We start from the raw sequence: 61,212 nt of genomic DNA on the forward strand, positions 1-61,212 counted from the left end.
TATTCAATATAGACAAGAAAAATACAATAATTTGTGTGTTATTAGTTTAAGCACACTGTGTCTATCGTCGTGACTTAGATGAAGATCAGATAAAAAATGTTGACCAATTTATGCAGAAATGCAGATCATTCCAAAGTGTTCACCGTATTTACATTTTTGCATTAGTAAATGCCTTCTCTGTGAAGTGCACGTCTGCAATAACTCAATTCGCCCTTGCACTCCTTCTAAACAACGCAAATTGAAAAAACTTGACAATGGGTAAATTCCACAGAAATTAGTACACTCTGTTCATAACAGATTATAGCTTTGGAAACAGAAAACTGTATAGAGATTCGGGCTGTCCCCGACCCCAAAAATATATTTGTCGACCGAGTGTCGTCTGTTCTTTCAACCAATCGATTGTTTGACATTTTTAAACATGTATTTTTCCATACATTCTATGTGGTTTAATAAATTCAACTATATGCACTGAGCTTGTCTAAAGCTTTAAGAGCTCTGTTTGATGAAATAATTAAGACACACAAATGACTAGAGGGAGTCTGACCGCAATCGATATGGTTGTGCCGCCTGCGCTTTTAAAAAAAAAGACAGCGAGTAAATGTGTGACTAGCACCGATTGTCTCTCTCTCCTCCCAGCTACATCAACCTCCTCAGAACATTAACAGTGTTTATGGTGCTGTCCGTGTTGCTGAAGCTGCAACATAATTACAGACATTTCTGACTGAAATGTTTTGTTACCGAAATCCCTCAATTGTTTCAGAAAAATATTCCCTATTTCCTCAAACCTTGCTCTCTTTATGTGACATATCATATCATAGCATATCATAATCATATGACTAAATTGGTTATAACAAACTCTGAACATGATAACACACTTGACAGTAAAATGGATGCAGAGGACGTGACAAATAAACTCAAAATAGGGGAATGTTTCTCAGGAGGTAAAGGGGAGGTCAGATGCGTGGAATAAATTTGACTAGTTGTGGAAAATACTGGAGATCAAGAAAAATAAGGAAACGAGCAAGCGCTACATAGATATTATGTGTGCCAAACAGGTGCTGTTAGATTACAATATAATTGTTCCTGACCCACTGGAATTGTGATACAGTGAATTATAGGCAAGATGGGACATAAAGAGGGACTTTATCGAACTGAACAAACATTTATTGTGTAACAGGGCCTCTTAAGAGTGCAAATATATGAAGATCATCAAAGGTAAGTGATTAATTTTATCGCTATTTCTGACTTTTGTAATTCCTTTACTTGGTTGTAAAATGTTTGTATGCTTTTGTAAACTGGGTGCAGTCCTCAGATAATGTATAACACTTATATTTTTATGAATGTTTAATTTGACTATTTCTGTATTTTGAATTTGGTGCTCTACAATTTCACCGGATGCTGCCCAAAGGAAGTTAAAACTCGGTTTTCAACCACTCCACAAAATTCTTATTAACAAACTATAGTTTTGGCAAGTCGGTTATGACATCTACTTTGAGCATGACACAAGTAAGTTTTCCAACAATTGTTTACAGACAGATTATTTCACTTATAATTATAATTCACTGTATCAGAAGTTTACATACACTAAGTTGATTGTGCCTTTAAACAGCTTGGCAAATTCCAGAAAATGATGTCATTGCTTTAAACAAAACAAATGCCCAAAGAACAAGTGAGGCAGCATAAAGTACAACAACCAAGTACAAAGTACCGGCTGCCACAAAGCACGGGTACAAACCAAAACCCGGTGCAAACCAGCCGGAAGCGTGCCAACCTTGACAATAAACAATACCCCAAACAGACATGGAGGGAACAGAGGGCTAAATACACATAGTAATTATGAGGAGATGTAAACCAGGTGTGCAGGAAAACAAGACAAAACAAATGGAAAATGAAAGGTGGAGCGGCGATGGCTAGAAGACTGGTGACGTCGAACGCCGCCCGAACAAGGAGAGGGAACGACTTCGGCGGAAGTCGTGACATCTCTCTACTATTATTCTGACATTTCACATTCTTAAAATAAAGTGGTGATCCTAACTGACCTAAGACAGGGAATTTTTACTCAGATTAAATGTCAGGATGTCACACCCTGACCATAGTTTACTTTGTATATTTCTATGTTTTGGTTGGTCAGGGTGTGAGCTGAGTGGGCATTCTATGTTTCATTGTCTAGTTTGTCTATTTCTATGTCTGGCCTGATATGGTTCTCAATCAGAGGCAGGTGTTAGTCATTGTCTCTGATTGGGAACCATATTTAGGTAGCCTGGGTTTCACTGTGTGTTTGTTGGTGATTGTTCCTGTCTCTGTGTTGTTCACCAGATAGGGCTGTTTTGGTTTTTGTTACGTTCTTTGTTTTGTAGTGTTTGTATCGATTCGTGTTTTACGTTTGTTTATTAAACATGGATCGCAATCTACACGCCGCATTTTGGTCCGACTCTCTTTCACACCTAGAAAACCGTGACACAGGAATTGTGAAAAACTGAGTTTAAAAGTAATTGGCTACTTATTATTATAATGATGATCATAACAATAATAGTAGTAATAATAACAATAAGAAAGAGATCAAGAAAAAGGAGGGTTATTTTTCTGACAATTTGGAACAGTTTAAACAACACTAAATAAATAATAAGTAATACCAGAGAGGGTGTTCTAATGGAAAAAACAAGTGCAACCCTTGTATTACAGCCTAGCAAATATTAAAAACAGTAAAAATTATGAAATTGTTTATCCGAAATGTTGTGGTTGTGTGAGGATTGGAGCTCACTGAATTAGTAGGCTATTAAACAAACACTCAAACAGGAAACACAAGCAGGATCTGTCTTATTTCTGTAGATATATATGGATGATTTATAAAGTCAGGCACATTTAACAGTTAGGCTATTGATTATAGACCAAATTAAGATGGGGTTTCCTCTCTCCTCACTTTTCTTAGACAATTAAGGCAAGGGCTGTTTTCTCGTCTTCTGACTGTGCTCCTGACTCCGCCACATTGTTCTCAACACCAATCTGCTTGTTAACTTTGCTATTATGCACATAGCAACATAGTCTAGGAAAAGGCACCAATTTAACAGCACACTGATGTTTCAGAACCGCAGACAGCGAACACTATCAAACGCAGGAGAAAGTGCATTTGTTATAAAATAATGCTGTTTTTATTCATATTGCACCATTGTCCTTAACCATATATATTTTCAGTAGCACATGCCTTAGAGTACCATCCCCACATCCTCCACAATGGATTAGTCCACTCAGACTGGCGCGAATCAGAAAGCTGTCTTGTACACCATGATTTATTATTATTTTTTGCTACTGCTCGACTAAAGAAATCGCGGTCGACCAACAGCCTATCGACCAAACAATATAACAGTCGACTAAATGGGGTCAGCACTAATAGAGATCAAATGTTCCATTGATAAGAACATTTGCAGAATGTCGGCCAAAATCCATCTCGCTCCATCTTCACCTACTACTGAGCTTCCTCTCATCAACATATTTGGTAGTGAGTGGAAACACCAACCGGATGCTTCACATTTATACATCCGGTAAAATATCTGTCTCATTGTTCTATCTGTGGCTTAGCTAGCCAACGTCGCCATGACATCGCCTACAAGGGTGATCAGGGATTTCTACTGGAGAAGCAGTTTCTGCCTATCTTCATTCATACTGTACTGTCTTTGGACATAGCATGTGGCTTCCATTTTGGCTGCAAAGGAGAGTATGAGATGTCAGTGTGATGTCACTTCCTGGTGACAGCCCAGCGTTCTTCTGGCTTCTTATTTTTCTTATTTTGAATGTGCAAAAGTGCAATGTCAGTCACTAAATAGGGAACAAAAATGTTTCATGAGTTATGTAGCACTATATTGGATCACTCCAATATGGCTCTGCTGTCCCTCCACTCGGTTTGGCTTGTGCCATCTTGTTTGGGTTTGGTCCTTGTTTTTATTACTTGTGACAGAGTGAACCAACCTGGGCGATACTTGGTTTGGTCGAGCAGTATTGGCAGCGCTGAGGATTTGTCTTAGTTGTCTGTGTGACTTGTCTGTCCACCAACCTTCATGGTTTTAGCCTTCGGATCCGGGGAGCCGCCTACCCTGCAAGATCGGGAGACTGTGTACGTTTTGCTCCGGCAGACGTGCAGTTCTAACCTGAGAATGAGCTAGGTGTCCTGATGCGCATCACGGTTTCATCTCTCACAGGGCGCAGCCATCTTGCCTAGACTCTTGTGTGTATCACGGTGAATGAGCTATGCAAAGTAGCTAGCTTAACCAGAGTTGATCATTGCTGGACAAAGCACAGTTATAAACACACTTTTCCTTATGTCCTGCCAACCTGAACCCCCACGTCTATAGCAAGAAATAAGCTATAAACGTGTGTGAGGTAGAATGCCTTGCCCCTTCATGGTCAGGCAGTTCACTCTCCACGCCTCCTCCTTCAGATAATGTATGAGACAATGGCTGATATTGTAAGTCCGTTGTAATCTTTACTATTATACAGTATTGCACAGTGTTCACTATAGACATAGTACACTGTTGGCTTAATTCTTTCCTCAAAGAAAAGCTACAGCCATTCATGTCTCCTCTCCTTCAGATAATATATGAGACTAAGGCTGATACTGTATGTCCCATTCTATACTATCATACAGTATTGCATATTATATACTATAGACACAGTAATCTTACACTGTTGGTCTGAGTATATGCTAGCCTCACCATAGTGAGATTACACTGGTGTTGTTTTTTCACAGCTGAGTTGCGATAGTTTTCTGTCACTATTTTACAGTACAGACAGTAACTATCTTAGTTTCCCATGGAAACTCACATCTCAGCTCTATTACACTGAGGGTTTCAGTGTGTAGCTGTGTTTACTATAGTTTTTCTGTTACACTACTTTACATTACAGACAGTAACTATACTAGTTTCCATCATAAACTCCCATTACAGCTCTATTACACTGCTGTTTTTCACACAGTGTGTAGCTGGATACCATATTGGAAGGATACCATATCGGAGTGATCTAATAGCTCGCATAATCATGGTTACATTTGTAACATTTTTTTTTCTTTTTTTTAGATTTTGTAGAAGTGAGTTCACCAGGAAGTGATGTCATACTGACCTCTCACCTCTCACAAGCTCCTCTGTAGCCAAAATAGAAGCCACATGTTATTTCTGTCTCTTAATTTGTTGTGTTAATAAAGGTTTGTTATGTAAGTCTCAAAACAGTGAAATAATATTGTTAACTAAATGTTTCATAAGTTTAATGACGATTTTGTCTTTATTGACCAAGTTGGAAAACGCTTTGACATTGTGCCAGTGCTTACAGTAACTTGCTTTCTAGCTATCAACATTAATTAGCAAAATTCTAGCTAGCTAGCTTTACCACCCTGTGTTATTACATTTTTACCAACTAGTTAGTAGGTTCTACTAATAGTTCTTGCTTTGAATCTGAAATGGGGAATTGAATTTGAATGGTTTGAATATGAATCTTTGTCAAATCCACTAAAGAAAAGTCTAAATGTTCTCCTGTCTCCTTAATTCTCCTTGTTAGCCTATTGTCTGCAAAGGTTGTTACATTGTAACTACAAAGTCATAAACCATTTCACTTCACTTTATATTAAAGATGCACTATGTAACTTAGTGGGTGACCCAAAGTTTAATTTTTGCAACTTTTACTTTCGGGTTTTATACACCAGCTTCAAACAGTTGAAAATACAATGTGTTTTGTTAGTGAAAAGATATTTCACACCGGTTTAGATGATTGTCTATACTATACATCACATAAACTGAAATTCGGCAATCTCTCCATATTGCACCTTCAAGTTGCTTGCTCCTGGATAAGTACATTGCAAATACATGTATATCCCTTGTAACAACATTTTAATTAGAGATTTGGTTGACAAAGATTCTTACATAGTAAGTTCAATGTAAGTAAATGTTCTCCTAATGTTCTCCTGTCTCAATTTCTCCTGGTTAGTCCATTGTCTATAAAGATTGTTACATTGTAACTACATACATGTAGTAATTATAGAAGTTATGACCGACTGGGTTTCACTTCACTATAAGTTGCTTGCTCCCGGGTAGGTACATGATAACTACAAGTATATCCTATGTAACTGCATCATTCTTATCTTACACTCGAGCCAGCCTTTGATCCAGGTCAGAACACAGAAATAAACCTGTTGAAAATGACAGGTAGCTAATAACAGGGTGTGCATTGTTACACCTGTTGTTACCAGGTCCTAACATATTTATTAACCCGGGTTATTACATGCAGATTCAGTGGTAGGGGCACCTTGTAGTTGCGTGTAACTCGGTCACATTGTGGTTTGAGTTATTAACAAGGTAATTCACAGATGACTTTCAAATGTGTAATTGCAAAACATTAGTTACATAGTGGAACAAGAGAATGTGTAATAACATCAGTAGTTACATGTGTGGAATAAACTTCCAATTGTGTAATAACTGATTCCAAAACAACCCTGTTACAGTACCATGTAATTACATGGTAAAAACGTATGTAACTACCATGTTGTTAACAGTTATGACTGTATCAGCTACATAGTAATAGGGGCAACTTAATGTAAAGTGTTACCCATGATTTATTTTGTAGAAATGTATGCAGCGAGCCACACAAATAAACATATTTGTTGTTTACATTGGGTGAGATTGTATTGGATAGTATAACACCACCAGGTTGCAAAGGGAATAATATCGAGTTTGAGGGTGTGGCCTGTAACCCTTTCAGCTTTCTGCAAAGTCAAGTCTCCAAAGCTAAGTCTCCCAAAGTCACCCAAACCTTACCACAACTACTGCTATTTTTCATTACAGTGGCAGAAAAACAATAGCCTGGTTCCAGATCTGTTTATGCTGTTTTGCCAACTCCTAACTCCATTGTTATGCATGACAGCACACAGATCTGGGACCAGGCTAGAAAACTACCCTTTGCTCTGGGCACTATCTCCCCTTCCCCATCTCTGCTGAAGGATACTGTAGTTTCTCCAGGGCGTAGTTGTCGATGGTGCCCATGCTGTTGTACACCAGGGTGCTGCTCAGAAGAACAGCCAGGGAAAATATCCAGTTGTCATTACTATCGTCACCCTGTCAACACAGAAAGATGAGGTAGGTGTTACTGGAGTGATGAGTGAAATAAAGTCAGGGAGTAGTTCAAAGTTCAAGGAGAAAAAGTTAAAAGTTTGTATAATTTCAAAAATGTGCCTTTACTCTGCTGTATGTTTTATATGTACTATATGCATTTTCATTGCATACAATATTTTGACAATGAAGAGCCTCTTTTTAATCAGTACAGTAGTAGCCTTGCATGTAACTATGTTAAATGTATAACCTTGATCTCCCACCTTCTCCACATCCCCCAGCCCCTCTGTATCCAGCAGCACCAAGGTGTGGTCTGATTTTATTGGGTGTGGCACACACCACATCCAGATGCCCTTAGTCTGGGACTGAATTGTGGCTCCAAGGGCAAAACCTTGAGGAATGAGGATAATAGAACAACATTTTTAGTACATTTAGCTTTGGGCTAGAGGCAGCTGAATGAAGTGTAATAGTGTCACTTCTTTTTTTGTATATCGCTTTCAATTTATAGGCAAAACGCAAAGCTCTTTAAGTGCAGAAAATAAGTGCAAAAAGATCATTACAAATGTCATGTGCTTAACACAAAAAAAGACCAGTACAAGACATGCAGACAACCGACATGGGCAACCAGGTCCTCCCCACAAACATACAGTGCCTTGCGAAAGTATTCGGCCCCCTTGAACTTTGCGACCTTTTGCCACATTTCAGGCTTCAAACATAAAGATATAAAACTGTATTTTTTTGTGAAGAATCAACAACAAGTGGGACACAATCATGAAGTGGAACGACATTTATTGGATATTTCAAACTTTTTTAACAAATCAAAAACTGAAAAATTGGGCGTGCAAAATTATTCAGCCCCCTTAAGTTAATACTTTGTAGCGCCACCTTATGCTGCGATTACAGCTGTAAGTCGCTTGGGGTATGTCTCTATCAGTTTTGCACATCGAGAGACTGACATTTTTTCCCATTCCTCCTTGCAAAACAGCTCGAGCTCAGTGAGGTTGGATGGAGAGCATTTGTGAACAGCAGTTTTCAGTTCTTTCCACAGATTCTCGATTGGATTCAGGTCTGGACTTTGACTTGGCCATTCTAACATCTGGATATGTTTATTTTTGAACCATTCCATTGTAGATTTTGCTTTATGTTTTGGATCATTGTCTTGTTGGAAGACAAATCTCCGTCCCAGTTTCAGGTCTTTTGCAGACTCCATCATTCTTCCAGAATGGTCCTATATTTGGTTCCATCCATCTTCCCATCAATTTTAACCATCTTCCCTGTCCCTGCTGAAGAAAAGCAGGCCCAAACCATGATGCTGCCACCACCATGTTTGACAGTGGGGATGGTGTGTTCAGCTGTGTTGCTTTTACGCCAAACATAACGTTTTGCATTGTTGCCAAAAAGTTCAATTTTGGTTTCATCTGACCAGAGCACCTTCTTCCACATGTTTGGTGTGTCTCCCAGGTGGCTTGTGGCAAACTTTAAACGACACTTTTTATGGATATCTTTAAGAAATGGCTTTCTTCTTGCCACTCTTCCATAAAGGCCAGATTTGTGCAATATACGACTGATTGTTGTCCTATGGACAGAGTCTCCCACCTCAGCTGTAGATCTCTGCAGTTCATCCAGAGTGATCATGGGCCTCTTGGCTGCATCTCTGATCAGTCTTCTCATTGTATGAGCTGAAAGTTTAGAGGGACGGCCAGGTCTTGGTAGATCTGCAGTGGTCTGATACTCCTTCCATTTCAATATTATCGCTTGCACAGTGCTCCTTGGGATGTTTAAAGCTTGGGAAATCTTTTTGTATCCAAATCCGGCTTTAAACTTCTTCACAACAGTATCTCGGACCTGCTTGGTGTGTTCCTTGTTCTTCATGATGCTCTCTGCGCTTTTAACGGACCTCTGAGACTATCACAGTGCAAGTGCATTGATACGGAGACTTGATTACACACAGGTGGATTGTATTTATCATCATTAGTTATTTAGGTCAACATTGGATCATTCAGAGATCCTCACTGAACTTCCGGAGAGAGTTTGCTGCACTGAAAGTAAAGGGGGCTGAATCATTTTGCATGCCCAATTTTTCAGTTTTTGATTTGTTAAAAAAGTTTGAAATATCCAATAAACGTTGTTCCACTTCATGATTGTGTCCCACTTGTTGTTGATTCTTCACAAAAAATACAGTTTTATATCTTTATGTTTGAAGCCTGAAATGTGGCAAAAGGTCGCAAAGTTCAAGGGGGCCGAATACTTTCGCAAGGCATTGTAATTCTCCTGCCCTAATACATGGACTTATTCAAAATGTATTTTCAGTGTTGATATAGATTTACCAGACCAGGCCCACCTCAACTCAGCCCAGCTCTACACAGCACCGACCACTACCCTAGGGTCTGGCAAAAGAATGTTGGGGGTAGTGCACCACATGATGTAGTCCACACCATGTTTCATTCACATCATGAGCCTACACATGCTGAGAGTTTGGAACTTTGCCAGCCACACTGCCCTCCAAACCATGTTGTGGAAAATATTGAATCAAATACTTCTCAGATACCGGAGCTTGTGAATTCAAATAGACTTTCTTACAGAGAGCAACAAAGCTGAGCAATTCCATGGAAGAATGGTGGCAAATGACCTGATGGAAGTAACTTCATTAACATGTGGAATGGACTCATATGCTGTGTGTGTATAAATATGCTCTGGAAAAGTGTGTTTTCCACGGACCATTTAGGCTTCTGATATGTTTGTATTAAAAACGTATATTGAATTCACAAGTTCTTGTAAGTGTTATATTCTGAAACAAATCTTCACGACACTTCACATTAACAACATTTACAGTTGACCGGGGCAGCTCTAGCAGGGCAGAAATTTGATGAACTGACTTGTTGGAAAGGTGGCATCCTATGACGGTGCCACTTTGAAAGTCATTGAGCTGTTCAGTGTTTTGACACTTAATCACAAGTTTAAAGGTGACATTCTAGAAGCTACATCTTCACAAGACGGCAGATGGGTCATAGTAACTGTTAAACTTGACAATGCTATTTTCATCATCTGTAATGTATACGGACATAACTCACCTGCTCCTAATAAGACCCTTTTTACCCAATTTACCAGGAAAGTACAGGATTAAAGCAACAAATACTCAGAGGATTTTCTAATTATTTCAGTGGATTTTAATGAAACACCTGATGCATCTGCTGATCGTTTTCCTCCTAGAACCAGCCAAAACCCTCAAAATAGTAACATTATCATTACATTATGCAAGGATCTCTGTGTTGAGGATGCCTGGCGTTATTTCAATCCGGATGCTAAGGGTTATACCTGGACCAACAAATCTATGTCACGTAAATCTAGAATAGATTTATTCCTAATTTCCCTTTTTTTGTTACAATTTGTTATAGATGTAGATCATCAGTTGGCTCCCTTTTCTGATCATCACTTGATTTCCCTGAATGTACAAGCTACTAAAAAAATCTAAAGGTACTCGAGGATATTGGAAATTAAACAACACACTTCTTTAAGATACTGCTCTCATTGAAAACATCAAATCATTAGCTAAAGATATTTTTGCAAGGAAAGACTTGGGTCATGGAAGTAGATGGGAATTTTTCAAAAATAAAGTCATAATGGTAGCCATTAAACGCACCAAAGAGCTGATGCAATTAAAGAACCTTAGAGAAAAGGAGATGATGAGCAAGCTTGACAGTTTTCTAAAGAAAGATAGTCTATCTGAAGAAGAGGAGTCTGTGTTCAGGTCTTTACAACTAGAATTAGAACAGACTTACACGGATTTGGAAAATGGCGCCTTTGTAAGGTCAAGAGCAAAATGGATTGAAGAGGGGGAAAGAAACACTAGTTACTTTTTTGCACTTGAAAAGAGAAGCTACAGAAGAAAATCAATAACTGCACTCAAAATTAACAACGTTTTATGCAAAGATCCCATTACAATATCATCATTTGTCAATTCCTTTTATGAAAACCTTTACAGCTCTCAATTTCAGGAAGATGGTTGTGAAAGCTACATTTGCCACATTCAGAATTATGTTCCTGTAATTGAGGATGATTTCCACTCAGTTTGCGATTCACCTGTGTCAATTGAAGAAATTAGAGGCTCTGAATTCTATGAAAAAAGAGAAATCACCTGGCCCTGATGGCCTGACAGATGAAATCACCTGGCCCTGATGGCCTGACAGTTGAATTCTATAGACAGTTTTGGGAGTTACTAGAAGACCCGATTTTCAATATGTTTCAAGATTGCATTAAAAATGGGGAAATGGTCTCCACTATGAAACAGGGCCTTATTTCATTGATTCCGAAGCCTGATAAAAGACCCTTCTCTCATTGACAATTGGAGACCAATTACTTTATTAAATGTTGATTACAAATTGATTGCTCTGGTTTATGCCAAAATATTAAAGAAAGGAATTAGATACCATTATAAATTAGACTCAAACAGGATTTATGAAGGGATGTCACATAAGCTCCAACATTCGTTTAGTCTTGGACCTTATAGATTATTCAGATGCAATTGACTCAGATGCGGTTGTCCTATTTCTGGACTTCTGTAAAGCCTTTGACACAATTGAACATTCATTTCTCTTTAGGTCTCGTAAACTTTTTGGATTTGGTGAACATTTTATTAAAGTGATTCGCATGTTTTACAAAGATATAAATAGTTCTGTGCTACTAAACCTTAATACTTCCAAAATATTTAGTATCAACAGAAGTGTACGACAGGGATGCCCAATTTTGCCATTTTTATTCATTTTGGTTGTGGAACTTCTATCTTTAAATATTCTGAATAATGCACATTTGTATGGCTTAACCATTTTTAACAAAGAAATCAAAATATCCCAACTGGCTGATGATACTACTCTTTTCTTTAGAGACAAAGACCAGGTCGCACATGCCCTTAATGCTATAACAGCATTTTCTATTGCATCAGGATTAATGTTCAATGTTTCTAAATGTGAAATCTTATGTTTATTTGACTCTGATGATAAAGAAATAGAAAATATTCCTGTAAAAGACTGTGTTAAATATTTAGGAATACATCTGTCAAAAAACCACTTAGTCAGACAACATTTGAATTTCTCTCCTAAAATTAAGAGAACAAAAAATATATTTAATAATTGGCTACAAAGAGATATTTCTATACTTGGGAGAGTACTTCTGTCCAAGGCAGAGGGACTGTCTCGTTTTGTGTACCCCTCATTATCGTTATGTGTAAATCCAGCTACTTGTAAAGAGATCAATAAGACCTTTCTTGACTTAATCTGGAAAAATAAGTCTCACGAACTAAAAAAATCTGTCCTTTCTAACAAAAGAGCTGAAGGCGGTCTAGAAGTGTTGGATTTTGTTGACATAAATAACACTTTCAAGATAAACTGGTTGAAAAAATGTTTCATCGATACTGATTCAATATGGTATTTAATTCCAAATAATGTGTTTAATAAATTGGGAGGTCTTCAATTTTTACTGAAATGTAATTATATTCCTGAAAGATTACCTGCTAAATTGGCTAGGTTTCGCCAACAAGCTTAAATGGCCTGGAAAACATGTTTCCTGCACAATTTTTCCCCTCGTAAAGCTCTTTTGTGGAATAATTCAGACATAACTGTAAGGAATAAGTCATTGTTCTACCCCAGCTGGCATGAGAGGAATATTGACTTTGTTCTTGATATTTTCGACAACAAGGGTAATATTCTCACATATGAACAATTTATAACATGGAAAGAGTTTCCAATACCTTTCAGAGAGTTTATTTCTGTGATCAAAGCCGTTCCCAGTGGTCTAACTACACTTATGAAAAGTCATCTTAATTTTGAGAATGATCACAAAGTTTATCCAGAACTCAGATTGGAAGGCGTGGGCTTACTTGAGAAATCTTGTTGTAATAAATATATAAGACAAATTCTTCATTCACAAAACCAATTTACACATGGAGGAAAGTTTTTCTGGAACATGCTTATTCCTGACATGGTCTGGAAAAATGCCTGGTTAAGGCCTTACAAATACGGTATACCAAACAAAGTTAAGGAAGTGCACTTCAAAATGTAAGATATATCCATGTAATTCTATGATTTCCACATTTGTGGCTATTGATGATATCTGCGTTTTTTGTGAAAAAGAAGGTGAGAATCTGTCTCACTTGTTCTTTGAATGTAAATTTGTGGCAGAATTTTGGGAAAACCTTGCAAAGTACTTATTTACCATTATGAACACTGCCTATATTTTTTACATTAAATATATATTATGTTTCTATTGTAATGATAACAAAACCACTGAGATGATTGTTATTTTTTTAATTCTTGTTGCCAAATACTTTATACACAAACAAAAATGACAAAATTCTATACCAAAATTACATATTTTTCTGATTGAATTTAATTATCTTATTAAAACATTAACCCTAGTGAATAACAACAAGAATAACATCTTCATGAATCATTATAATAAGATATTTTCAGAGTGAATATAATTGCACTTAAATTGTTTATTTTTTGTATTATTTTGTTGATATTTTTTGTATGTTTGAGTATTGTTAATACCTGTGTTTGGTTTGCTAGACATGTTTGATGTAGCAATGTAAGTTGATTTTTGTATTATGAAAAAAAAAAAAAAAAAAAAAGCTAACACGGAACCCAAACCGGCTGCCCACGTGCACCATCACCTCATTGGTTATACCAACGTGGGTGACTGAAAGACGAACGAGGTTGGTGGCGGTAATGCACCTAATTTATGAAAGTTGTCAATCGCAATATAAAGTCAAGAGAAGAAAAAGACTAGAAGGAGGAGAGATGATTGGAAACGATTCGGTTGACCATTTTATGTGTGGATTAATTGTTGGAGTAGAGGAACTTATGCATTTCAGGTAAAATAACAACTCAATGTTTATATCCCAGGACAAATTAGCTAGCAACAGCAAGCTAGCTAAATAGGACAAATTAGCTAGCAAGTGCAAGCTAGCTAGCTGAATTGCCATAAAGGTTTAATGCTTTTCGACCTATCTCCAAATTAATGTAATTGGTTCAGAGTTTGTTTGATATTTTAACCTGCGTGTCCTGATCACGTTTGGTGCCGGTCACAACTTGCAGACTTGTTTACGTGTTGTTGTGCGGTTTGTGCATTTAATTGCCAACCTTACTTTGCTACCTGACAACTTTACGGTTTTTACTTTTTAATTACCGTTTAAATTTTTGTTTTTTCCCCTCACTCATCTTTCTCACTCCGGATGCTTTATCTGGACGTGGTTCGTCACGACCTCCAACAGCCGAAGCTAAGCAGTAACATTAACACGATGCCTTCTAATTGCAGTCGCTGTTGCAAGCCCAGCTTCAGACGCAATCGTTAGGCAAGGGTAATTTCAGTGTAGGAAAGGATGAAACAGCGTCTGTGCCACCAGTAAGTACAGATAGTAACGTTAGTATAAATCCCCTCGCACGGTCCCCGCAGCCAGACAACTTTCTCATGGTTTCTGGAGGGAAATGCTGTAGGAATGCTCAACCGGTGTCGCTCATTCAGCCGACAGAAACTTTCAACCGGTTTCCCCATTAAGCAGCGAGTCGGAGTCTGAGGCCGAGCCTTCTCTTGTCTCTACGCCTCCCGTTACGGGGTCTGAGACGCCGAAGCTTCCCATCATTAGCTCTGACAAATTGAAAACCCTAGTCATTGGCGACTCCATTACCCGCAGTATTAGACTTAAAATGAATCATCCAGCGATCATACACTGTTTATCAGGGGGCAGGGCTACCGACGTAAAATACTTTTTGTAACTAGGGGGCAGTATCTTCATTTTTGGAAAAATAACATTCCCAAAGTAAACAGACTATTTTGTCAGGACAAGATGCTAGAATATGCATGTAATTGACAGCTTAGGTTAGAAAACACTCTAAAGTTTCCAAAACTGTACAAATATTGTCTGTGAGTATAACAGAACTGATATTGCAGGCGAAAGTCTGAGAAAAATCCAATCCGGAAGTGACTCATGTTTTGAAAGCTCTGCGTTCCGATGCGTCCCTATTGAGCAGTGAATGGGCTATCAACCAGATTCCTTTTTCTTCATATTCCCCAAGATGTCTACAGCATTTTGACGTAGTTTCACGCATTTATGTTGAAGAATGAGCGTAAGCGACTATATTGCGTAAGTGGTCACCTGATGGCTCTCAGAGTGATTCTTGCGTAAAATACAGAGGTAGCCATTTTTCCTCTCGGTCCTACTGAAAAGCCAATAGTCCCGGTGGATATATTATCCAATAGATATTTGAAAAACACCTTGAGGAATGATTATAAACAAAGTTTGCCATGTTTCTGTCGATATTATGGAGCTAATTTGGAATATTTTTCTACATTTTCGTGACCGCAATTTCTGGTCGATTTCTCAGCCAAACGTGAAGAACAAAAGGAGCTATTTCGCCTACAAAAATAATATTTTTGGAAAAAAGGAACATTTGCTATGTAACTGGGAGTCTCGTGAGTGAAAACATCCGAAGCTCATCAAAGGTAAACAATTTAATTTGATTGCTTTTCTGATTTTCGTGACCAGGTTGCCTGCTGCTAGCTAGGCAAAATGCTATGCTAGGCTATCGATAAACTTACACAAATGCTTGTCTTGCTTTGTCTGTAAAGCATATTTTCAAAATCTGAGATGACAGGGTGATTAACAAAAGTCTAAGCTGTGTTTCAATATATTTCACTTATGATTTCATGAATCCGAATATTTTCTAGTAATATTTATGTCAGTTGCGTTATGCTAATTAGTGTCAGATGATGATTACGCTCCCGGATCCGGGATGGGTAGTTACAACAGGATTTATTAAGGCTAATCTGAAGATGGTGCTGGCTAAAGCTAAAACTGCCGAGTGTAGAGAGTATAGAGATATTGTTATCCACGTCGGCACCAACGATGTTAGGATGAAACAGTCAGAGTTCACCAAGCACAACATAGCTTCAGCGTGTAAATCAGCTAGAAAGATGTGTCGGCATTGAGTAATTGTCTCTGGGTCCCCTCCCAGTTAGGGGGAGTGATGAGCTCTATAGCAGAGTCTCACAACTCAATCGCTGGTTGAAAACTGTTTTCTGCCCCTCCCAAAAGATAGAATTTGTAGATAATTGGCCCTCTTTCTGGGACTGACCCACAAACAGGACCAAGCCTGGCCTGCTGAGGACTGACGGACTCCATCCTAGCTGGAGGAGTGCTCTCATCTTATCTACCAACATAGACAGGGCTCTAACTCCTCTAGCTCCACAATGAAATAGGGTGCAGGCCAGGCAGCAGGCTGTTAGCCAGCCTGCCAGCTTAGTGGAGTCTGCCACTAGCACAGTCAGTGTAGTCAGCTCAGCTATCCCCATTGAGACTGTGTCTGTGCCTCGACCTGGGTTGGGCAAAATCAAATATGGAGGTGTTCGCCTCAGCAATCTCACTAGGATAAAGACCTCCTCCATTCCTGTCGTTATTGAAAGAGATCGTGATACCTCACATCTCAAAATAGGACTACTTAATGTTAGATCCCTTACTTCAAAGGCAATTATAGTCAATGAACTAATCACTGATCATAATCTTGATGTGATTGGCCTGACTGAAACATGGCTTAAGCCTGATGAATTTACTGTGTTAAATGAGGCCTCACCTCCTGGTTACACTAGTGACCATATAGCAAATTTCAATTTACCAACAACAAAAAAATGACGTTTTCGTCTTTTGAACTTCTAGTCATGAAATCTATGCAGCCTACTCAATCACTTTTTATAGCTACTGTTTACAGGCCTCCTGGGCCATATACAGCGTTCCTCATTGAGCTCCCTGAATTCCTATCGGACCTTGTAGTCATAGCAGATAATATTCAACTTTTTGGTGACTTTAATATTCACATGGAAAAGTCCACAGACCCACTTCAAAAGGCTTTCGGAGCCATCATCGACTCAGTGGGTTTTGTCCCATGGAAGAGATGTTGTGGATCTTAATGTTTTTCCCCATAATCCTGCACTATCGGACCACCATTTTATTACGTTTGCAATTGCAACAAAAAATCTGCTCAGACCCCAACCAAGGAGCATCGTGCTATAAATTCACAGACAACACAAAGATTCCTTGATGCCCTTACAGACTCCCTCTGCCTACCCAAGGACGTCAGAGGACAAAAATCAGTTAACCGAGGAACTCAATTTAACCTTGCGCAATACCCTAGATGCAGTTGCACCCCTAAAAACTAAAAACATTTCTCATAAGAAACTAGCTCCCTGGTATACAGAAAATACCCGAGCTCTGAAGCAAGCTTCCAGAAAATTGGAACGGAAATGGTGCCACACCAAATTGGATGTCTTCCGACTAGCTTGGAAAGACAGTACTGTGCAGTATCGAAGAGCCCTTACTGCTGCTCGATCATCCTATTTTTCCAACTTAATTGAGGAAAATAAGAACAATCCAAAATGTATTTTTGATACTGTCACTAAGCTCACTAAAAAGCAGCTTTCCTCAAGTGAGGATGGCTTTCACTTCAGCAGTAATAAATTCATGAACTTCTTTGAGGAAAAGATCATGATTATTAGAAAGCAAATTACGGCCTCCTCTTTAAATCTGCGTATTCCTTCAAAGCTCAGTTGTCCTGAGTCTGCACAACTCTGCCAGGACCTAGGATCAAGAGAGACACTCAAGTGTTTTAGTACTATATCTCTTGACACAATGATGAAAGTAATCATGGCCTCTAAACCTTCAAGCTGCATACTGGACCCTATTCCAACTAAACTACTGAAAGAGCTGTTTCCTGTGCCTGGCCCTCCTATGTTGAACATTATAAACGGCTCTCTATCCACCAGATGTGTACCAAACTCACTAAAAGTGACAGTAATAAAGCTCTCTTGAAAAAGCCAAATCTTGACCCAGAAAATATAAAAAACTATCGGCCTATATCGAATCTTCCATTCCTCTCAACATTTTTAGAAAAGGCTGTTGCGCAGCAACTCACTGCCTTCCTGAAGACAAACAATGCATACGAAATGCTTAAGTCTGGTTTTAGACCCCATCATAGCACTGAGATTGCACTTGTGAAGGTGGTAGATGCATTTTTAATGGCATCAGACCGAGGCTCTGCATCTGTCCTCAGTGCTGCTTTTGATACCATCGATCACCACATTCTTTAGGAGAGATTGGAAACCCAAATTGGCCTACACGTACAAGTTCTGGCCTGGTTTAGATCTTATCTGTCGGAAAGATATCAGTTTGTCTCTGTGAATGGTTTGTCCTCTGACAAATCAACTGTAAATGTCGGTGTTCCTCAAGGTTCCGTTTTAGGACCACTATTGTTTTCACTATATATTTTACCTCTTGGGGATGTCATTCGAAAACATAATGTTAACTTTCAATGCTATGCAGATGACACACAGCTGTACATTTCAATGAAACATGGTAAAGCCCCAAAATTGCCCTCGCTAGAAGCCTGTGTTTCAGGCAGAAGGAAGTGGATGGCTGCAAACGTTCTACTTTTAAACTCGGACAAAACAGAGATGCTTGTTCTAGGTCCCAAGAAACAAAGAGATCTTCTGTTGAATCTGACAATTAATCTTAATGGTTGTACAGTCGTCTCAAATAAAACTGTGAAGGACCTCGGCGTTACTCTGGACCCTGATCTCTCTTTTGACAAACATATCAAGACTTTTTTCCATCTACGTAACATTGCAAAAATCAGAAACTTTCTGTCCAAAAATGATGCAGAAAAATGTATCCATGCTTTTGTTACTTCTAGGTTAGACTACTGCAATGCTCTACTTTCCGGCTACCCGGATAAAGCACTAAATAAACTTCAGTTAGTGCTAAATACGGCTGCTAGAATCCTGACTAAAAAATGTGATCATATTACTCCAGTGCTAGCCTCCCGACACTGGCTTCCTGTCAAGGCAAGGGCTGATTTCAATGTTTTACTGTTAACCTACAAAGCATTACATGGGCTTGCTCCTACCTATCTCTCTGATTTATACCGTATGCTACGGTCACAAGACGCAGGCCTCCTAATTGTCCCTAGTATTTCTAAGCAAACAGCTGGAGGCAGGGCTTTCTCCTATAGAGCTCAATTTTTATGGAATGGTCTGCCTACCCATGTGAGAGACGCAAACTAGGTCTCAACCTTTAAGTCTTTACTGAAGACTCATCTCTTCAGTGGGTCATATGATTGAGTGTAGTCTGGCCAAAGAGTGTGAAGGTGAATGGAAAGGCTCTGGAGCAACGAACTGCCCTTGCTGTCTCTGCCTGGCCGGTTCCCCTCTTTCCACTGGGATTCTCTGCCTCTAACTCTATTACAGGGGCTGAGTCACTGGCTTACTGGTGCTCTTTCATGCCGTCCCTAGGAGCGGTGCGTCACTTGAGTGGGTTGAGTCACTGATGTGATCTTACTGTCTGGGTCGGCGCCCCCCCTTGGGTTGTGATCTTTGTGGGCTCTACTCGGCCTTGTCTCAGGATGGTAAGTTGGTGGTTGAAGATATCCCTCTAGTGGTGTGGGGGCTCCCTCTAGCGGGTGGGGTTATATCCTTCCTGTTTGGCCCTGTCCGGGGGTATCATCGGATGGGGCCACAGTGTCTCCTGACCCCTCCTGTCTCTGCCTCCAGTATTTATGCTGCAGTAGTTTATGTGTCGGGGGGCTAGGGTCAGTTTGTTATATTTGGAGTACTTCTCCTGCTCTCTAATTCTCTCTTTCTCTCTTTCTTTCTCTCGGAGGACATGAGCCCTAGGACTATGCCTCAGGTCTACCTGGCATGATGACTCCTTGCTGTCCCCAGTCCACCTGGCCGTGCTGCTGCTCCAGTTTCAACTGTTCTGTCTGCGGCTATGGAATCCTGACCTGTTCACCGGACGTGCTACCTGTCCAAGACCTATTATTTGACCATGCTGGTCATTTATAAACATTTGAACATCTTGGCCATGTTCTGTTATAATCTCCACCCGGCACAGCCAGAAGAGGACTGGCCACCCCTCATAGCCTGGTTCCTCTCTAGGTTTCTTCCTAGGTTTTGGTATTTCTAGGGAGTTTTTCCTAGCCAACGTGCTTCAACACCTGCATTGCTTGCTGTTTGGGGTTTTTGGCTGGGTTTCTGTACAGCACTTTGAGATATCAGCTGATGTACGAAGGGCTATGTAAATAAATTTGAATTGATTTGATTTGTGGGGACAAAACGAATTTATGCACGATGGCGCACGCGCGCAGCCGGTTTGTATTCCGTTTAAGTGCAAACTACTGGGGCAAATTCAGAGAAGTGTGCAAGTATTTGTGTGCAAGTATTCCATTTGCTGCGGAAATCTTACAAAATCATATAATGCATGGAAAACCTAGAGAATATCAGTAGCTACTGTATGTGTTGTATTTGGGGAAACTAATACCCCTAAATGTCTTACAGCCTTATTATGGGGTCGGATTTGAGAATGTTGTCAGCAAAACAAAATCAATGTTGATTTTAGAAAGCATATGTCGATCCTGATGGAGCAGCTGTAGAGTTTCAAATTCCTGTGCGTAAGAACTGGCAAGCAGAGCCTCTACAGTACATTCTGAGGCATCTAAGGAAATGTGCCACATACTGTAGACTGTCAGACCCTAATAATCACTAACCAGGCCTACTACCAGCGTATAATAATATATTGTATTAGGTAATAAATTAAGGTAATAATTAATGTTCCCACCTTTGTTCGTCCCAGCCAGTTTGTTCATGAGGTATGACTTGCCGGTGCGGTACAGGCCGACCACTGCCACCACTACCACATGCTGCTCAATCTGGCTCAGGGTTTCCAGTGCGCTGCGGACCACACACAGTTTCCCGTCACTGTCGTTCTCAATTAGACACACTGGCCCCTTCATGGACACTGTTTGGCCTGCCATTACTTTGTCCTATAGAAACACACTGGCAAAGACACAAACAAATAACAATATAAACACAACAAATAAACGCTCTTTATTTTGTTTGGGGATCAGACAAATACAAAATTCTCCCAGTGCAGTAATACAGGATGTGTGATTTATTATGCTGGTATGCCTTATCATACTGGTACAGTGCCTTCTGAAAGTATTCACACCCCTTGACTTTTTCCAAAACCACATTTTGTTGTGTTACTGCCTGAATTTACATTTGATTAAATTGAGATTGAATAACACCCCATAGGAATCAACAATACCCCATAATGTCAAAGTGGAATGATGTTTATTTTTTTCTTAACTAAAAATAAAAAGTTGAAGTCAATAAGTATTTAACCCCTTTGGTATGGCAAGCCTAAATAAGTTAAGGGGTAAAACCTTGCTTAACATGTCACATAGTAAGTTGCATGGACACCCCTCTGTGTTCAATAATAGTGTTTAACATGATTTTTGACTATGACTATGATTAATTACTATGTACCCCACACATACAATTATCTGTAAGATCCCTCAGTCAAGCAGTGAATTTCAAATACAGCTTCAACCACAAATACCAGGGAGGTTTTCCAATGCCTTGCAAAGAAGGAAACATATTGATAGATTCGTTTTTAAAAAAGCAGATATTGAATATCCCTTTGAGAATGGTGATGTTATTCATTACATTTTGGCCTGTACGGAATAAAAAATATTCCAAAACATGCATACTCTTTGCAACAAGGCACTAAAGTAATACTACAGGAAATGTGGCAAAGCAAATAACTTTTTGTCCTGAATACAAAATGTTATGTTGGGGCAAATCCAATACAACACATTACTGAGTACCACTCTCCATTATTTTAAGCATTGTGGAGGTTGCATCATGTTATGGGTATGCTTGTAATGGTTAAGGACTGGGGAATTTTTTCAGGATAAAAAATACATGGAATGGAGCTAAGCACAGGCAAAATCCTAGAGGGAAACCTGGTTCTGTGTGCCTTGCACCAGACACTGGGAGATGAATTCACCTTTCAGCAGGATAATAACCTAAAAAACAAGGCCAAATCTACACTGGAGTTGCTTACCAAGAAGATAGTCAATGTTCCTGAGTGGCCAAGTTACAGGTCTGACTTAAATCTGCATGAAAATCTATGGCAAGACCTGAAAATGGTGGTCTTTTTTTAAAGATGATTTATTTAATCTTTATTTAACTAGGCAAGTCAGTTAAGAAAAGCTCTTAGAAACCTACCCAGAAGAACTCACAGCTGTAATGACTGCCAAATGTGATTCTAACATATATTGATTGACTCGGGTTGAATACTTCTCTTATAAAGATACTATATTAGCATTTTGCTTTAAAAACATGTTTTTCTCATATTGACATTACAGAGTATTTTGTGTAGATCGTTGACCAAAAACTACAATTAAATGCAATTTTAATCCCACTTTGTAACACAACAAAATGTGGAAAAAGTCAAGGTGTGTGAATACTTTCTGAAGGCCCCAATTCTGAGTTGAAGTATTTGGAACTTGCAATATTATAATATGCCTCCCCATTTATTTGAAATATGATGGTTATTTTTGATAACTCTGGACATATTTATGCTCACACAAAATGTCCTCCTGAAGTTAGACCCGGAGCAGAGATGAAGAAATTACAATGTTGCAATAATAAATAAAATCACTGCAAAGTACATATTGTCACTGATGCATTGTACATGACCTAACATGAGGTCATATCTAGGATCTAATATTTTTCAAATAAATAATTACAAATAAATGAAGTGAAGAAGATCTTACCTGTAGACCAGAGCTTAGCTTCAGCTGTGCAGTATGCTTGTTGTTCAGAGTTCTAATGAGCTGTTGGCTACAATACAAAGCTTGAAATATTGAAACTGAAACTCTCACATTTCCAAGAAAGCACATGGGTTGGTTTCCTGGCCCACAGTAATGGACTGACATCTGTTCAGGAACCCCCCCCCTTAAAATATGTTCCAGAAGAAGATGCATCTTGTTATTGCATTGTGGTTGCTACAGTTTCTCTTTCAGTTTTACAATATAAAGTCCAACCAGGTAGCAGAGCACATCATAAAATATCAGATGTTTTCATTTAAGCACTGATTTGCAGTGTTTATCTCTACCTGTGGAACAAACCTTAACTTATACTGTGCAAGTAGCTTTCTGTTCATGTGAAGGAGAAGCCTTTACTGTAATTTGGTTGAATGAATTGTATTTTGTGTTTGTGAAAAAGAATCCAGGTACTGTACTGAACAACGTTGTGATTATGGTGGCCCAGAGGGTGATTGTGTACAGTGTGCTGCACAAGTTTTGCGATTTCAAATGGCCCCACTTATATTGATCAGGCCACCCCACATAAAAAGTACTACAGTTTACTACAGAATATTACAGTACTTACTATAGAATTCTTTAGTGAACTGTAGTATACTGTAAAACACAATACTATACACTTTAGTATCCCTTGATCGTGTGTAGTACTTACTATAGAATTGCGGAGTATACTGTAGAATACTATACCACACACTGTAGTATCCTTCGATCATGTGTAGTACTTACTGTATAATTCTGTAGTAAAATGTAGCATACGATACTACACACTGTAGTATCCTTTAAACATGTGTACTACTTACTATAGAATTTTGCAGTATACTGTAGTAAACTGTAGTATACTGTAGAATATTATACTACACAATGTATAATCCCTTGATCATGTGTAGTACTTACAATATCATTTTGCAATATACTGTAGAATACTACACCCTGTAGTATCCCTCTATCATGTGTAGTACTCACTGTAGAAAACTGTAGCATACAATACTACACACTGTAGTATTCCTCAATCATGTGTATTACCTACTAGTGATTGAAGTTATTGAACATCCACTCGTCCCCCGCAATATAATTCTACTATGTTGCAAACTGGCTCTGCCTGCAACAAAATTGCAGACTCAATCTGGAAAAGTTAGATTTGTTTTGGTTTGTTGCATTGAAAAAGGCTGATATAATGTTGATTCGATAACAGAAAAAACGTTGATCTACACTACCAGTCAAAAGTTTTAGAACACCTACTCATTCAATGGTTTTTCTTTATTTTTTACTATTTTCTACATCAAAACTATGAAATAACACATACGGAATCATGTAGTAACCAAAAAAATTGAAGTTACCTATACATTTCAATCGCGATATAACGTGGATCTTCCGGGCTACAGATTGAATCTAGCCCATGGTCTGCGAATTCTGTTGGAATAAACTGAAACTGAAAATATAATTTACTAGTTATTATATATCTCAATGGACTAGATTCCATTGTCATTGTAGCCTTTAATGGACTGATAAAGCAGGCTACTATTTTATTCTGCTATGATATTCAACAATGTTACAGACAGGCCAACCAACGTCAGACAGTAAAAACAAGGACATATAAGTAGCCTACACTATATAGATACAGGATATACAAATAAAGTGTATCATTTTGATTACACTTCATGGTACATCTAGTGGTCTGTAAAGTGCTAGTACATGAGGGAAAGAGAGTGCAGAGATATATGGGGCATGGGTTATGAAAAGTTCTGGGTTTGCACTGCTATGTTTTTTAGGTGTCTTGTCCTGATTGTTAGTGCTCTGTAAACACCTTCAGGAGAATACAAGTGCCCTTTGTCTGAAGGGAGCTTGTTAAGAATGTGTGAGGATATGCATTTGACAGGATCAGACAAGATGAAAGTGACAAAAATGTAAATTTAACGAGTGGCTTGTACCACTGTGTCACATGTTCCATTAAACACATGAGCCATCCAATCCAGGTCATGTTCAGTAGTCTGGTAAAGTAGCACCACCCATAAAGTCACCTACAAAATAAAATAAATTGGTTAAATCCAAACATATTCACAAAATAAAGTGAGAGTAGTGACTGTTTGCTGAAGGTGGCCTTGGTTCAATAGTGTTTATTACACCCATGCACTAACTGCATAATCTGGGGAAAGGTTGTGATGAATGAATAGGGTCCAGCAGAGCAGTATCAGGCCATGGCCCTATTGTTGATTTATGGGCACCATAAAGAGGCATTTGAATGAAGTAGGCCTCTAGTCTTAGCCAGAGAGTGGTGAGAGAGAGAATAGGAAGAAGAGAGATGGGGTAGGTAAAAAGCAAAGGGAAAAAAAGGAGGGACAGACAGACAGATTTAATGTATGTGCTCTCTGACACCTGGAGTTGCATGGGAAACGGTCCAGGAACAAAGGACAATGCCAAAGGACCAGTCAGCTCATCCCCCTCTGATGGGCTAAAATGTATCTCTGCTATAGTATCCAGAGGACTATAGAATGAGTGATAGAATAGTACTTACTATATTATCCATGTCTGGTATCTATCTGAAACTAGTTCACTGAGGATAACTCTGATGCTATCTAAATGGATGTATGACCTGCCACTCTGACATTGCTCATACATGTATTTATATATTCTTAATACCATTCCTCTACTTAGCTTTGTGTGTATTGGGTATATGTTGTGAAATTGGTAGATATTACTTGTTAGATATTACTGAAATGTCGGAGCTAGAAACACAAGCATTTCGCTACACCCGCAATAACATCTGCTAAACACGTGTATGTGACCAATACAATTTGATTTGATCTCTGTGGTTACTTGTGTCTGTACAGGGTGAAGTCTGAATTACTATATGCAAAAAGGTTTTATGGTCCTCTCAGGAATTGTCTTATTTACTTCGGTCTCATTCCCCACACAAGCATTTCAATCACAGGAGGTTGGTGGCACCTTAATTGGGGAGAATGGGCTCGTAGTGATGACTGGAGAGGAATTGGTGGAATGGTATCAAATACATCAAACACATGGTTTCCATGTGAGATCTACAGCTGAGGTGGGAGACTCTGTCCATAGGACAACAATCATAGGACAACAATCAGTCGTATATTGCACAAATCTGGCCTTTATGGAAGAGTGGCAAGAAGAAAGCCATTTCTTAAAGATATCCATAAAAAGTGTTGTTTAAAGTTTGCCACAAGCTACCTGGGAGACACACCAAACATGTGGAAGAAGGTGCTCTGGTCAGATGAAACCAAAATTGAACTTTTTGGCAACAATGCAAAATGTTATGTTTGGCGTCAAAGCAACACAGCTGAACACACCATCCCCACTGTCAAACATGGTGGTGGCAGCATCATGGTTTGGGCCTGCTTTTCTTCAGCAGGGACAGGGAAGATGGTTAAAATTGATGGGAAGATGGATGGAGCCAAATACAGGACCATTCTGGAAGAAAACCTGATGGAGTCTGCAAAAGACCTGAGAATGGGACGGAGATTTGTCTTCCAACAAGACAATGATCCAAAACATAAAGCAAAATCTACAATGGAATGGTTCAAAAATAAACATATCCAAGTGTTAGAATGGCCAAGTCAAAGTCCAGACCTGAATCCAATCGAGAATCTGTGGAAAGAACTGAAAACTGCTGTTCACAAATGCTCTCCATCCAACCTCACTGAGCTCGAGCTGTTTTGCAAGGAGGAATGGGAAAAAAAATTCAGTCTCTCGATGTGCAAAACTGATAGAGACATACCCCAAGCGACTTACAGCTGTAATCGCAGCAAAAGGTGGCGCTACAAAGTATTAACTTAAGGGGGCTAATTTTGCACGCCCAATTTTTCAGTTTTTGATTTAAAAAAAAAGGTTGAAATATCCAATAAATGTCGTTCCACTTCATGATTGTGTCCCATTTGTTGTTGATTCTTCACCAAAAAATACAGTTTTATATCTTTATGTTTGAAGCCTGAAATGTGGCAAAAGGTCGCAAAGTTCAAGGGGGCCGAATACTTTCGCAAGGCACTGTATAATATCATATATACTGTATATACACATGTCAAATATTACTGCCCACTACACAGACTCTAAACTCATTATGAGTTTAAATCTTATGTATTTCCTTGGTAAAAATGTTTTAATAAAAAGTTGGGTCACTATCTGTATTTAGGCATTCTGTCCCACTGAATCTTAGGTAATTTGATTAGTCAAGAGCACACTCTGTTTTGATTATGGAACCATTTGGCGTTCAGTTTAATAACCTCTTGCATCATTGGCCTTTTTAGTACTCTTATGCTCTAGCGCACAGATTCATGCCCACCAGCCCATGGTTCAATGAGACTAAAGCTGCATCTCCTCTTTTGTGGACTCTGAAACAGATATCTCTTATTTACCTGGATGAGTTGCTAGGTGATAGGTCCCTGAAACGGAATTATCTTTGCCATGACAGTGTTTGACAAAGTTTGATCCATTTTGTCAACTTGTGACCTGATTGGAAGGGGGGGGGGGGGGGGGGGGGCTGGGGTTGGTGGAGGGGTTAGGGGCAGATTGAAAGGGATTATTTTCCATTTCATAACCCATGAATGGGACTCAAACAATATATGGATAACATGAGTTGGACAGGTAAATATTTGCGCTCCATCTCCATCATTCACAGAATAGGAGTAAATATTACAGTGCATATTATTATGACTATTTACAACGTTTGTGTTCCATCAGATGAGCAGGTGCTTTTTGTAAGCCTATGCTACTTACCATCACATTGTTACTGAAGGCCTTTGTTTAGACAATGACTAGTTGTCATGTAAAAAAGCAAATGAATAGAAAGACATATAAATGGTAATAAATGATGTCATCTGATGCACCGCTACACTTTTTAAAGTCACAATGTTTCACAGCTAAGATTTAATTTAACAGACACAGCTAATGGATAAGACTTACTTGGCCCAGATAGTCTCCTCCCTACGTTGATATGAAAAATACTTAATTGAATTACCCTGAGCTTGGGAAAAATAGAGTTACAGTCATATTAGGATGAATAGTGGCTGGAGCGTCAATAGATAATGTTATGAAATGAATATATGACTATAAGTAGAGATCAAGTAAAATACATTCATAATGAGACGTGGGGCTTCACTGAAGTTCAGCTTTACAGTGTGATTGAAATTTAAAGGTGCAATACGTAGAAATCACTACACTATTTCCTAAATTCAAATAGTTTGAATAATTTCAGTTTATGTGACAAAACAAGTAGTTATTGTGTAGAGAATCATTGTACCATCTTGTACTCCTGTGAAATATATTTTTCATAAGCAAAAATGTAGAATTTTCAGCTGTTTGAAGCTGGTGTTTCTCAGATAGCACAGAATCTAGAATGACGTAGCGAAGTCAGCACTTTCCTAATGTGGAGGATGACCTCCCTGCAAAAACAACAGCCCAGTCTAAACAAGTTTCACCGAGTTAGGTTAGGTTTTGAAAAAAATAGGTTTTGAGCGATGTAAGTAAAGTAACGGACCCAGAAGTGTTTTTCGGTTGTAAAGTTGTGTTGAGTTGTTTAAGGTTCCAAATTAATGTTTTTTTTTTAACCCATCTATTGACTAAATGAGAGCATAGGTTTCAAGTATCATGCTAGCTAATCTTGGGTGTTAGCCTGGGAGAAGTTACAGGAGAGACGGGTGGGAGTAAGTAACAAAATGTAAACTGATGACCTGGAATACAATTTTAAAACATTTAAGCACAGGCCATTGTCTCCTCTAGTTCATATTGCTTTTATAATGTTAGCAAAATATCAACAAGTGACTGAATGTTAGAAAATGATATGACATCATAAGAATTATCCCTTAAGCTTTAAATCGACAGGTTAGTGGTACAAAAAAATATATATCTTTATGATTCTGGTGGTCAATTACCTTAGGTCAAGCCATGGAAATGTGATAAGCATGCTGAGTTTGCCGTTTGTAAAGAGAATAAAGATGTTTATTCTATCAAGACACGAGGAGCGTGCATTACAAGGACAGCTGAAGCACACTGATTGGTACGAACAGTCATTGAAAATGGGGGAAACCATCTTCTACTACATTCTCATTAAACTGAGATGAGAAGATGATGGTTAAATCTGCAATTAGTACCTTTTTGGGCGACCAGGCCAAATTCATATAGAAATTTGTGTTATAGATCTGTCATTCTCATTGAACGCAAGTCTAGTGGTAGATGTATTCTACGTGCACTATTTCTGTTTCCTGTTCTTAAGTTTCATTTTTATGTCTTTCGTTTTGTACACCAGCTGAAAATAAAACATTTTTGGTTTGTTTTGTCGCATAAACTGAAATTAGGCAAACTATTTGATTTTTATCAACAGGAAATGGAGGAGCGATTTCTGCATAGTGCATCTTTAATACAGCTATTATGTGATCCAATTTAGTCAGATTAATATTTTAAGGCAAAATATTGTGGTTGTGCAACATTGCAATGTTGACGCATGGTTCATTTTCATAAATTGTTAACCATTAATTAACCAGCATTCATTTTTCAAATCGACACAAACATGAAATTATGGCTGATAGTACATTTGTTGAAAGTAATGAGCATTACAAACCAGAAACGTGGAGATAAGATATTGTGCACTTCTCATCAGCTGTTACTTCCATCCCAAGGCTGTGTTACTCCCACCCTGCCTGCAGGTACAAAAGTAAGGTTGCGGCCTCCTGGGTGGTGCAGTGGTTAAGGGCGCTGTACTGCAGCGCCAGCTGTGCCATCAGAGTCCCTGGGTTCGCGCCCAGGCTCTGTCGTAACCGGACGCGACCGGGAGGTCCGTGGGGCGACGCACAATTGGCCTAGCATCGTCCGGGTTAGGGAGGGATTGGTCGGTAGGGATGTCCTTGTCTCATCGCGCACCAGCGACTCCTGTGGCGGGCCGGGCGCAGTGCGCGCTAACCAAGGTTGCCGGGAGCCTCCGACACATTGGTGCAGCTGGCTTCCGGGTTGGATGCCCGCTGTGTTAAGAAGCAGTACGGCTGGTTGGATTGTGTATCGGATTACGCATGACATTCAGCCTTCGTCTCTCCCGAGCCCGTACGAGAGTTGTAGCAATGAGACAAGATAGTAGCTACTACAACAATTGGATACCACGAAAAAGGGGTATTTTAGCTAACCCTAACCTAAACCCTTTAACCTTACTCCTAAACTTAACCCTAACCCCTAACTCCTAACCCTAATTTGCTAAAGTTAGCCAGCTAGCTAACGTTTGCCACCAAGCAATAATTTCTAACATATCATGCATTTAGCAAATTCATAACATATTGTACGTTTTGCAGTTTCGTAACATATAATGCAAATTGTAATTCGTAATATATCATAGGAAATAGGTGATGGACATCCGCAAATGACTACATACCATACGAAAGTAACATATGGAGTGTCTTGGATCTGCATACAGAATAATGCTAAATGACCAGGTTGGGCTCAGTGGCAGAATTTTTAAGAGTGGAAAGGGGATAATGAAGTGCATTTTATATAGGCCTCCAACATACAGTATACAAGTCCATACATCAATTACAAATATTTTGCACTGTTTCGACCTCTTCACCGTTCCTGCTGCATGACTAAAATCTTTGATGAATTGGGTGCTCAGATTGTGAATCCTGTTACTCTTTCCACCTCTTTCACCAGAAAAGAAGGACAATTTAATGAGAAGCGAGAAATAGACGTACGGACATTCAGCAGTGTTTGCAGGCTCAAATTTCCTATTGCACAGCTCTCCGAGAGCTCAATCAGAGTGCTTTCTTAGAACTAATAAAGGCAGTTTTGCGTCAGAGGTGGACCTGTGTTTGTCCTGTATCAAATGATTGTAAGGTTGTGTTTGCACAAAAACAGGGTTTACAATGAACGCAAGTCATTATTAAATCCACTGAAACACTTACGCTGATGGCAATGACAGTTACGTAGAACCAACCAAGATAAATTGTCCAAAAGGTCAGTTACAAAGAAGACTATTAGGCCTAATATTCATGGCAAATATGAGAAATACATCAACCTTTATTCATTTTACCAAATAAAATGTAGTATTTGTTCTACTAATGTTATAGAAATGACCAGTAAGACACTTTCCATGTGTTGAATTGCCAAACTGTTTATTGCCCTTTAAAACAGATACACAAGGTTGCCCGTTGAAAAACCAAGTATCCCATGCCTATAGCCTATGGGACACCTCACAGTTTACATGTTCACCTAAATATGTTATTTTCAGAGCCAGCCCATTATAATCTCAATTTAACTCAATGTTTATTATGCGGTTCTTGCTATTCTAGTCTAAAGGAAACAGAAAATGCTCAAATAATTAGCCTCAGAGCAAACCCATTGAAACAACACGATGAGCTAAATTTAGCCATCACCTGGCCTTTTTGTTTGGTGTGGATTGTTATTGTAGAAGGGGTTCACAATTAGATGAATGATGAACAGGCTCTGCCACAGCACAGGGGAAAATCACAATGCCTATTGACAGTCCCATCCCCCTCTCAATGATAGATAGATAGATAGATTTCTAAAGCAGCTTGTGTCATTCTGTGTGTATTGGACGTCACCAACACGCACAGATTGCACTGACGTATCGCGTCCACCTCCAATATCAGATTTCCATTGTTGGTCTTTTTGTCTTCTCAGTCACAGCCATAGAGATAGATAGAGAACTCATATTTGTATCTGTGCCATTATAGTGTCTGTGACAGCATGGGCATATCCATTTTGAAGTAGTCAATTTTCTTCTTCACGATTAGCTGATTCCTCCTGATGACCTGGTTGGACATGACTCCAACAGGGTCACCAGGAGGGATCAGCCAGTTGTCTACATGAAAATGGTAGAAGACCTCAATGGCGCTGCCCATGCTTATAAGACCTTTTGGCCACTAGAGGCCTCTATCATTCTCTATGGTCACAGAACACAGGGGTTGGTAGAGTCCCAGGGTCAGTGGGCCCTCCTGTGTTCAATACTTGACAATGCAGGCATGGCAGCAACAAAGAAAACACCCACAATCATTACAACTGCAACCATAATATTACCTATATTCACCCCACGTATAAGTTTATTAGTGTTATAGAGAGGCTAAAGCAGTGATGGCCCAGGACAGAATACCAGCCAGGACCACAAGGTGAGACAGAAGAAGGGTTTCCCGCGTTGGAATAGCCGACCTGGGGACAACGGGTATGGTGGACTGGCCTCTTTTGGCAGGTCGGGTGTAGATGTAAGGGTGATCCTAAACATCCAAAACAGCTTTAGTCACGAAAGAAATTGAGGTCACTGATAAACAGCTTCTATCTCCAGGCCATCAGACTGTTAAACATTCATTACTAGCCGGCCTCCTCCCAGTAGACACTGTCACTAGCCGGCTACCACCCGGTACTCAACTCTACACCTTAGAGACTGCTGCCCTATGTACATATAGTCATTGAACACTTGTCACTTTAAAAATCTTTACATATTATTTTACCCACTTTATACAGTGCATTCAAAGAGTATTCAAACCCCTTGACTTTATCCAAATTGTGTTGCATTACAGCCGTATTCTAAAATGTATTAAATATTCACAACCGTTCAAAAATTTGGGGTCACTTAGACACTTCCTTGTTTTTGAAAGAGTTGCAAAGAAAAATACATATTTCATACTGGCAAATAAAAATAAAAGATTAAGTTGGGCAAAAGAACACAGACACTGGAAGAGGAACTCTGCCTAGAAGGCCAGCATCTCGGAGTCGCCTCTTCACTGTTGACATTGAGACTGGTGTCAATGGTACTTTTGAATGAAGCTGCCAGTTGAGGATTTGTGTAGTGTCTTGTTTCTCAAACTAGACACTCTAATATACTTGTCCTCTTACTCAGTTGTGCACCGGGACCTCCCACTCCTCTTTCTATTCTGGTTAGAGCCAGTTTGCGCTGTTCTGTGAAGGGAGTAGTACACAGCGTTGTATGAGATCTTCAGTTTCTTCACATGGAATAGCATTCATTTCTCAGAACAAGAATAGACAGACGAGTTTCAGAAGAAGTCTTTTGTTTCTGGCCATTTTGAGCCTGTAATCGAACGCACAAATGCTGATGCTCCAGATACTCAACTAGTCTAAAGAAGGACAGTTTTACAGCTTCTTTAATAGCACAACAGTTTGCAGCTGTGCTAACATAATTGCAAAAGGGTTTTCTAATGATCAATTAGCCCTTTAAAATTATAAACTTGGATTAGATAAAACAATGTGCCATTGGAACACAGGAGTGATGGTTGCTGATAATGGGCCTCTGTACGCCTATGTAGGTATTCCATTAAAATTCAGCCGTTTCCAAAATTAAACATTCAGCTACAATAGTCATTTACAACATTAACTTCTCTTGGGTAGGGGGCAGCGTTGGGATTTTGGATGAAAAGTGTGCCCAAATTAAACTGCCTGCTACTCAGCCATAGAAGATAGAATATCAATATAATTAGTAGATTTGGATAGAAAACACTCCGAAGTTTCTAAAACTGTTTGAATGATGTCTGTGAGTATAACAGAACTCATATGGCAGGCAAAAACCTGAGAAAAAATCCAACCAGGAAGTGGGAAATCTGAGGTTTGTAGTTTTTCAACTCTTGCCCTATCGAATACACAGTGTGTACGGGGTCATATTGCACTTCCTAAGGCTTCCACTAGATGTCAACAGTCTTTAGAACCTTGTTTGATGCTTCTACTGTGAAGTGGGGGCGAATGAGAGGTGAATGAGTCAGAGGTCTGCCAGAGAGCCACAAGCCTCGCGCGTTCACGTGAAATTTAGCTTGAGTACCATTGCATTTCTGCAGACAAAGGAATTCTCCGGTTGGAACATTATTGAAGATTTATGATAAAAACATCCTAAAGATGAATTCTATACATCGTTTGACATGTTTCTACGGACTGTAACGGAACTTTTTGACTTTTCGTCTGCTCCTAGTGATCGCAAATCGTGAGTTTGGATTGTGTACTGAACGCGCAAAACAAAAATTAGGTATTTCGACATAAATGATGGACATTATCGAACAAAACAATCATTTATTGTGGAACTGGGATTCCTGGGAATGCATTCTGATGATGATCATCAAAGGTAAGTGAATATTTATAATGCTATTTCTGACTTCTGTTGACTCCAACATGGCGGATATCTGTTTGGCTTGATTTGTCGTCTGAGCGCCGTACTCAGATTATTGCATGGTTTGCTTTTTCCGTAAAGTTTTTTTTAAATCTGACACAGCGGTTGCATTAAGAAGAAGTGGATCTAAAATTCCATGTATAACAGTTGTATCTTTCAGCAATGTTTATTATTCTGTAAATTTTGGAACTACTGAACATAACGTGCCAATGTAAACTCCGATTTTTGTATATAAATATGAACTTTATCGAACAAAACATACATGTATTGTGTAACATGAAGTCCAATGAGTGTCATCTGATGAAGATCATCAAAGGTTAGTGATTCATTTTATCTATATTTCTGCTTTTTGTGACTCCTCTCTTTGTCTGGAAAAATGGCTGTGTTTTTATGTGACTTGGCTCTGACCTAACATAATCGTTTGGTTTGCTTTCGTCGTAAAGCCTTTTTGAAATCTGACACTGTGGCTGGATTTATAAGTGTATATTTAAAATGGTGTAAAATACATGTATGTTTGAGGAATTTTAATTATGGGATATCTGTTGTTTTGAATTTGGCACCCTGCAGTTTCACTGGCTGTTGACGAGGTGGGACGCTATCCTAGAGAGGTTTTAACAATGTCTACACTGTATTTCTGATCAATTTGATGTTATTTTAATGGACAAAAAATTGTATAAAAAAAAACAAGGACATTTCTAAGTGACCCCAAACTTTTGAACAGTAGTATACATATGTGATGAGTAAAGTAGTATGTAAACATTATTAAAGTGGCCGGTGATTCCATGTCTATGTATATAGGGCAGCAGCCTCTAAGGTGCAGGGTTAAGTAACTGGGTGGTAGCCAGCTAGTGATTTGTGGTAACGTCTTTAAAGGGATGGTTCACCCAAATTCCAAAAACATATTGGTTTCCTTGCCCTGTAAGCAGTCTATGGACATTAACCATGTCTAGACTGTATTTCTGCTAAATGTTATGTTATTTTAATGGACAAAAAATGCGCTTTTCTTTCAGAAACAAGGAAAATTCTAAGTGTCCCCAATTATTTCACGGTAGTGTATATTTACACACAATACCCCATAATGACAAAGCAAATGTTTTGCAAATGTATACAAAATAAAAACCGTATTTATATAAGTGTTCAGATCCTTTGCTATGAGACTCGAAATTGAGCTCAGGTGCATCCTGTTTCCATTGATCATCCTTGAGATGTTTCTCCAACTTGATTGGAGTCCACCTGTGGTAAATTCAGTTGATTGAACATGATTTGGAAAGGCACACAACTGTCTATATAAGGTCCCACAGTTGACAGTGCGTGTCAGAACAAAAGCCAAGCCACAAGGTCAAAGGAATTGTCCATAGATCTCAGAGACAGGATTGTGTCAAGGCACAGATCTGGGGAAGGGTACCAACAAATGTGTGCAGCATTGAAGGTCCCCAAGAACACAGTAGCCTCCATCATTCTTAAATGGAAGAAGTTTGTTACCATCAAGACTCTTCCTAGAGCTGGCCGCCCGGCCAAACTGAGCAATCGGGGGAGAAGGGCCTTGGTCAGGGAGGTGACCAAGAATCTAATGGTCACTCTGACAGAGCTAGTCAGGATCGAGAGAAAGATGAACGGAGCTTAGTACAGAGAGATCGTTGAAGAAAACCTGCTCCAGAGTGGTCAGGACCTCAGACTGGGGGGGAAAGCTCACCTTCCAACAGGACAACGACCCTAAGCAAGTCTCTGAATGTCCTTGAGTGGCCCAGCCAGAGCCTGGACATCGAACATCTCTGGAGAGACCTGAAAATAGTTGTGCTGCGATACTCCCCATCCAACCTGACAGTTTGAGAGGATCTGCAGAGAAGAAATGGGGAAAAACTCCCAAATACAGGTGCCAAGTTCTAAACCCTTTTTTATGCTTTGTAATTATGGCGTATTGGGTGTATATTGATGATGTAAATGTTCTCTTTAATCCATTTTAGAATAAGTCTGTAACGTAACAACGTGGAAAAAGTCAAGGGGTCTGAATACTTTCTGAATGCACTGTATGTATATACTGTATTCTTGTCATGGCTCATCCTATGCAACTACTACTGTACACACATTTCTATTCACATACTGTCCATACTGTCTATGCACACCATTCACATACACATACAGTGGCAAGAAAATGTATGTGAACTCTTTGGAAATACAAGGATTTCTGCATAAATTGGTCATAAAATTTTATCTGATCTTCATCTAGGTCACAACAACAGACAAACACAGTCTGCTTAAACTAATAATGCACAAACAATTATACGTTTTCTTGTCTTTATTGAACACACCGTGTAAGCATTCACAGTGCAGGGTGGGAAAAGTATGTGAACCCTTGGATTTAATAACTGGTTGACCCTCCTTTGGCAGCAATAACCTCAACCAAACGTTTTCTGTAGTTGCGGATCAGACCTGCACAACGGTCAGGAGGAATTTTAGACCATTCCTCTTCACAAAACTGTTTCATTTCAGCTACATTCCTGGGATGTCTGGTGTGAACTGCTCTCGAGGTCATGCCACAGCATCTCAATCAGGTTGAGGTCAGGACTCCATAAGGTGGATTTTCTTCTGTTGAAGCCATTCTGTTGTTGATTTACTTCTATGTTTTGGGTCGTTGTCCTGTTGCATCACCCAACTTCTGTTGAGCTTCAACCTGCAAAGTGTCTTGATAAACTTGGGAATTCCTTTTTCCGTCGATGATAGCAAGCTGTCCAGGCCCTGAGGCAGCAAAGCAGCCCCAAACCATGATGCTCCCTCCACCATACTTTACAGTTGGGATGAGGTTTTGATGTTGGTGTGCTGTGCCTTTTTTTCTCCACACAGAGTGTTGAGTGTTCCTTCCAAACAACTCAACTGTAGTTTCAAACTTCAGATGTGCAGCAATGGTTTTTTTTGGACAGCAGTGGCTTCTTTCGTGGTGGCCTCCCATGAACACCATTCTTGATTAGTATTTTACGTTTTGTAGACTCGTCAACAGAGATGTTAGCATTTCTGTAAGTCTTTAGCTGACACTAGGATTCTTCATAACCTCATTGAGCATTCTGCGCTGTGCTCTTACAGTCATCTTTGCAGGGCGGCCACTCCTAGGGAGAGTAGTAATAGTGCTGAACTTTCTCCATTTATAGACAATTTGTCTTACCGTGGACTGATGAACATCAAGGCTTTTAGAGATATTTTGTAACCCATTCCAGCATATTGCAAGTCAACAATTCTTCATCTTAGGACTTCTGAGGTCTCTTTTGTTCGAGGCATGGTTCACATCAGGCAATACTTCTTGTGAATAGCAAACTCAAATGTTGTGAGTGTTTTTTATAGGGCAAGGCAGCTCTAACCAACATCTCCAATCTCGTCTCATTGATTGGACTCCAGGTTAGCTGACGTCTAGGGGTTCACATACTTTTTCCAATCTACACTGTGAATGTTCAAATTATGTATTCAATATAGACAAGAAAAATACAATAATTTGCGTGTTATTAGTTTAAGCACACCATGTTTGTCTATTGTCGTGACTTAGATGAAGATCAGATCAAATTTGATAACCAATTTATGCAGAAATCCAGGTAATTCCAAAGGGTTCACATACTTTTTCTTGCCACTGTATTCTCTGGTCTGGAAGCTAAATCCCTACAATTCTATCTATTTTGCCATGGGATTTTGTACTGTATTTAAATGCTGTATTCTCAACATGTTCCTTCTATTATTTCTACTACTGTACATTGCATTTCAGTTCCCTGCTTATACACACTGCATTTGTGTATATACTGTATTCATGTATATACTGGATACCTCACTCTAATATATCTACTATTGTACATATTATATCTGTGTAAATTAATCTGGTGTGTATACATATAGATTGCATTTGGCTTACTGTTACAGTGCTACAGTATTTTGGTTAATTGGATTCATTCTGAAATTTCACAATCATTTTTTGTGTGTTTTATTTTTGCATTATTATTTGTGTAGTTTGACATTTCACTGCATTTTTAAGAGCTAGTAACATCCTCTAAACTGGGTACGTGACCAATAAACTTTGATTTGAGTTGTATCCTATTCCTACTTCCATTCTCTTATCGTAACATAATATAGTCTGTAATATATATATATATATATACACACACACAGTTGAGGTCGGAAGTTTACATACACTTAGGTTGGAGTCATTAAAACTCGTTTTTCAACCACTCCACAAATTTCTTGTTAACAAACTATAGTTTTGGCAAGTCGGTTAGGACATCTACTTTGTGCATGACACAAGTCATTTTTTCAACAATTGTTTACAGACAGATTATTTCACTTATAATTCACTGTATCACAATTCCAGTGGGTCAGAAGTTTACATACACTAAGTTGACTGTGCCTTTAAACAGCTTGGAAAATTCCAGAAAATTATATCATGGCTTTAGAAGCTTCTGATAGGCTCATTGACATAATTTGAGTCAATTGGAGGTGTACCTGTGGATGTATTTCAAGGCCTACCTTCAAACTCAGTGCCTCTTTACTTGACATCATGGGAAAATCAAAAGAAAACAGCCAAGAAAAAAATTGTAGACCTCCACAAGTCTGGTTCATCCTTGGGAGCAATTTCCAAGCACCTGAAGGTACCACATTCATCTGTACAAACAATAGTACGCAAGTATAAACATCATGGGTCCACCCGCACAGGATGGAGATGCATTCTGACTCGTAGAGATGAACGTACCTTGATGCGAAAGTGCAAATCGATCTCAGAACAACAGAAAAGGACCTTGTGAAGATGCTGGAGGAAACAGGTACAAAAGTATCTATATCCACAGTAAAACGAGTCCAATATCGACATAACCTGAAAGGCCGCTCAGCAAGGAAGAAGCCACAGCTCCAAAACCACCATAAAAAAAGCCAGACTACGGTTTGCAACTGCACATGGGAACAAAGATCGTACTTTTTGGAGAAATGTCCTCTGGTCTGATGAAACAAAAATAGAACTGTTTGGCCATAATGACCATCGTTATGTTTGGAGGTTAAAGGGGGAGGCATGCAAGCCGAAGAACACCATCCCAACCGTGAAGCACGGGGGTGGCAGCAGGGGTGCTCTGCTGCAGGAGGGACTGGTGCACTTCACAAAATAGATGGCATCACGAGGATGGAAAATTATGTGGATATATTGAAGCAACATCTCAGGACATCAGTCAGGAAGTTAAAGCTTGGTCGCAAATGGGTCTTCCAAATGGACTCAATCCTATAGAAAATGTGTGGGCAGAACTGAAAAAGCGTGTGGAAGCAAGGAGGCCTACAAACCTGACTCAGTTACATCAGCTCTGTCAGAAGGAATGGGACAAAATTCACCCAACTTATTGTGGGAAGCTTGTGGAAGGCTACCCGAAACGTTTGACCCAAGTTAAACAATTTAAAGGCAATGCTACCAAATACTAATTGAGTGTATGTAAACTTCTGACCCACTGGGAATGTGATGATAGGAATAAAAGCTGAAATAAATCATTCTCTCTACTATTATTCTGACATTTCACATTCTTAAAATAAAGTGGTGATCCTAACTGCCTAAAACGGGGAATTTGTAATAGGATTAAATGTCAGGAATTGTGAAAAACTGAGTTTAAATGTACTTGGCTAAGGTGTATGTAAACTTCCGACTTCAACTGTATGTATATATATGTATATATAATAGTATCAAATACAAACAAAGGACACTCAGTCACAGCTCAGGTCTTACCATCGGTGGGCAGATGAGCTCGATGGGGTCAGAAAAGCTTGACACCATAAACTTCCCTCCCTCTGGCTGGAACTGGGGAAATTAGATAAGAAACATCTGATGGTGACATCGCTAATGTTTCAACTATTGTACCTTTCTGTTATTTCTTGTCATGCTCCCTTCCAAATACTCCATGAACAATTACACATATGCAGTGTATGGAGTTACAATCAGCATGTATTTAAAAGGGTGTTGGGATAATTCTGACCTTTCAATAGAAAGGCTCATAAATCAACACAATTCAATTCAGAATCAGCCACTGTCCCTCTTCTTTGTTGATGTGTCATGGTTTTGGATTGTAGTATGTTTGACAACGGGATCGTGGCATCTTTCATTTTTAGACCTTTCCAGGAATGAAACATCTGCAGTAGGACTAATTACCAGCCTTCACTCAGCCAAAGTGACATAATTAATACCAGTCATTAGTAGCAGACTGAATGGAGAAATTACATGAGCAATGCTCATGACCTTTGACCCTGCTAGCTAGATATTAGCATATTGTTAGCATCCTGTTAGCATTATGTAGCGCTCACCATGTTGTTCCACAGCCCCTTAGCTAGCTCCTCATGGCCCTTTATGGTGAAGTGAAAGCAGTCATGGGTGAAAAAGGTCATGTCGATCTTGCCATTCTGTTCGGAGAGACACAAACATCACAACAGTGACAGGTCATGGGAATAATTTAAACTATTCTCACATAAATGTCTCTGTGAATGTGTTACCATGCATGATTTTCTCACATAGTCTTTTATATACAGTATCAGTCAAAAGTTTGGACACAGCTACTCATTCCAGGGTTTTCTTTATTTTTACTATTTTCTACATTGTAGAATAATAGTGAAGACATCAAAACTATGAAATAACACATATGGAAGTAACCAAAAAAGTGTTAAACAAATCAAAATATATTTTTCTTCAAAGTAGCCACCCTTTGCCTTGATGCATTTCAGTTAACAAGTGTGCCTTGTTAAAAGTTAATTTGTGGATTTTTTTCCCTTCTTAATGCATTTGAGCAAATTAGTTGTGTTGTAACAAGGTAGGGGTGGTATACAGAAGATAGCTCTATTTGATAAAAGACCAAGTCCATATTATGGCGAGAACAGCTCAAATAAGCTAAGAGAAATTACAGTCTGTAATTTATTTAAGACATGAAGTTCAGTCAATGCAAAAAACTTCAAGAACTTGAACATTTCTTAAAGTGTAGTAGCAAAATCCATTAAGCTCTATGATGAAACTGGCTCTCATGAGGACCGCCACAGGAAAGGAAGACCCAGTGTTACCTCTGCTGCAGATTATAAATTCATTACAGTTAACTGCACCTCAGATTGCAGCCCAAATAAATGCTTCAGAGAGTTCAAGTAACAGACACATCTCAACATCAACTGTTCAGAGTAGACTGCGTGAATCAGGCCTTCATGGTCAAATTGCTGCAAATAAACCACTACTAAAGGACACCAATAAGAAGAAGAGACTTGCTTGGGCCAAGAAACACAAGCAATGGACATTAGACTGGTGGAAATCTGTCCTTTGGTCTGATTAGTCCAAATGTGACATTTTTGGTTCCAACTGCCATGTCTTTGTGAGACGCAGAGTAGGTGAACGGATGATCTCCTTATGTGTGGTTCCCACCGTGAAGCATGGAGGAGGAGGTGTGATGATGTGGTCGTGTTTTGCTGGTGACACTGTCTGTGATTCATTTAGAATTCAAGGCACACTTAACCAGCATGGCTGCCACAACATTCTGCAGAGTTACACCATCCCATCTGGTTTGCGCTTAGTGGGACTATAATTTGTTTTCAACAGGAAAATTACCTATCACACCTCCAGTCAGTGTAAGGGCTATTTGACCAAGAAGGAGAGCGATGGAGTGCTGCATCAGATTACCTGGCCTTCACAATCACCCGACCTCAACCCAATTGAGAGGTTTGGGAAAAGCATCCTATGAAAAACAGTCAAAAGTGGTCAGCATATTTGGGAGCTCCTTCAAGACAGTTGGAAAAGCATTCCAGGTGAAGCTGGTTGAGAGAATGCCAAGAGTGTGCAAAGCTGTCATCAAGGCAAAGGGTTGCTACTTTGAAGAATCTAAAATAGAACATATATTTTGAAATGTTTAACACTTTTTTGGTTACAAAATGATTCCATATGTGTTATTTCATAGTTTTGATGTCTTCACTATTATTCTACAATGTGGAAAATAGTAAAAATAAAGAACAACCCTGGAACAGTAGGTGTGTCCAAACTATTAACTGGTACTGTATGTATAAACTATGTGAGATAATCACGCATAGCTCATAAATATAATATATATATATATATTGAAACAGGCTTGAAACAGCAAAATAATTCCAGATAAAAGCCAAGAGACTTTACCGGGAGGCGAGGAGGGTCTGCTTGTTTCATGAAGGGCTGGAGAACAACGGCAAAGTCCTCCCTGAAGAAGCTATCGCTGTGGAGGAGCTGCTCCAGACGTTTCTGGAGAGTTAATGAGGTGTGTGTTAGCGTAGGGCTAGAACAGAAATATGCACACTGCTGTGAGGTCAGACGTTGAAAATACGTTTTTTTCCCAGACATTCAAAATAAGTATTTTTACGGAAGTTGACATTGATAAAAAAACTACATGTCAATGAAGAAATCATTATTTCACATTCCAAAATGTTCATTAAAATTTAAATAGGAATATGGAGCCAACTGAAGATTGCAGTACGGAATATTTATTATTGCTCCCATCTGTCACATGTATTTATGTTAGCTTTTTCCAAAGCTTAAGAACGAACTGGCAGTGGTCAAGTTTAAAGTTTCCAGACCAACAGAAAGAAACACACAGAAGAACACTTCAACTACATTAACAATCTCAGTAACGGTTTCAGAAACTTTTTTCTTGTTATGACTGTGATATGTGGTTGTTTATCTACCTTAGTAGAATGTCACTCTGGATAAGAGTGTCTGCTAAATGACAAATGTAAATGCAAAAATGAACACTGGGTATTATTTTAATGAGCTCCGCTTTCCAAACAAGACCACATTTGGTCAGTCCGGACCTTATCTGAACCAATCATAGACGTCTACGTTTCACAAGTTTGGACAGTATAGCACAGTACAGTAGAGCACAGTAGAGTACAGTAGAATGCAGTGTAGTACAGTACAGTAGGGTATAGTCAGGTACAATACATTATACTGTACTATACTCTACTGTACTGAACTATACTACTTTTCTTTACTGCCCTGTACTCTGCTGTCCTGTACTCTGCTGTGGTCTACTGTTTTGTACTCCTATACTATTCTGCCCAAACTTGTTTATGTTTGGTCAAAATCAAGTCCAGTCCAGATCAAATCTGAACCAATTATGGACTTCAATGTTTGGGCCAAATCAAGGCCAGTCCGGACCAAATCTTAAACAACTATAGATGTCTTTTTGGGCCAAACCAAGTCGGGTCTATCCCAGACATCTGTAGATGGTGGAATGAAATTGGATCAGATTTGGTCCGGTCCAAACCGGACCAGAAATGAACGGCTGGGGACGTTGAAAACACGTCTGTGAATGGGGTGGAAATCAAGGCCAGGGGAGACTAAGCACATTTACACTACTTTTCAATGTCCATGGACGTCGGTCAGTGCCCTCGGGCTACGTTTCATATACTCAAAGAATCTGTTAAAGATCTTTTAAAGTCTGCCTGGAGTGCCAGATGGGAGGGTTTTGCAGGTTTGGGTCTTTTCTATTAGTTTATTAAACCGGACAGGTTCAAACAGGCACAGATAAAGTAAATTAATAGATTTTTTCCGTTTTTGAAACCCAGGTCTGCCGACACTGATAGGTTTCTGTGCTGTAGATGGTGGCATTAACCTCTAGGCCACCCACCTGAAACTCTAGGTTGATCTCCACTAGCTCCTTCAGTTCAGGGGAACCAGCCCCGGGCTTGATCAGGCAGGAACAGAATGATCTGGAACAAATGATGGATCAAGAATCAAGGTCATGTTCACTAGGCCCGAAATGTGGTACCTTCTAAACTTCTACCAATAAGAAACGCTGTGAAACATTTTGCTACGGTGTGTTCTAATGAGAATGACCCTAGGATCCAACTCGGTTACATAACAATTCAGGGCATCCTACGGATCTTTAAAATATTGACGTGGGGTCCCACATAAGCGACATCATCATACACAATAGAGCGAGTTGATCACACCAATATTTAAAATCTGCCACGATTGCCATTATTGGCTCGCCTTAATTTGTTCCCTCCTTAAAGGAACATAAACATTGGGAAGAGACAATAATACCATCAGAAGTTGCCCTGCCGTAACTTGACAATGCCATATTGCAGAGTCTACCTTTGATGCTTATTGGGAGCCCCTAGAGCCCTCAAACTCAACTCTGGACCTCGAAGCCAGTCCCACTCTATTGTTTTTGTTGTTGCCCTCTAATCAGGGACTGATTTAGACCTGGGACACCAGGTGGGTGCAGTTAATTATCAGGTAGAACAGAAAACTAGTAGTCTCCAGACCTCGTAAGGAAAGAGTTGAAAATATTTTCAAGATGATGTAGATGCAAGGGAAGAGTGACTGTGTTCATTATGGTTTACATTTCAAGGAGATTTGGACAATTGGCTCAAGGAGGGGTGAGGCGAGAGGCTTGAGGGTGCTCTAAATGTACACCGTAGTAGGCTGAGGGTGTCCTAAAATGTACACCGTAGTGCATAGTGGTTGCATTCTAAGGTCAAAGGTCAAAGCCAGGTCACTCACCGTTGGAGCAGGCAGCCTGGGGTGGGCCTCTGGACCTGCCTCAAGGTTTCCATGGGCAGGATTTGAACTACATTCACAATCATACGGGGAACCTAGACCGCAACCATAGAATTAGAATCATTCTATTTCTATGACCGCAACAAAGAGAAATGCAAATGTCTAATCCTGAATGCTGAAGGCTGGTTAAAACCACATTCCAGCCGGTTCCAGAACAAAAAGACTGAACGACTGGGTCACGTCTCTGGCAACCAAACCAATAGAACGAACGACCAGCCGGCTTGGGATAATTTCTTGTGGAATGATAAAATAGTATGAATAAATTAATCCAAATAACGTTTTTAATTAAAATATGTCAATCATTGTTTGAATAACCCGTTGTATGCACGAGAAGCTGGTTTGAAGGATACATTTGCCAAAGTCTTATATCTCCTCCAAAAACCAGCTTCGAGTCTTGTTCCATTGCTGCTCCATTGCTGCAACTCCCGTATGGAGAGGCGAAGGTCGAGAGCCGTGCGTCCTCCGCACCAATGTGTCAGAGGAAACACTGTACACCTGGTGATCGTGTCAGCGTGCATTGTGCCCGGCCCGCCACAGGAGTCGCTAGAGCGTGATGGGACAAGGACATCTCTGCCGGTCAAACCTTGCCCTAACCTGGACGGCACTGGACAAATTGTGCGCCGCCCCATGCGTCTCCCAGTCGCAGACACCTGTGACCGAGCCTGGACTCGAACCAGGATCTCTAGTGGCCCAGCTAGCACTGCGATGCACTGCAATCCACCGCGCCACTCGGGAGGCACTTTTATACAATGTTTTACCAACATATTCAAATAATGATTAACATATTTTCACTAAAAATGTTATATTCTTATCCCTTTCTTGCTAGCTAGCCAACTACGCCAGAATAACAGCAAAGTAGCTGCAGGTTAGTTCCACTCCGTAGGTTAGTAGGTTAGTTCCACTCCGCTAGCGCATCTTGGAACACACCACGTCATTCATTATTTTCCAGAGAACGCATAGCCCCTCGTTGATTATCCCTTACCTATACTCTACCATTCTGAGTGTTAAGTGTTGTAAATTATAATTTATAATGTAATAAAACAGTAGTCTATGTATTTTCCCTATTTATTCAGGGAAGACCCATTAAGAAGTATACTTTAAATGGGCAATCTGCAGTTGCTACGTCCAATTAATGATATGTACCCACTTATTCTTGAAGAAAATAACTTATAAATACCTCTTGAGCTTAGTTCAACTGTCGTACCCCATCAGAACCCAAAATATGAGCTTGTTTTTTTCCCCATGTTTAAAAACAAGGTAAATAAACACTATATATATACAAACACTATAGCCTCAAAACATCGTTAAAACTATCATTTTTATGTCATAGACGGTCAGAACTGGCATCCATAGCTCTGTCTATGAATATGAGAGTGATGGCATTTCTCCACCGCCATCCCTCATCTTTTTACCAAAACAGGGGCGGGGAGTGCGCTTTCTTTGTTGTTTCAACTGCCGATTGGCGCTTTAAGGGATTGTAAAAATACAAAAAAATTCATAGATAATATTTGTGAGCTCTCCCGATGTTACCTCGTTCATTAGCATTTCCAAGGAGTTCGTCATGTAGTGAATGTAATTGTCCACTGAGAAAAGAACCTGGGAAGGAGAGTGTTGAAACAAGCGCCAAAGTAAACACCTTTGCTCTTTCTTTATGATATTGCACATGAAGTTGCATAGCCTGCATATTACAATGACACAGACCTTATCCTTGCAGTAATCACAGATGTCGTTCATGCCTATGAGAATGGTCAGCAGCTTCCAGTCCTCATCAAAGTTCAGGCCCTGGGTAAAGAATGGGATGAACGAGGGGATACATTAGTCAGTCAGTACTTCATTTACCACTGTAATAAAATTGCTTTTCAAATCAATAAAGCATTCTTAGACATTGGTTGGAAAAGAGAGTTGCTGATCTCAAATGTAATCATAATCAAATCCCGGGGTGGGTGCCAGTCTGTTTGTCTAGCTGTTTTATTTTGGCAAGATAATGATTCCCCAAAGGTTTGGTTTGGTATTGAAATGTATTTATTACCAATTTCACGTGTGTTTATGGTATTTCCAAATGTATTATTACCATAATCTTCATAACCAAATAGAGCACTGATGAGATGGAGTGGTACACACTTCTAAACACCTGATGTCGTTTTTGAGTTCTGCTCTTCTTTAGTTGGCTAAAGCAGAAACACACCGTAATCTTTGCTACCATTTTTTTTTCAGTGATAAGGTCTAAATAGCACAAGTTGTTATCAGACGCGTTTGAATATAACAGGGTTTTATCCTATACAGTATGTTGGAGACGTAGGGGGGTTCTTACCTCATAGTTTCTCAGTGTGTCGATGAGATGTCTGGTCTGCCCTGGTAGATTACTAAGGGACAGTTACGCAACATTACAATACACATCATAACACTGAGGCAAAAAGCACCAGCTACAGTCTGCAATTGGTACATTCATTTTGGGATTTTAAATTGATGATAGCCATTGATTATTGCGGGAATGTAACTTATAAACACTGATGAGCTTAGTTCAACTGTCTTACCCCACCCAAACACCAAAATAGAAGCTTGTTTTAATGTTGTTGTAAGCAAACACTGTATAGTTTCAAAACTAGGTAAACTATCATTTTGAACTCATGGTTGGTCAGTCTTGGCATCCATAGCTCCAACTCGAGTTATGAGTATATAGTATATATGAGTTTAAGAGTGGTTACATATCTCCAGCCCCATCCCTCAGCTGTTAACCAAAACAAAGGGCAGAGTGGTCAGTTTGTTGTTGTTGTTTTTCATCCCAGACTGTGGCTTTAAGCATGTTAAATGTGAAATATGTCTCCAATAGTATTAATGACGTGAATGAACATTTGCACATTTTATTGAATACCAGAAATACTGAATTTACAAGTGGCTGAATCAGACAAAATGTGTTTGTTTGTAGAATGAGTTGTTTTTAAAAAAATAATAAAATAGCAGCATTTTGATATTTCGTGAGTTGTGCATAACATAAAATCATAAAATCATTTAGATTGTGATATTAGTGAAGGTCAAAACTGTGACACAATGTCCTGTCTTAGCATGGAATAGGCAGATAATATTATCAGGAGGAATACTGGGAAATATGACTCTTTCAGAACATTATCAGAGAAGGGTTGGTCAAGGCTAGTATCACCATAGAGTTGGATAGAGAGCAACCCTGGACACTGCCTTAATTCCAATCAGGTCAGCAGGAGGAGTCAGCCAATTAATTATACTCCTGAGCAAGCATTCCATAACTGCAGCTGTAAATGGCTGTAAATCACAATCCAGCACAACAGGTGGTGATGTGCACCTTTTCAGTTTATTTACAAACTGCCAATACACTCTTGGAAGTAGAAAAATAAGCAATTGACTACTTTAAAATTGAGATATACATCACTGTCTCTGTCCATGTCGTCACAGAAGACACCATTGCAAGGATAGGAGGTGTGGCATCTTTCCATATCTAGAATTGCCACATTCATATTTTTCTTATTTTCAAAAGTCTAAATGAAAAACTTTAAAACGAACAACCCAAATATCAGATTGTTTTGAGCTGTTACAGAATGAAATGAACAATAAGTCCACAGACAGAAATGAGTTATGAAACAAAATAAATGAGTGTAGCACACATAATATCGCTGAAATCGTCAGATTGTGTATGTAACTCTGGCCTCATCAAGAAACGAGGTGTTACAACAAAGTGATTTCAAGGTATGGCTACACAACTCAAATGTGCAGTGTCATTTAACTAAATTCTGCAGCCACTTAAAAGCTAGTTTAGATATGCTATGAGACATCAGACCACTGTGTTATACAAGCATTGTGCCAGTACCATGGCACAAACTTGCTTTTTAGTGCACGCAACTCTATGCATCACTTTCATTGGTTAAATCTCTGGCAGACAGACAGTATATTTGCATATTTCACCATAGTGGTTTCTTACAAGGTGTTGTGTCCGGTCACGGCCAGGTTGAATCCTGTTTCGCTGAGGGGGGCTGAGGTTCCATGGACAGTCTTGGCCGGTGCAGCACCAAGCACATTGGGATTGAAAAGCCTTACGATATCTAGAGCACATGCCAAGGAGGGTTCACACAGGGAAAGAAAATCAAATATATATATATATTGTGTGTAGATTGAGGATATGTGTATATATAAGTGAGTGCTGGCCTTTTTTATTTGATTGATTTTTGGTTCCAAGTACCCTTTCTATTGGGTTACACAAGAGGATTTAGAGCTGAGCACATTCTCTTCCTTTGTCTCCATCTCTGGGGTGAAGTTTCCCCTCCATACAGATCTAGGATAAGCTTTCCCTCACCAATTCTAACCTTAACCATTAGTGTGGGAAATGCAAAACTGACCCCAGATCAGCATCTAGGGGCAACTTCCCCCTACACCTTACGCTCACACAGGTAGAACTTGAAGGATGATAGGACACTGTGCATTCTATCGTCAAGGTAGATGTTGCCTCTAACCATAGATCAAGGTTCTGCTATTACTTCAAACCTAACCATAACCAGGCAAAAACAATGCAAGATAAAGCCTGAGTGCCAGTATTGCTGTTCTATTACACCCACTCCTTGTTATCTATGGCTTTACAATTATAGAAATTAAGTTGGCAAGAGCACAAACAGATCTGGGACCAGGCTGCCCAAGCTCCGTCTGGTTAGAATTAATTTGTGCCAATGAATGACTAATGTTCCTACAAAGCTCAAGGTGGTATTTGAGTCAAAAGGCACTTACTTGCCAGTGTAATGACATCTTGGTATGATCCATGGCCCCCGATGCTGCAAGGTACAATACATTTTCCACTATAGGGTCATTAAGTTGTCATTCAAAACAATTGCATTGCTTCCAAATTATGACAATAATTGACTGATTATTATTAGACAGAGAACTACCATTCAGAATACCCAAATAACGGATAAGAAAGCATACATTACTATGTAAAGTTGTCTTATTCTCATCATTCTTGTCATATTCTCATCTAAAGACAATTAATTGGGTACCTCCATGACACGTGACGGAACTCGATAGGAATCCCAAGGACGTTGGTGGCATTGGCACCTATGGCGGTCTGAATAGAGAGGGCAAGACAGTCCATGTAGCAATTCATCAAACAATCAACCACAAGGTGAGTCATATGATTATACCTGTTAATAACACTTTCCTTTCAAGTGAGACAGTAACCACAAAACTGTCAATAGCAAACTACAGTGTGTTAATCGAAACAGTAACTTCCAGTATGATACAGCCATGACTGCAATGAATGGTTATTCAACTATGACATTGACATACAGTGCCTTCGGAAAGTACTCAGAACCCTTATTCTAAAATGGATTAAGAAAAATCTGAAATCTACACACAATACGCCATAATGACAAAAAAAAATTGGAATTGCTTTAAAAATAAAAAAACAGAAATACCTTATTTGTGTAAGTATTCAGACCCTTTGCTATGAGACTCAAAATGTATCTCAGGTGCATCCTGTTTCCGTTGATCATCCTTGAGATGTTTGTACAACTTCATTGGAGTCCACGTCTGGTAAATTCAATTGATTGGACATGATTTGGAAAAGGACACACTGTCTAAATAAGGTTCCACAGTTGACAGTGCATGTCAGAGAAAAAACCAAACCATGAGGTCGAGGGAATTGCCTGTAGAGTGCATAAACAGGATTGTGTCGAGGCACAGATCTGGGGAAGGGTACCAAAAAATGTCTCCAGCATTGAAGGTCCCCAAGAACCCAGTGGCCTCCATCATTCTTAAATGGAAGAAGTTTGGAACCACCAAGACTCTTTCAAGAGCTGGCCAGCCGGCCAAACTGAGCAATCGGGGACAAGGGTCAAGAACCCGATGGTCACTCTGACAGAGCTCTAGAGTTCCTCTGTGGAGAAGGGAGAACCTTCCAGAAGGACAACCATCTCTGCAGCACTCCACCAATCAGGCCTTTATGGTAGAGTGGCCAGACAGAAGCCACTCCTCAGTAAAAGGGACATGACAGCCTGCTTGGAGTTTGCCAAAAGGCACCTAAAGACTCTCAGACCATGAGAAAAAATATTCTCTTGTCTGATGAAACCAAGAGTGAACTCTTTGGCCTGAATGTCAAGCTGGAGGAAACCTGGCACCATCCCTACGGTGAAGCATGATGGTGGCAGTATCATGCTGTGGGGATGCTTTTCAGTGGCAGGGACTGGGAGACTAGTCAGGATGGGGAAATGATTAAAGGAACAAAGTACAGAGAGATCCTTGATGAAACCCTGCTCCAGAGCTCAGGATCTCAGACTGAGGAGAAGGTTCACCTTCCAACCACACAGCAATCCTAAGCACACAGCCAAGACAGCGCAGGAGTGGCTTTGGGACAAGTCTTTGAATGTCCTTGAGTGGCCCAGCCAGAGCCCGGACTTAAACCCGATCTAACATCTCTTGAGATACCTGAAAATAGCTGTGCAGCAACATTCCCCATCCAACTTGACAGAGTTTGAGAGGATCTGCAGAGAAGAATGGAAGAAACTCCTCAAAAACGGGTGTGCCAAGCTGGTAGCATCATACCCAAGAAGACTCAAGGCTGTAATCGCTGCCAAAGGTGCTTTAACAAAGTACTGAGTAAAGGGTCTGAATACTTATGTAAATGTGATATTGTATTTTTTCATAAATTAGCAACAATTTCTAAAAACCTGTTTTTGCGTTGTCATTATTTTAGGTTATTGTGTGTAGATTGAGGAGGGGAAAATGATTAAATCCATTTTAGAATAAGGCTGTAACGTAACAAAATGTGGAAAAAAATGTTGGAAAAGTCAAGGAGTCAAGGATTATTTCCCGAAGGCACTGTACGTGCCAAAGATTAGCAAATTCAGCTATTATGATTAACGCAATCTGCCCGAACGATTAGAACATTCTGAGTTCAATGTTAACTTGTTTTTTCTCTCACTGGCCTGAACAGAATTTCTAATGGCCCTGACCTGCGGTGGTTTAATGGTTTAAATGCATTGAGGTCTTGAGCCCACAACAGCTTTAAATGAATTGGTTAGTTGTGTTGGTCCAGTCCAGACAGTTCAGTTAAACTCATTACAGTAACTATTTTCCATATATTTCCATGCAGCATTGAGTGAAACTGCTCCATTATGCTAGATGGCATGGTTTCGCATTTACTAGTTTTAGTTTCGAAAAGGTGACACACCAGTTGCTTTAAAGGGGAAATACAGGATTTGAAAAACAACAAAGCAGCCACCCCATCACTTGTTTTTGGTAAACAGCTGAGGGATAGGGATGGAGAAATGTAACAACTCTTAAATTCATAGACTGAGCTGTGGACACGAGGACTGACCATCCATGACATCAACGTTATAGTACAGTCAAAAAACGTGATTTTCCTGTATTTCATATACATTTCCACACTGTGAGGTTGGAATAATACTGTGAAATTGTGAAAATGATGATGATGCCCTTCTAGTGTAAGATAATAATGGTTTTGTTGAGATGGAGTTTTTCCAAACATCTGCCAATAACAGCTAATTTTCAGTTTTCCCTTCCCCACTCAGACCTTCCCAGACAGTCCTAGCAAAATTCTTGCTTGACAAATTGGTCTTTGCTAAAATGTTCTTATATATATTTTAATTTGTTATTTTTTTTATTACATTCAAAACCATCACAGTAAGGTATTTAATTGGTTCCCAGAAATTATTAGATATTGAGATACAATTGTCTGCATTGGACATTTAACCATGGTTTGAAGCTATACAACATTTGTTTATAATTTAATTGTTTAGAAACAATGGAGCAAAATCAATGGCTATTTATCATTCATTGCAGTCCACAAATGGATGTACCAATCACGTACCCCTTTAAGTAACACCCACAGCCCCAAAAACTCTGGTCAAGAGTCAAGTGTAAAGTGTTTGTGTTTTAGACAAACTCAAAGTTGAACTCACCGTCAGAGAATCCCCCAGGGCAGCAATGACTTTAATGTCCGCTGCCTTTACCAACTCAACTAAAGAGCAAGAAGAGAGACAAAGTCAAGAGAGAGGACACATTGGTGGATATTGAGAGAGAGAGAGAGAGATTTATAATGACCAGCCATAATGCACACATTGCTGACCCAGGTGGCCTCCTACACTGTCCACATATCATGTTAGGTTGTAGAGGGCTAATATAAGAGGTGTGTCACTGTGCTTGCCTCCTTTCTTGTCCCTCGCTGGGATTGGACCGGAGACCATGCTTGACAAGAGGTCACGTCTTTGTTTATTACACTAGAAAAGCTAGCGATACAATAGCGTGATTCGATTTCAAGCTAGCGATTCGATTTACAGCTGGGGAGGGAGGTTATGAATCCAACACCATTACACTAACAACATTGATTCAATTGTTCAACTCCCACAAGGAGAACATACAACAGGGTTACCCAACTGGCGGCCCGCGGATGATTTTATTTGGCCCCCCAAGTTTACTGTGCAAAAATAATAATAATAATACAAAATATATATATTAAAATATTGCTTCACGCAAAAGACTAAAAATCCAGCAAATAACCTCCAAGTGATTCAAATTTTGGAATCTGTTCCAAAGTATTCCCAAGTATACATGCATAGCAGAGAGATATACAATGCATTCGGAAAGTATTCAGACCCCTTGAATTTTTCCACATTTTGTTACGTTGCAGCCTTATTCTAAAATGTATTAAATTGTTTTTGTCATCTCATCAATCTACACACAACACCCCATAATGACAAAACAAAAACTGTTTTTTATACATTTTGTAAAAGTATTAAAAATACAAAAGATGAAATATCACATTTACCTAAGTATTCAGATCCTTTACTCAGTACTTTGTTGAAGCATATTTGGCAGCGATTACATCCTTGAGTCTTCATGGCACACCTGTATTTGGTCTGAATACTTTCCGAATGCACTATACGTGATCATATACAAATGCAAGCAAGGTTTGAAATTATGACATTTTAGTCAAATATAATATCTGTTGGGCGTCTTTGCAATCAATTTAGTCTACAAATTATTTGTAATTATGTTCCGGGCCCCTGAACATCCACTCAAGAAAATCTAGTTGATGATCTCTAACATACAGTATTTACTCAGAGAGAAGGCAGTTGAAGATGTCTCTAAGGACTGGTCTAGGATCTGCCCCTAAAACCCTAGCCTTGCAATGCTGCTTGATTCCACAATAATAAAACTGGCCTGGGATCAGTTCACATATTGACTTTCTAAATCAACTCTAATGGATGGTCCCATCTTACCTGATGAGGGGACAGTGGGCGAGCGACTCATGTCAGGACATTGAAAAGGAGAATGTGTGAAGTTCACCGGTCTGGTATTCTCTGGAAACTCCTGAAAAAAGAATGAGAGTGAAGGAGAGAAAATAATAGATACACAGATAGAAATTAGACCGCAGTAAATATGTCTGTACATATTTCTGATTATAATGGGGGAAACGATGGTCCCCTGGTACCAATACGAGTTGCAAGGGAACAAGAATCCACATCAGACCAGAGAGATGTTCCAACCTCTAAGATACAACTGTGTGTGTGTGTGTGTGTGTGTGTGTGTGTGTGTGTGTGTGTGTGTGTGTGTGTGTGTGTGTGTGTGTGTGTGTGTGTGTGTGTGTGTGTGTGTGTGTGTGTGTGTGTGTGTGTGAAATGCTATCAATGCCGAACAAACATCTACAAACATTCAGATAACCTGACATGACACTGAATATTAACTTGAATAACAAACAACCAAGGTCATGTAGTCATAGCATAATCAGTCAGTCATGTCATTAAAGAGATAGTTCACCCAAATTACAAAATTGGTTTTCCTAACCTGTAAGCAGTCTATGTACAAGTTATGACAGCAATCCATGCTTTGGTGTAGTTTCCCTGGCAGTGGCTGGCACTGTTACCAAATGCTAATGTTTTAGCATGTGGCAAAAATCCCATTCAAGTCCCATTCAAAATCCCATTCAAGTTTTCACACATCATGTTCAAATCATGCTAATATCATTCCAATGACTTAAATGGGATTTGTGGCACAAATGCTAAAATGTAAGCATGTGGAAAAAGTGCCAAGGAAACAAACCAAAGAATGGATTGCTGTCATACCTTGTCCATAGACCGCTTACAGGGAAAGGAAACCAATATGTCATTTTGCAATTTGGGTGAACTATCCCTTTAACTGTAGCATGATGTACAACTACACATACCAATGTGTAAGTGATGTACACAAAGACCAATGAAGTATCTTCAGGTAATTCAAGTCAGGTAACAAATGCTTAATTAACATACTATAGATCAATATCTAGCATAGGTCTCCTTGATGTGAGATGACATAACACACTTATAAGCACTAAATAACCATTCAATCAAAATGCCATTGATGAAAGAGAATTTAAACTTGTTACATTCATTGCTATGAATGTGTTATGAAGGCCTTTACATTACCAAAGGTTACCGAAGGCGCATACTGAAAATAAAAGCTCTGGGGAGAAGTTTCCCCTAGGTACAAATCAAGGATCAGCTTCCCCGCCCCCAATCCTAACCTTAACCATTAGTTATGTAAATGTACAACTGCTCCAACATCAGCGTCTAGGGGCAACTTCCCCCTAGACCAATCCTACACCAAGATGATAAAAGGGTCAAATGGGACAGTACCTTGTGGAGAGCCTCCTGGCTGTAGTGTCGTATGCCTTCCTCATACTGCCACCACCACTTGTTGCCTTAGAAGGAGACAGTATCCATGAAGGGGTGTCTTCCCAGCAGGCAAAACTGGTTGGAATGATGTCATTACAACAACCAGAAACTGGTTGAAATGACATCATTATGATGTCATTACAACCAGTTTTGCCTGCTGAGTTTGTCCTGGTGCTTACATAACCCAGCCAATACAAAGACCAAGAGAAACTGAAGTCAGGTTATGAGGAAAGCATATTTTTTCTGTTGTGATTACGATCTACTTCTGTAGTCTTCATCATCACTGCTGCGGGCTGCCAAACTTTTATATGTCTAACTTTTGAAACCAAAAATCCCTGATGTTCCTTTTTAAACAGGTCCTCCATTATCTAAACCAACATCGACCTACCCAAGCCAGGCCCCTCTTTCAGAAAAAACTGCTCGCCCCAACAATGTGGCCACAGTAACTGACAAGTGTGTGGAATGTGTGTGGAATGTGTGTGTGTGTGTGTGTGTGTGTGTGTGTGTGTGTGTGTAAAATGTGAAATATGCACAGATAGGGACTCTGTGCATGCTGTTCTCCTGCTGGTTCCAGCACTTACCTTTGGCAGAGGAGACTAGCGCACAGGTTGCCACGGCAATCAAAAGCCACCCCATAGTGGCGTGTGGTGTGTGGGGACAGCACAATGTGATGCACGGCCAGAGGGCACGGCCATTATATGAGGCCAACCTTATCTCCCCCACCCAAAACAGCTGAGTGACAAAGTCCGGGCCCAGTTATACAGAAAGCATAAAGGATCGGTCATAGAGCTAGTAGCACAAGGGAACTGACCTCCACACAGCCAATTAGCCATTATTATAGACAGGACCGGCTTTAGTCTTTTGGGGGCCCTTAGCGCAATTTGGTTGCGAGGCCCCCCCACCAAGTGGATACATTTCTATTTTTTTTTAATTTCCTGCAATTCTACACATTTTTGCCATGGGGTGTAAAGAGAAAGCTTGCTTTCTACGCATTTTGCCATTGGGCGGAGAGACAATTTGGGAATTTTTTAACAAATGTCATGGAATTCTACTATTTTTGCCATGGGGCACAGAGACATTTTTGCAGTTTTAAAGCAAATTTCATGCAATTCTACACATTTTCCAACATATCCCATTATATATATTTTTTTAATTTTTTTATTTCACCTTTATTTAACCAGGTAAGCTAGTTGAGAACAAGTTCTCATTTGCAACTGCGACCTGGCCAAGATAAGGCATAGCAGTGTGATCAGACAACACAGAGTTACACACGGAGTAAACAATTAACAGGTCAATAACACAGTAGAAAAAAGGGGAGTCTATATACATTGTGTAAAAGGCATGAGAAGGTAGGCGAATAATTACAATTATGCAGATTAACACTGGAGTGATAAATGATCAGATGGTTATGTACAGGTAGAGATATTGGTGTGCAAAAGAGCAGAAAAATAAATAAATAAAAACAGTGCGGGGATGAGGTAGGTGAAAATGGGTGGGCTATTTACCAATAGACTATGTACAGCTGCAGCGATCGGTTAGCTGCTCAGATAGCAGATGTTTGAAGTTGGTGAGGGAGATAAAAGTCTCCAACTTCAGCGATTTTTGCAATTCGTTCCAGTCACAGGCAGCAGAGAACTGGAACGAAAGGCGGCCAAATGAGGTGTTGGCTTTAGGGATGATCAGTGAGATACACCTGCTGGAGCGCGTGCTAAGGATGGGTGTTGCCATCGTAACCTGCTATGTAATATGTAATATGCTACAACAAAGATCATGTTATATGATCCCATGACATTTGGTTTGAAAAACTGGGCCCAGGTTATACAGTGTCTAGGATAAAGCTGGGGGAGTACCATTTCTACAGGTACGGGTACTGAAATGGACTACGAGACCGCTGTCATCCACTATAGGCTGGCCTCGGAGCAGCAGCACAGCGCTCAGGCCATGTTCAACTTGGGCTAAATGCACGAGAAAGGCCTGGGCATCAAACAGGTGGGAACTCGCACATAAACAAACTCATTCATACACACATGCAACCCTATAAGTCTAACCCCTTACTTTCCCACCTCCTGTAGGATATCCACCTGGCCAAGCGTTTCTACGACATGGCTGCTGAGGCTAGTCCTGAAGCTCAGGTGCCCGTCTTCCTGGCTCTGTGTAAACTGGGCCTGGTCTACACCCTGCAATACCTGCACGACCTCAACGTGAGTGTACAGTACAGAGCACTTCCTGGACCCGGTGCCTCTGGGAGTTTCATTTCCCTGGTCGTTTCAATTTCAACTCATGGGGGCCAGGCTCAATGTTTGAGGCTAACTTAATTTATTACATTTGTACAGGATTCATGGGATTGTACTATGTTTGTTCAATGTTGTCAATGCTCTCTCTCTCTTTCTGCTCCCTCCGACCGACCCTCTCTCTTTCTCCCCTCCCACCCTGTATCATCTCTCTCCCCCCTCCACCAGATGAGTGAGGTGGTCAGTCAGGTGGACCTGGACCAGCTCCTGGGCCCTGAGTGGGACCTCTACCTAATGATGGTAATCGCCCTGCAGCTAGGCACCGTCATAGCCTACCGCCAGAGACAACACCAGGCAATGCCCCCGCAGCCCCCTCCTCCCCCAGCCAGGCCTGCTCAGGAGCAGGCCCAGCTGGAGGCCCAACCTGAGGCCCAGACCCAGCCCGAGGCCGAAGAGGCGCAGCAGTGAGCGATAGAGATGGAGTGGGAAGAGAGAAAGGGAAGGTGATATCCTGACCCATACCCTCTTCTCTGGTGGGGTGGGTAAAGGCAGACTAACATGCTCCCATCTTGGGCACCACCTTTTCCCTCCTGACTCCGGCATGTTGACCACAGACTGTAGGCTACTGAACAGGCCAGACTCGCCCTACTTAACTCTCTGTCTCTGTCAATGCTCTCAGACCTTCCAAGTTGAAGAATGAAGAAAGGAATCGGTGAGAGGGAGAGTGGAGTAGGTTGATGGACAAGGCCATGGAACAGAGGCTGTAGAAAAGACAATATAGACTCAAAACCTCTTAGAGTGTGACTCAGGGTACCGGCAGCAGAATCACTTCTCAGAACTAGCCACGTGGGGCGATCGAGGCATCTTCTTAATTATCGTCCGATCTGGGAATGAAACTATCTTGTTTTGTGCACTCTAGTAGCGATTGGGCTTCGGAAACAGCAGCCAGATTTGATGTACGAGTTTAAGGTTACAACTCTACTTATCGGAACATAAGATTCCAGATGTCTACATAAACCTTGCAATACCAACATATTCGTCAGGTGGCAGCAATCAGAACTGGGCACGTGAAGTCATCTTCATCCCCTTGTCTTTAGCGAAATATTTTTCACAAATACTCTTTGTTAGGAACATGTTTTGTAAGCATGTTCTGTTCATAAACAATGAATATTTACAAAGCTAGTTTTTTCCAACATGGTTTTGTCAGCACATTTGCTTGATTAGCAAGCGTTAAAGCTTTTTTTGAGCAAATATTTATTTAGCAAGCATGCATTGTTTGTCTTTCAATGTAGACGTTTTCTTCAGCAACTTATTTTGTTAGCGAATATCCTTAGTTAGCACAAATGTTGAACTAATGAAGTAAACATAAACGTGCTCATTTATTTGACATCCAGTTCAAAATCTTTCAGTACGTAACTGAACTTTGGTCAACTTACTTGTTTGAGTGGACCAAGTAATGAAATATATTATTGTCAGTCATTTCAGCTCTGCTTTGGTATGGTCAAGGATCAGAATGAAGGATAGAGAATCCTTTGCTTACCCCTTCACTAGCTACCCCATTTCCTTCCTCATTGCAGCGCATGATTCTGTGTCTCAGATAAAGTTTGATTCTTGAGATATTATCCATATAGCCAAATACAGATAATATCCTTAAGATAATATTATAGGGATATTGTAGAATGCTGATCCCCACCATAGATGCTACCTTACACCAAAATCCTGAGTGAATGCTAAGTTGAAGAAATCTGTTGAAGAAAACCCTTCAGTCTCTACACCGTATGTGCCTGATGGTGGTGCACACTGCTAAACTCTTAAAGGTACACTTAGCAAGATGACATCATCAATAGAACAACATTAGACAATGGCAACAACAGAATTCAAATCTGCCAAGAATACAGTTATTAAACCTATGTAACAATTTGCATCCTCTCTTGTAGCACGCCCACATTGGGAATAGCCAATCATTTCATTCTTGGCAGATTTGTATTCTCTTGATGATGTTGGTCACGCTCCCCTGCTCTGACGTTGCATGCATCAACCATTGTTTGCGTACCACGTCGTCGACTGTGCCGTCGGGCACCAAATTGCGATAACATAATGTGGTTGGCTGATACGTAATGCCTATCCAGGGGTTGTAAGGTCTGGCATGTGTCAGAAACGTCTGGGTATAAGGAACACGACCGTTGTCTGTAAGTAGGAGGTTTCCCCATTTTGTATGATGATGTCAACTTGCTGAGTATAGCTTTATCCCTTTGTGGCATTTTATTTTATTTTACAATTCTCTGTATTTGTTTGTAGTCTGTCTACGTTGACAATTTATTATGTTATTGTAGGTACATTTTCAGGTGGCTCCATCTACTAGTAATTGGTAGTTTCTGGCACCATGGTTAATTTTCTCCTGTTTAAACTGTTTGATTTGATAAGTTGAACTGCAACAGGAAGACAGATGGTGGCCTTTTTTGTCAAGACTCATTAGAAGAAAGCAGTGACTTTTTCAGACCATTTGACTTTGTTATACATGGTTCCACTCAGGGTCATAATCGGGGTGTGACTATAGGCCACACCCCCTCACCAATAGAGCAGGTCGTTGCTTCTCCAGCTTCTGCTTCGATCAGCTCAGGGGCTCTGTATCAAACTTTTCAGAGTAGGATCAGTTTAGCCTTTTAGATCATAATGAATAAGACTATTATGAACAGGAGGGATCTGATCCTAGATCAGCAATCCTACTCTAAGAATCTTAACATATATGGCCTCAGATCTTTGTATTTGAGTATATGGTGGAAATGGGAAATGCTGTGTGCCAAGGTAAAAATCATTAGAGTACTTTCAGCAAGATGAGGTATAATACCACTGAGAGAAAGAGAACATTTTCACCATGCATGTACTATTTCCAATGGAATATGACCCCTATTTTATTGCCTACGGAGGATCTACCCTTTGCATAATGTACAGAGAAATACACATATTTATTAGCAATACATAACATTCAATGTATGAACTTATATAAGATGTAAAGAGAATGATTCCGATTTTGTATGAGAAGATGTTTCAAGTAAGATCACTCACCATAACATACCAATGATGTTCTCCATGCTCAGTTTGGTTTGAATAGAATATCAACACAAGGTACGATATAATAAGTCACACACTATTTCCTTGTCTGCAATGAAACATTGGCCCAGGTCGTCGAAAGACTACAATGGGGATCGTAATAAATACCAAAACTCCCCACTGTACACTGAGTGTACAAAACATTAAGAAACCTGCTCTTTCCATGACAGACTGACCAGGTTAAAGCAATGATGCTTTATTGATGTCACTTGTTAAATCCACTTCAATCAGTGTAGATGACGGGGATGAGACGGGTTAAATAAGTTTTTTTGAGCCTTGAGCCAACTGAGACAAGGATTGTGTATAATGTGCCATTCAGAGGGTAAATGTGCAAGACAAAAGATTTAAGTGCCTTTCAACGGGGTATGACAGTAGGTGCCAGGCGCACAGGTTTGTTTCAAGAACTGCAGTGCTGCTGGGTTTTTCATGCTCAACAGTTTCCTGTGTGTATCAAGAATGGTCCACCACCGAAAGGACATCCAGCCACCTTGACACAACTCTGTGAAGCATTGTAGTCAACATGGGCCAGTATTCCTGTGGAACGCTTTCGAACACCTTGTAGAGTCCATGTCCTGACGAATTGAAGCTGTTCTGAGGGCAAAGGGGGGAGTGCAACTCAATATTAAGGTGTTCTTAATGTTTTGTACACTCAGTGTATGTTATGGTTGCAGTGACTCTTAACTTGACTTTTCTGTCTTGGCTAACAT

At 39.8% G+C, this 61,212-nt stretch overlaps 2 protein-coding genes and 1 long non-coding RNA gene across 5 annotated transcripts in view; 1 reads left to right on the forward strand and 2 right to left on the reverse strand.

The window, feature by feature from the left end:
• Window positions 1-22,806, reverse strand: part of LOC139415628 (guanylate-binding protein 1-like) — a 33,034-nt gene extending 10,228 nt beyond the window's left edge. The window contains exons 1-4 of one of the 2 annotated variants that reach the window (XM_071163741.1): window positions 22,748-22,806; window positions 20,743-20,960; window positions 7,349-7,476; window positions 6,982-7,091 (exon numbers count right to left, since the gene is read on the reverse strand). In XM_071163741.1, the coding sequence (XP_071019842.1) occupies window positions 6,982-7,091; window positions 7,349-7,476; window positions 20,743-20,938 (434 nt within the window). In that variant the 5' untranslated portion in view covers window positions 20,939-20,960; window positions 22,748-22,806. The remainder of the gene's footprint in view (window positions 1-6,981; window positions 7,092-7,348; window positions 7,477-20,742; window positions 20,961-22,747) is intronic. The other variant, XM_071163742.1, reaches the window with a different exon arrangement.
• An 8,109-nt stretch (window positions 22,807-30,915) lies between these two features.
• Window positions 30,916-55,201, reverse strand: LOC139415629 (phospholipase B1, membrane-associated). 2 transcript variants are annotated; one of them, XM_071163743.1, is made up of 15 exons: window positions 55,125-55,201; window positions 53,733-53,823; window positions 52,413-52,471; window positions 49,491-49,558; window positions 49,225-49,268; window positions 48,428-48,548; window positions 46,790-46,841; window positions 46,180-46,260; window positions 46,009-46,074; window positions 44,422-44,513; window positions 43,541-43,622; window positions 42,055-42,156; window positions 40,221-40,316; window positions 39,649-39,720; window positions 30,916-32,025 (listed from the first exon to the last, which is right to left on the reverse strand). In XM_071163743.1, the coding sequence occupies exons 2-15, from the start codon at window positions 53,761-53,763 to the stop codon at window positions 31,864-31,866; spliced, it is 1,128 nt and encodes a 375-aa protein (XP_071019844.1). In that variant the 5' UTR covers window positions 53,764-53,823; window positions 55,125-55,201; the 3' UTR covers window positions 30,916-31,863. The 2 variants fall into 2 exon arrangements, with proteins under 2 accessions (XP_071019844.1, XP_071019845.1); XM_071163744.1 differs by lacking the exon at window positions 30,916-32,025 and adding an exon at window positions 32,644-32,707.
• Window positions 55,202-57,040: 1,839 nt separating this feature from the next.
• Window positions 57,041-57,691, forward strand: LOC139415630 (uncharacterized). The gene is made up of 3 exons (XR_011634969.1): window positions 57,041-57,152; window positions 57,236-57,364; window positions 57,623-57,691. It is a non-coding gene; the product is annotated as an uncharacterized lncRNA (long non-coding RNA).
• Window positions 57,692-61,212: the final 3,521 nt, after the last annotated feature.

This window comes from Oncorhynchus clarkii, chromosome 8 (assembly GCF_045791955.1).
Source record: "Oncorhynchus clarkii lewisi isolate Uvic-CL-2024 chromosome 8, UVic_Ocla_1.0, whole genome shotgun sequence".
NCBI lineage: Eukaryota > Metazoa > Chordata > Actinopteri > Salmoniformes > Salmonidae > Oncorhynchus > Oncorhynchus clarkii.

Bases quoted from the DNA above. Each gene is read 5' to 3' on its own strand.
- LOC139415629 (XM_071163743.1), bottom strand. From the start codon at position 53,763: ATGAGTCGCTCGCCCACTGTCCCCTCATCAG. The intron at 43,623-44,421 runs GTGAGTGACCTG...CATTTGTTCCAG, and splicing joins CCAGGCTGCCTGCTCCAACG to ATCATTCTGTTCCTGCCTGA. The intron at 42,157-43,540 runs GTGGGTGGCCTA...TTAACTCTCCAG, and splicing joins AGATCAACCTAGAGTTTCAG to AAACGTCTGGAGCAGCTCCT.